General features: G+C 34.9%; 4 protein-coding genes across 4 annotated transcripts; all 4 read left to right on the top strand.

Moving 5' to 3' along the window:
• The first annotated feature begins 24,779 nt into the window (after positions 1-24,779).
• LOC146738975 (plexin-A2-like) lies at positions 24,780-25,649 on the top strand. Its single transcript, XM_085503996.1, has one exon. The coding sequence runs from the start codon at positions 24,780-24,782 to the stop codon at positions 25,647-25,649; it is 870 nt and encodes a 289-aa protein (XP_085360122.1).
• A 51-nt stretch (positions 25,650-25,700) lies between these two features.
• Positions 25,701-35,731, top strand: LOC144345205 (plexin-B-like). Its single transcript, XM_085503997.1, has 22 exons — positions 25,701-25,820; positions 26,273-26,440; positions 26,619-27,148; positions 27,547-27,610; positions 28,495-28,620; positions 28,887-28,987; positions 29,120-29,252; positions 29,454-29,616; positions 29,736-29,832; positions 30,046-30,166; positions 30,303-30,437; positions 30,876-30,977; positions 31,469-31,562; positions 31,809-31,993; positions 32,115-32,263; positions 32,409-32,532; positions 32,633-32,769; positions 32,904-33,077; positions 33,292-33,385; positions 33,911-34,201; positions 34,677-34,853; positions 34,978-35,731. Exons 1-22 carry the CDS (start codon positions 25,701-25,703, stop codon positions 35,524-35,526), a joined length of 3,834 nt encoding a protein of 1,277 aa, XP_085360123.1. The 3' UTR covers positions 35,527-35,731.
• Positions 35,732-49,252: 13,521 nt separating this feature from the next.
• Positions 49,253-55,168, top strand: LOC144342949 (plexin-A4-like). The gene is made up of 12 exons (XM_085503998.1): positions 49,253-49,782; positions 49,921-50,158; positions 50,661-50,828; positions 51,161-51,286; positions 52,131-52,293; positions 52,402-52,454; positions 52,947-53,081; positions 53,520-53,621; positions 54,070-54,155; positions 54,432-54,597; positions 54,722-54,870; positions 55,024-55,168. The coding sequence occupies exons 1-12, from the start codon at positions 49,253-49,255 to the stop codon at positions 55,166-55,168; spliced, it is 2,061 nt and encodes a 686-aa protein (XP_085360124.1).
• Positions 55,169-60,468: 5,300 nt separating this feature from the next.
• Positions 60,469-62,893, top strand: LOC146738976 (plexin-A1-like). The gene is made up of 5 exons (XM_085503999.1): positions 60,469-60,504; positions 60,696-60,901; positions 61,116-61,209; positions 61,735-62,677; positions 62,801-62,893. Exons 1-4 carry the CDS (start codon positions 60,469-60,471, stop codon positions 61,849-61,851), a joined length of 453 nt encoding a protein of 150 aa, XP_085360125.1. The 3' UTR covers positions 61,852-62,677; positions 62,801-62,893.
• Positions 62,894-72,089: the final 9,196 nt, after the last annotated feature.

Consider the following 72,089-nt stretch of genomic DNA (forward strand, 5'->3'; position numbering starts at 1 on the left):
AAATGGATTCATGTGCAAGAAAAATACAGTGGTCACAATCGATTCATGTACACGGGCAATACAGTGGTCACAATGAATTCATGTACAGGGTAAATACAGTGGTCACAATGGATTCATGTGCAAGGAAAATACAGTGGTCACAATCGATTCATGTACGGGGTAAATACAGTGGTCACACTTGACTTATGTACAGGGTAAATATACTGGTCACAATGAATTTAAGTGCACGGGCAATACAGTGGTCACAATGAATTCATGTACAGGGAAAATACAGTGGTCACAATGGATTCATGTGCAAGGAAAATACAGTGGTCACAATCGATTCATGTACAGGGTAAATACAGTGGTCACACTTGACTTATGTACAGGGTAAATATACTGGTCACAATGAATTTAAGTGCACGGGCAATACAGTGGTCACAATGAATTCATGTACAGGGTAAATACAGTGGTCACAATGAATTTATGTACAGGGAAAATACAGTAGTCACAATAGATTCATGTCCAAGAAAAATACAGTGGTAACAATGAATTCATGTACAGGGAAAATACAGTGGTCACAATGGATTCATGTACAGGGTAAATATAGTGGTCACACTTGACTTAGGTACACGGTAAATACAGTGGTCACAATGGATTCATGTACAGGGTAAATACAGTGGTAACAATGGATTCATGTACAGGGTAAATACAGTGGTCACACTTGACTTATGTACAGGGTAAATATACTGGTCACAATGAATTTAAGTGCACGGGCAATACAGTGGTCACAATGAATTCATGTACAGGGAAAATACAGTGGTCACAATGATGGATTCATGTACAGGAGAATTACATAGTTAATGTGGTCTTATCAGATTAAACCGCTAAAATTTATGAAAATGTTAATTCTTGATTAGACACTGTAATATTTTTTTTTACTTCGTCCTAATGGGGACTGCTAATTGTAATGTTAATATTTCAGAAAAACATAGTGTCATTTCTGTGTCTGCTTATAGTGAGACTGTTCACATCATGTGATGGAATGATTTTTATTTTCCGATCATTGTGTCAGAATTTCATGAAGGTTTCTTATATGCTTTTAACTGCAACTTTAAACGATAACTCCAAGCTTGTTTTTCTCAAACTAGGAGCTACTTGGATACATTTATTTTTCAGTAATTTGATAGCAAGTATGTATTGTGCGTGTCAAATCAATCTTACCTCCAAGCCATTTGGTCAATACTTGAATGAAGAATGAGTTATTGCGTGTCCAATAATCAGGTAACCATTACATTTCAAATAGTTTTATAAAAGTATAAATTAAGTTTGATTCAATATAGTGCAAATTCATTCTTAAGTTCACCAAAACTGATGATTGTATGTCGATGAAAAACAATAAGAATTTCAAGATTCCCCTTCCACCAAACTAGATAAATTTTCAATAAAATGAATGCAAATAATAAAATGAATTACCAAGCTAGGATGTACCAGGCCTGTACAGAAACATATATGTACACAATTATCAGCTTTTATCGACGAAAACAAAGTATTAGACCTGATAGGTTTCGAGTTAGTAATGAAAATTTATTGTGGATATCATTGATGTGATTAATCCTTGAATAGGGTTATAGTAACAAGTAGTTTGGATAATGTCGTTATGTAATAAATATTCAAAAGTAAATCCTTTTTCAAGTGTTATGGAGATTCAGTAAGATTACCACTAATTAGTTTAATCCCAGAAATGAAATATGATTCGAAAAGAACAAGTAGTTGAGATATCATGCAATACATATAATTACAAAAAAATAGATTTCTCTTTGACGTTCCGTGTTATGGCGATCTAATGCGATTATTACTAATGAGTTCAATCCCCGATTATCAAAGCGAAGTACTTTGTTTGCCATCTGCCTCGATTTTCAGTTTTGATTATAGGGTGGTAAGGCCTTATATCAATGCGTACAATTATTCTGTCGAATTATTTAATTGACAATTTGCGTTTAAGGTATACCAATTTTCAACAAGAATGGTCACGCTCACATCCGCAATACGTTGAATACACCATTTTCATATGTCATCTAGTGTTAAAGAGCTTCTACGACGTCAAATGTACGTATATCATTGAAGGAAATATCGTTCAAATCTACAACTGTGTTTAAGAAGTACTTGCTAGTCATTTAGAACACAGTAAAGCATAATCTTAACTGATGGTCGACTGAATTCAAAACTATAAAGACGCTATTGAAACGTCTACCAGTAACGCCATTGAAGCGGTTCCCCGCTAGTACAAGCAGTACACGGATAGTGGCGCAAAAAAGATGATGACAATGTTTAAAAATAAGAAAAACAAACATGAGAATGTGTTTTGTTATATCTGTGATTCAGTTTTGTTGAAAGCAAAAACTTGTAATAACATGTCAAATATAAAAATGTATTTTCAGTGATTTCAGTTTATTCGTTCTACAAATTCTTACATGCAAATTTCAGATGTGGAGGCGAAAGTTACCCCTTTTGTGTCAAAGTCATTGATGCCCATTGCCAATTATCCATGATATATTATATAATAATTTGACGTTTGTAGGGCATTATCCATCAATAAGTCAAGTCTGTTATTATTCTCTGTTATAACGAAGATTAACATTTGCATATACACAAACTACTATATATAGTCAACATATTTAATCGTCATCATTACAGTTATATATCAAGAATCAAACATACAACATTGTCGTTGACTTCGTCTTCATTAGCGCTGACTTCTACTCCATTAGGTTTTACCTACAACACATTGAATCTAATAGACGATATCATCGATCGGACCGCACGAAATACGTCTGGAACTTCTCTCGTTCTCTTTCAAATCACCTGGTATGGCAGCGAATTCAACTCAACAGTTTCTCAGCACGTTTGTAACAAAATCATCACCTGGCACAGCTCTCGACAGTATCGCAACAGGTTTGCTTGAAACATTTATCGATATCACTGCAGCGAATTTGACAGATGCGTTTGTCAATATTACTGTACAAAATTCAACTGAAACATATTTTGATATCAATGCAACGAATATAACTGAAGAAGTACTCGACAGTATTGGTGCGAAACCATATGAACAAGTTTTCGATATTATATCAACGTGCTTGATCGTCATTGTTGCGGTGGTTGGAATTACCGGTAATTCTCTAGTGATTAATATTCTCTATAATAACAAGAAGTTAAGAACGCTTCAGAACATCCAGCTACTGTCGTTAGCTGTAACAGACATGATAGTTTGTATCTTAACAACATCGATGCGGTTTGTTTTTACGGTGAAAAGTCTTCGACACGGGGAAATCAACATAAAAGGCCCACTTTGTACAAGTCAAATATTTGTTTTTTACTCGTCAACCTTAATAACTGTAATTTCTTTGGGAGCTATCAGTGTTTCGAGGGCGATAGGTATAGCAGATAAGTGTTCACCAAGCACCAAAAAAAGGGTGATCTTCAGTTTGATTTTTGTAAGCTGGATTGCAGGGACAGGATATGGAACATGGAAGGCATGGGTCGGGGAAGACCTCTCGTGCAATGTAGATCCCGTAAGCCAGCAAGTGAAAAACGCAACAAGAAGTGGCATACTCATAGTATTTCTAACACTGTGTACAATGGCTGGGTCATATTCCTACATCTACCGTGTGATCAAAAGACATGAGAAATCATTTCAACGAGCTATGGAGGCAGGAGGCAATAGTGGGCCAAGACATCGCAAACCAATGGACCTTGCAACCCTGAATGTATTCGCAACACTGATTTCTACGTTTATGATATCATATTTACCACTTGCATGTTATGGTATGATTGTAGTCAATATTGAGAGTTTCAGAAACGAACATGTTGCTAGTTTTTTTTATTCGGTTATGTGTTTGGGCAGCATGGCTAATCCTATATTGTACACTTTAACCTCCGATCAGTTTAAAAATTACCTACCTTTTAAGAAAAACACATCTAACAACGAAATACAGTTAAAGCAACGAGCTAGAACTGGACAGAAAACCCGTGAAATAACAACCATATATAATACCCATAGTTGCAGAGCACTTCGTTTCCGGAAAACAATGACAACATGTAACAGTATGACTTTATATCATAAACATGAGAGACACTTTCCATGTCAGAAAATATTGCATATATTATCATATATATTGCAAACCGCCAGAGTTTATCACCCAAACTACCTCCAATCATTTCGAGTTTAGTAATTTCAAACTAAAAACTTTTTAAATACACATGTTTTCGTTAAAAATACATGTTATTTTTAAGCAAATTCCGCATTGGAAAATACAAATTAATAGTCAGTATACGAACTATTAACAAACATTATTATGTATGTTTAGATAAACAGGCGTTAGTATACTTAACGCGAAGGGTCATCTTCTAGCATTTGGTGTGAAAGGTAATGGCAATTTAGGAACTCGTAAACGTATGATATTTTAAAAGATGGTGGTAATTTATGATATTTTTAAAAATTATTTATAAGTATTTTCTCATTCGAATAAAGTCCGATTGAGGAGCAACATTGATCTAATGTAAACCGTTTATATTAATGTAGTTATGAGTCGTAATATATATTAATTCAAAGTATATACGTCTATGAAATTTCCTAGGGGAATAATAACTACGCTGGGATTTTTTTTATTTTGAATAACAGATAAAAGTGGGGAAACATTTTTGGAATCCATGGTGGATTTGCAGCGTTTCGTTGACATTTTCCAATAATATTGACAAAACGAACGTCTTTCTTAAGATTGGATCCAATACCAGTTAGGAAAAAATAGCACATTAATGATTAACAAATTCAATCTGTAAGCTCATACAAATAACTAGGAGTATTGTATATGATTACCTGGTTTAAGATGGTGAACAGAAAAACAAAACAATGTTTTCTGTATGGATATTTGCACGTAATGATTGTGGTATACATTTTCACACATTCATGTTACATTGATCAGAAAGATTGCGATTTATGCAGTATGTATATTTAAACTAGGAGTTTACATGACTGGTGCCGTTTGATTGAATTACTACTAGGATACAGAATTTTTAACCATATGTGCTCCAGTGACAGATTGAAAACGTATGGCATTTTGAAAGGGCAATTACAACCAGGAAAGCATTCACTAAGTGCAACTAAAAGTTGCGGGAAAAATATCCTTCATTGAAAATGGAATAGCGATTCTGTGCAAACTAATCAACTGCTAGTGTGAAAATGAATTTTACATGACCATTATAGGATAGTTATCTATATATAGTTATTGTTTATTCCCAACAGTAGACAAGTTTAAACCACTGTGGTAATCTTGTATTAGTAGTAAAAAATGTATTCAAGAACCGTTGAAAGCAGAGTACTTTCAATACAAGAGTTTTATATATATTTACTTAAAAGGTTACCGATACACACTATGTTACGTTCTCTTGTGTGTGTTTTATATTACTGTATACTGTAAGTCAAGTGGGATTTTGGCATTGAAGTTCGATTAGTTTTTTCTAGTGCAAAATACTATATAACTTTGGCATTCAACTAATACATTTTATCATATTACTAATACACTTGATTTCGATTTCAACTTGATCTTCGCCAGGTTTTTTTTAATAAACTATCATTCATTTTTATACTGAACGTTTCAGGTTCAGATTAGAAACCTCTATCAAAAGTTGTTTTGGTGTCTTCATGTATGACGACAAAGTCAATGTTTTATATCATGTCGAAAGTTTGTATGGAGTTCTATTAGTTGAGTTCAGCTAAACTAGATTATAAATGTTTTCTTAACTTTAATTGTATATGCATTAACAGCTACGCGGTTCATTGCTCATATATTGACTCAGAAACGTGTAATTGGCTGTTTACTACGAAATCACAGATTTATGAAATGTAACATCATATTCCTGATTTCCTAGTTTTAGAAATTTTAAATAACTTAAAAAAACGCAACCGAGCATACTTTCATAATTCATTAAACAATACTTGTGGGTGTTTTTTATGATATTTGTTCCTTTCATGATAGAATAAAAAAAATATTGTGAGTATTTCCTTTAGTTTAAAGCATTTTAAATATCTCTAGAATTTTTTGTCTGTGTTATTTACATTTTATCAATTGTTTATATATTGTATAATTTGTATCGCAAAAAACAAAGCGGCATGCTGCTTATTTCTCTTTTGGCTTATTTTACGACCACGGCCGTATTTTTGATGACAGTCAATGTCAAATATATTGAAAGCTATTACTAACATGTATAATTTCGAACTATGTCCTTCGGCACCAATCAGCTGGATCTTGCCTTGTTCCATTCATTCTAATCTATAATCAGGTCTTGTGGTCATATTATGATTCAGTAATACATAACGAAAAGTCGCCTACACTGTGGCCTACTTAAATTGTTTTACAGCAACACCTCATACACTAATTGCCGAAAAAATAAGCAGCTTGTTTTTGGTGTTCATGCGAATTTCTTGATACTTGTATTTCACCGAGGTTTCTTTGTAAGTTTCAAATTGTTTGTACCGTACTGTGAGTATGCATGAAATAAATAAAAAAATCCATTCTTTGGAATCCCGTGTGCTTATTATTTTTCTGTGTACCATTTATTTTAAATTATATCGCTTTACATTTCATTGTAGTACTGAATAAACCACCCATATAAATATGATTATGACCGTGTCAGTCTTGCTAGATGGAATGTATACCGACCACGGTCGTATGATTATGATCTTGGTCAATCTGGTTAGATGCCGTGGAATGTATACCGACCACGGTCATATGATTATGACTGTGGTCAATCTGGCTAGATGCAGAAGAATGTATACCGACTACGGTCGTATGGTTATGACCGTGGTCAATCTGCCTAGATGCTGGAACATGTATACCGACCACGGTCGTATGATTATGATCTTGGTCAATCTGGCTAGATGCCGTGGAATGTATACCGACCACGGTCATATGATTATGACTGTGGTCAATCTGGCTAGATGCAGAGGAATGTATACCGACTACGGTCGTATGGTTATGACCGTGGTCAATCTGCCTAGATGCTGGAACATGTATACCGACCACAATCGTATGATTATCACCGTGGTAATTCTGGCTAGATGCCGTGAAATGTATAGCGACTACGGTCATATGATTATCACCGTGGTCAATCTGGCTAGATACTGTGGAATGTATAGCGACTACGGTCATATGATTATCACCGTGGTCAATCTGGCTAGATACTGTGGAATGTATACCGACTACAGTCATATGATTATCACCGTGGTCAATCTGGCTAGATGTTGTTGAATGTATACCGTATATTATGATTATGACCATGGTCGAAACCTGGATGCCACCAGAGTTTGACCAAACTCCACACAAAGAAGTCCGCTGATTCTCTTCTCAGACAGTACGCCGTCGCACCGACCTCTGCTGCGACTCGGTTGATACATCCGCTGTACTGTCTCCGTGCATACTTTGACATGAAGTCAGAACATGCTATTTATTATACTTATCAGCAATACTTATAAGACCTTGTCTCAGTGCCAATACCGTTATTAAAAATGCAGGCGCACAATTCAGACATACATACCAGTTTAAGGTATTTTTTTAAACAATTGATATTCAGTGTGGATTCGATAATTGCAATTTTAATACAAGAGACTGGACTAAGGAGTCTTCCAAAGTTCTAGCTGTGTAGAAGGATACTCTAATATATCCCCAAAATTTATCGACGTAATTCAAAGTGGAAGATGGGGAGTGGAGATGGGTTGTCAGTATGCCAAGGTTGTGTTATTAGTCATGACTTTCATAATGCGTCCTCTATGCTAAAAAACAATTGGAAATAAAGAATCTGATCTCAACTATAGAGGGCCTCAGTCAAATCAGAGAGACATATTTTTAAGAATATGGTTTGATAATATGATAATACAAATGAAATAGTGCAACACGTACAATTAAAAATAGACATTATTTATTGTAATTAAACGACACTTGATGGAAGTACTCAAGGTACAAATTTGCCCAAAATAATTAATAATTCCAATAATTAAACAATGACAGCTATTATAATTTCGAATTAAATACATTAAATTAAACAATATTTTTAAAAAAAAAAAACACACACTACACCCAAACACACACATATCTGCTCACCCACCCATAATACAGCAATTCTGCATAATCAGGAACATCCCAACAATAATGTGAGCATAATATGCTAATATAAAAGAATAGTGCCCCGCATATAATTAAACTAGAAATTGTTTATTGTAATTAAACGATACAAATTTACTGTTTTGCTGAGTTTATGGAACTACTTCAGGTACAAGTTTGTCGGAAAAACATTATTAATAATTCCAATACTTAAACAATGGCAGATCCTATCATTTCAAATTAAATAAATTAAGTAATTAAAATCTCTGAAACACACACTATCCCCTCCCTCACACACACAGACACATATCATAGTAATACTACCAACGCATAGTTTACGGATCCTAAAGTTTGAAATTAAATAAATTAAATTAAATCGCCAAAAAGCACATTACACCACTCCCCCCCACACACACACTAATAACCTCTCACCAGCCCATAATACAGCAATTATGCATAATCAGGAACATCCCATGTATAACGGGAGCATAACAACTCTCCAGTCAATACTGTATATTGCAAAATGCCTACCAGATTTCAAAACATTCTCTCCATTGAGACTAAAATCCAAGTCCTTCTAATTAATCAGCAGTCAGTATGACAGTTGCTCTTTGATGCAATATATACATAATAACAGACTAAAATCAATTTCAATTTCTCCAGCCTGACAAAATGTACGTATTGCGAAGCCGCTAAGTTTACCCCCACTAATTTGCTGATTTCAACGTTGGAGGAAAATGCAAAAGTATGATTTTAATTTTTCCCTGGTGAAACCACAAATTGCCATTAGTCAAATTTTAACATCGAATATTTTCATTGGTGATGAACATGATAAGAGTTTTTCAATGGTGAACAAAGACCCGAATAAAATTGATTAATGTATCACTCTGTCAAAACAGTGGCTTAAATATATTTGGTGACACTTTTATGTTTAATGTTTACCGAAATGATTTATTTTACAGCTCTGCATGGCGATGAGAGGGAGAATAATCCACTATTATTTCCCTAATTATTACTGTGATATTCGTTTGTATTATTGATTCAATTAATATTATTCAATTGTGTTTCAGTGCTTTCTTATATTGTTCTTGTGTTTAAGGTAGAGATGCAGTTTATTTGTGAATTTCAATCAAAAATATTTTTTTTCGTTTTTTATATAGATTTTTATCTAAAGAACATTCTGTGAAAATTTGACCAATGAATTCTTATTAGAACACCGTTAAAATTGCTGGTTATTTTCTGATTAAAAATAAAAAACACTCACACGTGGCAATGTTTATGTCCAATTGCCTAATTTGCATGAGTAATCAAATAACAGGACCTTTGATTGACAATATGCAAATCGAGATTGTACGGGTCATAGTTCATTCAATTCACGCGCATGTGCAATTATTCTCAAATCAGTTATCGCTCGCTAGCAAACCAAACATTATATTTCCTCAGCGTTTTTTCCTAATTTTTATCATTACATTATGCGTGGTGTGAAAAGAAAGAGAGGTAGAAAGAAGATTCAGATGATTTCTATGTCGGAAGAGGCAAAAGCTACACTGAAGGCATCAGCCCGCCGAACGAAAAACAAAATCGATGTGAGCGTCCAAACGTGACTTTCCCTGAAGGCGTGAATCCGAGTTTCTGATTGACTGAGAGATTTTATTTTTAAATAATTGTTCTCAAAAAATAAACTGAGCATGTGAAGAATAATTTAACATTGTTTACAGTGATAACAGCTCATTGTCGAAACGAAGCTTACCCATTCACGCTAGTCACAATAAACATCATACTCTTGAATAGGCGTCAATGACTACGGTAAAACTTAGACTCTATTTTAGGCATCAGGAATGATTGAAATGTCCGAAAATGACGCCAAAATACACCTTAAAAGTCCTATTTTATGTTTTTCTAAATCCCATCCCGAATTTACGGCAGAATCTGGTCCCTAAAATAAGGGACACGTGAGCTTTGATTCTAACCGGATATATTACACTGGGTCGGGAAGATACAAACTTTCCGATCATTCGCAAGTTTTGCTAGGTGGTGCGAGACAGCTTTGTTTGCAACCGGACGAACTCCGTTTAATTCAATGAAGCAAACAACTGACAATGCTAAATTAAATTGCAGAGGTACACTAAAATTAATTGAAAACAAGCAAATAATTTCAATGAAAAATAAATCACAGAGAGAGGTAACTTGATACATTAACAACTCTTTTGACGCGCTGACCGCTTCTCCGCGTCTGATGTTTTGTTTTCCTTGTCATAATACTTACTGATTGATGATTTTGTTTTGATTTTTGAGTTTTTTATTGTTTTTTATTTAAACAATAATTTTATTTTGTTTCAATAATGGACATACAACACAAAATATGACAGCACATAATGGAAAAATTAAAGAAAAAAAAACTAAGAAAAAAAAAAAAAAGAAGATCTGGTATAACATCTAAATTTACCCATTATCTAACCAATTAGTTAATGGTTCCCATTTCTGATAATGGATAAGCTCTTTGTTTTTGTTTATTGCGATTTGTAGTTCAATATTTCTATTTTCCCTGATCCAACTTTTATATGCGTATTTTGTTGGATGAACCTTTTGAACCCTACATGTATATACATAATTTTTAAATAATAAAATAAAATGATTTAACAGTATATTTTCCGGTTCACATAGACCTATAATAATATTTTTGACATTACAAACCAAATTGGCAATAAGTTTGCAATCACTTTGCAACAGTCTCCACAGTCTCTTTACAACAATACAGTTAACAAATAGGTGTTCTAATGTTCTTCTTCTTTTTCACAAAAAGAACAGTGGGGGGAATTGATTATTTTCCATTTATACAGTTTTACGTTAGTTGTTAAAACTCTGTGTAGAATTTTGTATTGGAATGCTCTAAGATCTGTGGAGATTGTTGTCTTGAAAGGTAGTTTGAAAATTACATTTTGTTTCATCCCATACAAATGTTGGAAGTCTATGGCAATATTTGGCTCTTCAATAATGTTTTCACACAAAGACTTGTACACCTTTTTGCTCGTCAGTGTATTAATTGCAACATACTTAGAATTCCATTTGACTTTGTTTTGAAAATCACACCACTCATGGGTATTAGCATGAATGTTCTCTCTCCATTCATCTGGTATTGCAGAGATTAGGCCTTGTATAGTATGGTATTCTGTCAAAGTGATACCTTTTACCTTCCAATATTGCCAGTCATGAAAGTTTCCATAGAAATCGATTAGGTCTATTATTCTTAATACTTTTTTCCTTGCCAAACTTTTCAGATAGACTGTACGAAAGCCAATTTTTAAAAATCTATTGTTCCATAATATTTGTTTATCAATTTCAGATGTTGTTTTTGGAGTGTATGATGTCAGAGATGACCATTCCTGGATGATATCATAATAAAAGGGTGGGATTTGATTTTCAAATTCTGATTCATCATAGTTGCAAAAAAACACAAGGTCCCCAAACTTTTTCAATAGTCCCTTCAATATATCCTTCCATCCGGCTTGGCTATCAGAAACAAACCGTTTCACCCACATAATCTGTTGTGCTTTAAAAAAGGAGTCCACCTCAATCATATTCAATCCACCTCTTTCAATATCTGAAATAAGGATGTTTCTTTTAATTTTATCCTTTCCATTCCAAATAAAATTGTAAATAATACTATTGATTTTTTTTATAATAGATTTTGGCACAGAAATCATTGATGCTAAATATATGAATTGGGAAAGGCCAAAGGTTTTAAGGATCTGTATTTTACCAATTATTGAGAGTTTTCTTCTAGACCATAATGAGCATACTGACTTCAGACTGTTAATTTTCTTTGAAAAATTTTCTTCAATAGACATGTCAGATGCATATGTGAAAAAAACTCCCAAAATTGTTATTCCATTTGACCATTTAATATTTATTTTCTCTTTTGGTCTGTGACCATACCTCAACAAAAGAGCCTCAGTTTTATCCTTATTTAGATTTAATCCTGAACATTTTCCAAATTTGTAAACTGTATTGAAGAGCGGTATCATTGAGGTGGGCTTAATTGTACAGGTTATGTCGTCTGCATACATTACTAACTTGATAAATTTTTTAAAGGCACCAATACCATTTATAGTTGAATTATTTCGAATACTGATTGCAAGTAATTCCACTACTGTTATAAACAGATAAGGGGATAAGGGGTCTCCCTGCCGCACACCTTTTGCAATGGGAAAGTAACCAGTTGACTTTCCATGATTCATCACGCAGGAAGAGATGCTACTGTAAAATGTTTTTACCCAATTTATAAAGGAATTACCAAAATTAAATACCTCCAATGTTTTTATCAGAAAATTGTGATCAACAGAATCAAAAGCTTTTTTGAAATCCAATGATATTAACACGCCATGTGTATTTTGATGTCTAGTTAGCCACATTACATCAAAAACTGTGCGAATTGCATCACCTATAAATCTGTCCTTCACAAACGCACATTGGTCTGGGTGAATGATAGTTGGCAGGATGGCATAAATGCGTTTTGCAATTGCTTTAGAGGCTATCTTGACATCTGTATTAATGAGGGAGATTGGTCTATAGTTTTCAAGGAATGTTTTATCTTTGCCTTTTTTAGCAATCAGGATTATGACCCCTTGTCTTTGCGACTCTGTTAACTGTCCCTTTCTATGAGAGTAATTTAAGCTATTGAGTAAATGTGAACTAATAATGTTCCAAAATGTTAGATAAAATTCAGCTGACAAGCCATCATTACCAGGTGTTTTATCTTTTGGTAATAAAGTTAAGGCTCTAAAACATTCATTCAAAGTTAGTGCTCCCTCACAAGACTGCTTTGCTTCCTCACCTAGGCAAGGGATGTTAGTACTGTATAAAAATTGTTGAGCGCCCAGTTCTGATTCTGTTAAATGATCTTTCGCATACAAATTTGAGTAGAACTCTTTAATATAGGACATGATGTGATCAGTATTTGTTTCCTCAGTATTGTTAATTTGTAAGCGTTTCACAGTTGTTTTAGTTTTGTTTGATCTCTCCAGATGCAGAAAAAAATTATTACTTTTTTTCTCCCAGCTCGTAATGATTACATCTAGATCGTATAATGGAACCCTGTACTTTATCATTCCAGATTTTTTCTATTTTCAATTTTGTCTCATGATATTGTTCTGTTTTAATTTCATTATCAAGATTATTTTCCAAGTCCTCAATCAATGATTCCAGTTCATGAAGTTTTTTGTTTTTTTCTTGAGCTTTTGATTTTGAATAGGTCATTGTAAAACGTCTTATTTTATACTTTAGATATTCCCAGGAAATCATTGGGTTTTTGCCTGAAAGCTCAGACTCCCACTGCTTGATTTGATTTGATAGCTTTAGGAAATAATTTCTATCTTTACACAAAGAATTATTACATTTCCAGTAGGACCGACCATGTCTGCCCCATGATTCACTTTGAATACAGAGAGTAATAGCTGAGTGATCTGAGCAGATGGATGGTTTGATTTCTACTGACTTCACAAGATCTTGTAGGGTATCAGAAATGAACCAATAATCAAGACGACATTGTATGACAGGAGATTTTTGTCTCTATGTGAAGCGTTTGCTGTTTGGATTTTTTATCCGCCAAATGTCCACCAGATCAAAATTAGACAGTTTATCATTCACTTTATCTATTAATCGTTTTTTGTATTTTAGATTCCCTCCTTGTTTATCCAGTGTAGGGTTAAGGCATACATTAAAATCTCCTCCCAAAATTAATTGCTTACCCTCACCTAACATGTTATTAAAACTAGAGCCCCACAAATCATAAAACAGAAGTTGTTCACTGGAGATACTGGGTGCGTAGATGCTTCCCAATACCATTCGTAAATTTTGGATGGTAACATCCAGATACACAAATCTCCCTTCATCATCATTGATGTTATCATGAATTGTAATATTGGCTAATTGTCTAAATAAAATACATACATCCCTACTGTGATTAGTACCATGTGAGAAAAATATTTTGCCATTCCATTGTTTTGTCCACTGCTCTTCAACCTCTTGAGAACTGTAAGTCTCTTGCAGCAAAAAAATGTCGCATTTTTTGCGTTTCAACCATGCAAATAATTTGGTTCTCTTTATATTGTTTCTAATACCCCTCACATTAAGTGAGAGTAATTTAATTGGGAGATCATTCATGACAAACTATATTCAATGCCTTAATTGGTTTACAGTATACCAGATCATAAATAAAAAAACAAAAAAAAAAACGAGAGAGCGGAAAAGCAGGCGACAAAAGCAACGAGGAAGGAAAAACAAAAAAGGGGGACCAGACCAAACAACAGAAAGTTTTTGAGTTTTTTTAGCTTGCAACTCGGCCACGACCTTTGCTTTTTCCGTGAAAAATGGAGAAGTTTACGTCAATTTGACGGACATTCCATTTTTTTTTAAACTAACGAACACACTGTTTAGCACTCCTATTTTTTTCATTTGCTGATTTCTATTCAGAAAAATTCGACCGCTCGAAAATGCACCTTAATTTTGCACTCTTAAAACATGTCAAATTTCCAACACAAATTATTTAAAACTGGTCGAAATTTTAAAACTTTTACGTTAGGAGCTGGAGCTCTCTTCTTGCAGGCGACCGTCGCCGGTAGTACAAAAGCATGTTTTGTACGTACATCCGTGCGCTGATTGTATGCGACTGTCTTAGAAAATCCCTGAATAAGGCGTTACCAAAATGGAAAAAATAAAAAAATTGCCTTCTTAAAAAACGAACAGAATTCAAATATTTCTTTTAACAAATATGTTGCAGTGGGAAAAATGGGATTGGAAACGCTGAACAAAACTTCTGTGCCTCGCGTTTCGATTCTAGGATTACGCGATTATTCATTATTGTGCGTTCGCTTCCTGGAGTTGGTTCTCAATACTACATAAAAATCATCGAGGATAAATAATTTAATATCCCACTTTGTACTCATCACGGTAAACCACAGGCTCTGAAATACTCGTAGATTTTTTATTGAAAATACATCGAAGAGAAGCCATGATGTTTTGATCGTGATAAAAGGTCACCTTCCTAGGACCGCCCCCTGTTTAATAATTCATGAGATGACGTAATGTTTACTGGGCATTGACACGTGTTTTTACCGACCCCACCAAAACACTGGTATGAATGACGTGTTTCTGATTTATATATTCAAGAGCAGTTGTTCTGGTCCAACGATTTTACATAAAATGTCTATGTCTATACATTAACTTTCAATTTCAATAGTCTAGAAAATATGACAAAGTATGACAAAGCAGTAATTCCCGGTTTAACGCGCAAATATGCAAATTAGCCTTTTTCTCGTCTTCTATTTTTGGTGAATTCTTGGGTTTTAATTTAAAATAGCTGATAGACGCTTTGGCAAATTGCCTCGAAAATTTCACACATTATTGACAAGGTGTTCCCCCTTCAAAATGCGTCCGGACAGTTTATTACGGCGAGTGGAACAAAAATAACAAGTCCGCAATTAACATGGATATATAAATTATGCAAAAATAGAAAAGAGTGAACTTTGAGGTCATGCTGTGCGACTTTGAAAGCCGTTAGAGAGATGAGTGGACGCATTTGAATTAGTAGTATACCAAGGTATCCAGTGATGTAATTTTACCCACAAACGGACTTGAAGTTTTTAAGCTAATTTTTTTTAAACCACTTTTGTCCAAAAAAGCATATTTTTGACCCAAAATCAAAAACGCATTCTGGATATTTAAAATAAAGACAAGTTTTACAAAGTTTGTATAATAAGCTTTCAGAAAATATATAACATGTTGGATATATAATACCATCTTCATTGTCTAATTACTCAATTGAAAAGCAAGCCAAATAAACTGCATCTCTACCTTAAATCGTCTTTATTACATGTTTAACTAGCACAAATAACGATAGCAGACGCCATTTCCAATTCTATTCTCTTATTAGCCAATCATAGCTCATAGAACTATGAACCAATCAGCACCAAGCCCGCTAAAATTTGTTACGGTGGCTGATCCTACCGAGGCTATAAAAGGCCTGAATACTTGTTCTAGCGCGCGAGTACATGTAACCTTTTCCAGTGACGAGTAATAAATGCAGTTTCTTCATATCGTTTATTTGTTTCCTGTTCCTTTGATTGACAGTCCCTTGTTTTACGCGCCTTGAACTTTACGCTCGTTAGGGTTGAGATAAGTGTGAAACCCTATTCTCAATTCCCCACACACTGCATTCCTTTTTACCCATCTGAACCGGTAGCATTTTGGCCACTAAATAGCGAGTATGGTTTAGCTGGTGTATCGGCAAATGGTAACATAAAGGTAAACATATACGTGCCTAAAGGGAGGAAACAATGATTGAAAAAATATATACGTACAATTTACCACGTGTCTTGATTTTTTTTATTTCGCAATTAACGTCGTACATCTGAACTTTTTTTCCGGTATACTTTTTTTTGCGATGTCGCTTTTTTCTCATGGTGAAAAATACTGTATGCATATATACTTACATTAGGTGAATTAGGTTTAACTCTCAACATTGGCTTAGTATGGTAAGAACGTACGGTATATATTACATGATATATTGCCCAGCAAATGGATATTACATGGGTATATCACATGAATGACGTCACTAAATCTACTGCGCAACGATACTGCGCATAACAAATTGTCGTTTGCTGCACTGGTGCTGCCCCGGCCGCTGTTTTTTTTTTCGGGGTTGCTTTCAAGGTTTTGGAGGAACTTTAGCCATCCGAAATAGACAGCGAACGTGCCAGAATGGATATTAAGGTAGAGATGCAATTTACGTGACAGGTATTTTAATTAGTTAATTAGGAAACCAAGATGACCTCCCTTGTCCACAAAACTATATATTTTCGGAAAGCTCATTGTATGAATTTAAAAATGTTGTTAGTATTTTTTTTATGGACACTGTAGTTTGAAATGTGCACAAACATGTGCTTTTTTGGTCAAAAGTGATTTAAAAAAATTAGCTTCTAAACCATACTTATGTTTCCTGTCAAAATTGGTTTATGGGTACTACTAGTATGAAGAAAGTGCCGTCTTGAAAACTGCCTACCAGTTGTCAATTTTGCAGGGCAGCAGCTCAAATTTCACCACTTCAAGTTTATGCATAAATTAACACCCAGGCTAGTTGTCTGTACGATTGTTAGAACACTGTTCAACTAAAAACAATGCCCCGACGGCGTTTTGAAGATAAACACATTGTCAATCATTTGTGACAATTTCAAAACAAAAGGTCAAAGCGTCTAGGAGCTATTTTTTTAAAGTTCTGGGATGTGCACTAAAAAAAGCTGAGATAATTGCTAATTTGCATAACAATTCACTCAGTAGGAAGTTTGCTAATGCTCATAATTAAAATGGTTGTAACAGTTCTAAATTTAAATGTGTTATCGTTTTGTTAAAAGTTAAATATATGGAGATCCCGTCATTTCTTTTTTTCACCATGTTTCTTTTTTATTATTTATGTACAGCCTTGCTAAATCTTGCTAAGCATTCAAAAGAGAGAATGTTTGCACCTGTTATCTATATTTTAAAATCGTCTTTTGAGTATGTTCCACTATTCACAATTCTACAAATTTTTAACAGTCTATAGCCAAGACTGTTTGGATAATAAAAAGCAAAAAAAAAATTTCACTCCCAAGTGCCCACGAACCTGCATCTCTACCTTAAGTAAGATACTATGTTTTGATGTTTAGAGTATTTGTTAGAGTATTTTTTATATGAAGCATAAATGTACGGCAAAGCCGCTGCGGCGCGTTCTACGCGCGCGTTCCACGTCGATGCTAACCAAAAAGCTCTAAAGCTGTGTGCATAGGTGTAGTACTTTAGTGAGAAAGTTATTTCAGTCACCTCCAAGGCACTCTGACACTTTTATCTGGAGAGTGATCAAATAACTTGCACTTGAGAATTTCTCAATTCATTTCAAAATGTTAGTCTCGATAAATTGAGTGATTCACACTGCTGAAACACGGTTACTAAAAAGAGTGTCCGTGGCATTTACTGAGTGTATTTTGCAAATTTTTTCTTAGCAAAAATTGTATGCATGTTATTAAGTAATGTGAAACTTGTTATAACAGATAAAATAAAAAAATGTATACTTCAAATATAAGTGTTGTTATTTTGTGGGAGAACGGGTGTTAGTGATGTATGGTAGATGTTATTGTGCATGGTTGATGTATGTTCGATGTGACAAAATATATAACACATGGTTATTCGGTCTGTTGGTCATGACCTCTTCGGATGGTTCAAGTATAACATCTTTAACACGCAGTGTATTAACAGTACTCACAATATCTTCGACAATTTCCAAATTATCATCACAATGCATAATGTTCTCGAAGTAGTCGTGTTTTTCGGGAAAAATGCCGTCTTGTCTTTCTTTTGTTTGTTTTTTGCACGTAATTGTATTTGCTATCTTGGTAGCATTTCTCCATGGACATTTGTAAAAGCTATATTTCATAAAAGCCCCCTTTAGCCAGGAGGTTTCTGGAATTAGTTGGTGAACTAGGAATCGTGTTGGTTTCAATTTTGTATGGGAATGGCAGGTACAGTTTTACCCGAACGTTTTGTATAATCTAAGTGTGCGCACAATACTTCTAACCACATGCAGTAAGCATTTCAGATATCGACATTCAAGGCAATGTCAGAATTGAAAGTGATCACAGATATTACGAATTTGTGGAACGATATTTCATACTGGACACAATTGGGCAAAATGTACAGAGATTTGAGTTTTATTCCATATCGATTTTGATGTTCATTCACGGCGACTGTAAACCAACTGTTAGCTGCGATGTATGCGCTATAGTGGATGTAGGGTGTGTGTTTCGATTTCTCGTGCTCAAGGACATTTTGGCGATTGTTCTGATCATTCGATGATGGCCACTTTTCTAACGTACTTACAACTCGTTTGAAAGAGGATTGTCCTTTTAATCCGTGAACTGAAATTCATCATCTATAAAGTCAATACGACCAAAAAAAATCGCACGAGAGAGTAGGGTTAAAGTTTTGTCAGAGACGTTATATATTCAATAAGAAACGTTCCGAGTAAAAATCGGCTGTTCATCATCACTATTGAGCCGTATTTTTTTCCTAATATTTTTCTAGTTTGTTATGGCTTTTAAAGCATACTTTTATACCGGTGTGTGTGATCAGTTGTACGCAATGTGAAGAGGTTATGAACAGCGTGACATCCAACGTAAATAATTTTTGAAACTATTAATCCGACGAGTCCTGACATCAGTCTCCCCATAAATTCTACAAGTAACCTGTGTAATACTGTGTGGGTAATATTTTTTATATTGATTTTTGTTGCATTTGCAGCAAATAGTTACCAAACAATAAGAAATCTATAGGATTGAATATACCCCACAGCTGGCTTCACATGCATTGTTCATAGTTCATATGGTGCTTACACCAGGATTTAATTACAGCACCTAGGCGGTATGTGGTTACAGCTTAATGTTCGAGTAATCGCAAGAAATTGACATGACAATAGAAATTCATTAAAGACTGCCACTCCCATGCAATTAACAGCGAGTGAAATTCCTGGGATTGAAACATATATTTTGAAGTCACTGATGTAGGCAACGAATAACTGCAAGTTGACATAAAGACGAGGTAGTTTATTTAATCAGTGGTCAACTAGAGGCTGAAATTATAATTAATTTGTTTATTTCAATTTCTCCTGACGTCAAATAGAATACACTGGTGAAACACTGTAGTAACTGTGGGTGAAAGGATGTTTTGGGGTGTAGTTTACATTGTATATGGAGTGGTAGGGTCGGGTGTAATGTGTTCATTTCCAACTATTATGAAGTCACGTAGAATTTCACTTAATTTATTTTTGCTGACATGTTTTCAAGCATTACATGTGAATCTAATTTTCACTGCGCTGTGTCTCAATATAGTATGAAAGAAATGGCATATTCACTGGAACTTATTTCAGGGGAAAAATGTTTTCAGTGATAATGAAGTATTATGACAGATACCCTCCCCGTGGCTTTCATTGCGTATGGAAGTTATTTTCACGAGTGATGCCGTGTATCCTGCTGCCGTACTTTCACGAGCGAAGCCACGGGGAGGGTGTGGGGGTTCTGTTATTATACACATGTCCCATATTTGATTATTTCATATTAAAAAAAGAACGTGCAACAAACCGGGATAGAAATTTAGATCGGGGAACCCAATTGCCCATTAATATGCTCCAAGACAGTGCTGCGACCTAGCAACGCTTGTCAGTGTAGAACGCGTGTCGCTGTACGTGTGAAAATAAAATAATCAGACGTCTAATTTAAGTCATTGTCCGAATAAATAACTCGTGGATGTTTAAGCGCGGTGGTCGTAGCACAGCGCGTGTTCGAATTTCATGTAAATAAACAATGTATTTTACACGCGTTGTATACGTCGCTGTGAGTCCCATATCGAACAGGACGCGACACGACGACTGTCGCCCTTTAGTTGGGACCACGACAGAACCAGAACTTAAACTGGGCGACTACGCGTTGGTAATCTTTATTTGGAACTGAGTAACGCCGCAACGTCGCCAGCAGAAACCTCATGGTATATCGATGTTGATGGTTGCGGCTCCATATTAATCGGAGATTTTACTGCTGGTCCAGGCAGCGGGTGGATCTTCCGAGAGCCCTTCAAGATTTATAAAACTCAGATTCCAGGTGGTCAACAAACATTAAGTTCTCCCAATCCTAGTATTCTATGTGATGTACATCTAACATGCCAAAAATGCTGGTGAACGATTTGAACCTGACAAAAATACTTGAAATAGATACCAGGAAGGGGAGGGGGGTAAAAGAAAAGTTATATAACATTTTTATTAAAATACACAAGTTTGTCCAACTCCCTGCGATACAACACCTCAGACATAGCTCATTGTACTCGGCTGGAGTGTGGGCAAAAAGTTACTATTTGAATTTTTGATATCTTTTTTCATTAATGAGAAAGTTGACCCCGAAGTTAGAGTAACTGTTCAGCAGGAATGGCTTTTTAACTCTTCTGTGATTTTTTTTTGGCTTGGCTGATTTTGTCACGGTTCATACTTGACAGGCATGTCGTACCATCACTAATTGGAAAAACAATCCTGACCCACCGCTACCATGGCAACAGCCAAAGTCTTGTAATAGCAGTGCCCAAATGATCATGCCTTTTATTTTGGCTACGTTGCGCACTGGTAAGAGATCACCGGCGCCGACATTGTTACCACTGTCAACGGAATCCCAACGCAGCTTTGAACTTTGAATAAAATGTAAATGCTGCTTCCAATCTAGAAAATACTATCGCAAAACGATTGGAAATTATACATTTAACGGCTGAATACGTCCTAACAATAAAATAAAGTGACTTATAATGACTGCCATGTTATTTTGCAAACCTCGTATAAGGTGCCCGGTTTTAGTTATAAACAGACGTTAGCTTCACGTTCATGTCCCTTCCATGATAACAGCCGAAAACATTTTTGCTTGTTTTTTACCGGTTTTCATTGGCAACCGAAGTATTTTTATTTTGTAAACAAATTTTCGTCTGCTATTTTTATTCAGTTCAAATCGTTCAGCAACATTTTTGGCATGTTAGGTGTACATCACATGGAATACTACGATTGAGAGAACTTGATGTATGTTGACTGATTGTTATCATAGTACGAAGTACCAGGAAGTTACTCAGTTCCAAATAAAGATTACCAACGTCAAATGAGCAACATTTGACTGGCAATCAAGATTCATGTAATCCATGGCTAACAAGCAACATCACAAGCGAAGTTGTAGCATGCAGTAAGTCATCCCGTCAGTGGAGTACCGCAGTAACACGGCATGTTTGCCATCAGCATTGTATTCAAACAAATCACGTGGTGTGCCGTTCTCGTTCAAACCCGGGATTCGATCAATAGGAGAGTCCCATTAAAAAAACACATTGCAAATCATGCAAGTTCAACATTTTCAAACCAATATACTAAAACAGAAATGCTCAGAGATGTAAATGAAGGACAGATATTACTTTTCACTATACACATCTCTGTTGATACTATCCCTCAAGTATTCTACTCCCAATTACTCCTGCGTAAAATGGACTAGCCTCTTCTTGTTGACATTCAGACTAAAATCACGTGACAGGCTGTTAAAATTGGCTGTTGCATACTCTTTCGCCGGTCTGGAAAATGTGTTTAATTAACTCACATTCAAGCAACAATGCAGATTTCCCAGTGGGAGTGAGACTATTCAAACTCTGCCACTAAAAAATAGGGGTGTTTTCAGCAAAAAACGAATAACCCTGGAATACACACAATATACTGAATTTCGGAACAAATCGTGCATTACTTACAGCAGCAGAATACCACAGAAATATCAGACGAAACATGAAAACACTATATATTGTATTTCAGCCTGAACCCTCTATATTGCAATTCAAGGAATTAATCCCATATGTGCATCCATTTCCCACCTTGGTATCATCCACCCCTGAAAACAAACTCTTAATACCACGCTGAAGCGTTTGGTAATAAAGTATGTAAGGTCCCAACCACTGCGGAATTTCGAAAACGCAATAAGTGACTCTCGAACTAGCGTGATCTTCAAAGGAGTTCGGTATTACGTCGCTACGACCATTCAACAGTCTGGTTCTGGTTCTGGTCAGAACACTTGTCAAAATGAAAAAGTAGACGCTTCGCGAATATCGTGTACTTTCCTATTGAAATTTACTGGCGAAGTAAACAGTAATGAGTGTACAATCGTCACATTGTCGTTATTGCTGGTGCTCCCATGACGTCACGTAACGTTTTTACACTGGTCGCAACCACCGGAACCCATTGCAGACAACACTAATGCGTGTTATGTAAATTAGACATACGTTCACGGTTATCAAAAAATTAATTGAAAAGTCCCAAGTTGCTCGATGTTATCACAAACAGATTCACTCGATAAAAATAGCAGACAGCTTTGTCACGCATAATGTATATGAGTGTATACATAAATATGTGACGTAAAGCACTTGGCCCTTAGCACGACCCGGATCTAGAGTGGTTGACTACTGAACTATGGCAACTGCACGTACGCGTTGTTTGGACTAAATCCAACGCAGTGTGTATGCATACGTAACACTGACTTGAATTTACGGCGACCGACCAGACAGAAAATAAAGTTCTAATAAACATAACGACGACGACGTCAATTCTTCGAGTTGTGTATGATTATTAATGCAATTATGTCTCTGTCGAATTCGGCAATCTCATATCTACGTTTACTCAAGCGTCGCTTTTTATCCATATCGACTGGATATAATACGACATATACCTCTCGTGCTGATGAACACACGCCACTATTTAATGCACGAATGACACAGTTTCATTGACACGTCCACAATTTAGATAATTCAATTATCATTCTAGACTGTTATTAAATATCCCATTTTTCAAGTTTTTTTTTTTTAAAATGCTACGCCTTCTTTAAAACATGGTATAAAACCGTACACTACAGCGGCACATTTCCATTGGTCGACCGGACAGGAATGTTCACTAAAATAATCGTCTGGACTGCGTCTCGCCTATTCTTGCCAAGTAGGCCATACTGTATACCTACTTACATGTAATATATGAGCGTATTTGCATACGAATGCCGCCTCATATAAGGAATCGGTTCAGCGTTCATGACTTTTGACACCAGGGAATTTTTCACATATAATACAGTCAAAATACTTGGCTTACTTCCATGTGATTTTATTAACGTTGATAGTTTGAGGTACGTAGCAGACTGGTGTTCTATTCAGAGTGAATATCAACACATTTTGAAGGTTATTAAGAATTGCATGACACTATATGAAGGCGTAGTCACAGCACATTTGTTCAACAGAAAACTGTCTACCACAGCGAATAACAACAAAACATAATTTTAGGACAAAGAAACGCCAGTTTCAGGTACGTTTTATGAGTTTTTAATACATGTGTGTGCATAGTCAATAGGAAAATATGTTGTTACAACAATGGATGCAAGTAATGTGCTGTTGGTTATTTGTAATTTTGAAGTTGGATAATAGCTTTACCTGGCACCACAGAAGCTGCTGTGTTAATTATTAACTACGGAAGAACATGGCGTGATTCTTCTAGCTGGTCAATTGTGTAACTGTAGTATACATATAAAACGAATGATGTCATAAAATTAGTAGTGCTTACTGGAGTGATTGATTATGATTGTAAACAAATCAGCGGACAGTCAAGGCAGATGAGATTGTTTGCATTATATTATAGATTTCATTAGAAGCAAACATATCAATTATACACAATTCTTGCACATTATCTAAATGCCTTGGAATATGATTTTATCATACACTTCAAATAAGAGTGATTTTCTTTATCAAGATCGTATTATAGTAATTTTCATTAAATATTTTTTTTAATATTGTAATGCCATGACGTTTGTCCATCATCAAATCATGGTGGGAATTAAATTAGCTCAACTACTTACCCACAATAATAGATGGTCTGAGAAAGAACGCACCGAACGTAGACTTATAACCAGAAATCTTAAAAATATATATGAGTTGGAAGGGTGAACAGTATCCCTAGTGGCATGATGACATCATAGAATGTGTAGTGACATAATAAATTGTGTTATTGTTTCCAGCATCCAGTTATTCGTCATGGCAAGATATGCTACTATTTTACAGTTGATGGACATTATGGGCATATGTGTGATATTTGTAAATTCGACCATTGTCAATGTGTTTACCAATAATTATTTTGAATTCAATCACATGACTGTGGATAACATGACTGGTGACGTATACATTGGTGGTGTGGATTACATCTATAGACTGGATAAAGATTTACATCTCATCTATAAAATAACGACTAAACCTGATGATAGAACTGATAACTATAATAAAATATTATCAATTAACTACGATAACAATAATCTGGTCACGTGTGGAAGTAATCGTGGATATTGTCATATTAGAAACTTGACTGACTTATCTGTGCTGGGTACTAGTCACATATATGTTGCTGCCCCAACTGCGGAAGACTCTACTGTGGGATTCGTAGCACCCGGTTATGATGATAAACCTATGTTGTATGTTGGTACATCAAAAAGAGGATTCGTCTATGGAGATGAAGCCGTAAGTGGGCGGCAACTTGAGGGAAGCACTTTCAACACAATACATTGGCATGCATCCGCCACAACTTCAATAGACTTAGATTCTGCGTTTGTTGATGGTGTCATCTACATAACAGGTTTCAGCTATGGTGGATTCAGTTACTTTTTGACCGTACAACGTTTGGGTAGATCTGATAATTCATACATATCTAGGATTGTACGTGTATGTCAAGGGAGGAATGACTACTACTACGACTCTTACACCGAAGTAACGTTACAGTGTAATGGCCCAGATGGTACGGCATACAATTTATTACAAGCAGCCCATGTCATGAAACCAGCATCAGATCTAGCTAAATCACTATCATTGGAAGACGGGGAACACGTTCTATTTGCTGTGTTTGCCAAAGGATAAACGCCACAGGATTTAACACCATTGCAGCAATCTGCAGTGTGTATGTATAAAATGACAGCCATTGAACAAACGTTCAGTGATGCTATATCCGGTTGTATTATTCAGGGTGGTGAAGATTATGAATTAGAGTATATAATTGGATCGACATGTCTCGGCACTGGGGGCAGCATAGTAAGTATATAGTGAAAATGTATGGTAGAGAGATACGAATTACCGTTAAATGGAAATATTCACAGGTATGGTTAAATCGCTGTGTATTCACAGAAAATCACAATGAAAAGTGTGTTTAATAGTAACATAATATTAATACTGAAATATTAAATACTAAAAAAGCAATTAAAAGTGAATGTAAATAATTAATTAATGTGAATGAACATGATGAACCGGATGTAAATGTACATTTTCGTTCAAAAGAAAATGTTAATGAGATTATCATATACATTCTGATCATCGATTATGAATATTTGACTTGCATAACTGTATTATAATGGGCTAAACTCACCTATAGTACGCATTACGTTTAATTTAATTAATTATTATTAATCATGTAAATATATGTTTGATAAGAAAACAAATATTCCACGTACAAATCAACCATATGTTAGCTTCGCATTGCTATTTAGGAGGAATGTTCAACTGGTGGTCTGTATAGATATGTCAATGGAAAAGATCCCTTGTCTATAGATGCCATTCTGGTATATTCCAATAAACTACTTACATCCATTGGTGTAACCACTGTACAAAGACACACTGTTGGGTTTATAGGAACACAAGATGGACACTTACTGAAGGTAAGGATTACTATACAAATAAACCAGAATGCTACACTACACTACACTACACTACACTACACTACACTACACTACACTACACTACACTACACTACACTACACTACACTATACTACACTATACTACACTATACTACACTACCCCACACTACTCTACACTGTTTAAGTTTAAATGTTAAGCTAAGTATAAATGCTGTACATGATGCTATTCCTGGTAATTTGAAAGCAACCATAAACACAAAATTTAAAGACAACTTTGTACTTGATCAACCTGTAGCTAGTCACCTCAGTTTCCAGCTACATTTCTCAGACGAGCTGAATGTTCCACTATACAAACTTGAAAAAGGCGCTACATACAAATACCTTATAGCGGTTATGAACAGAATTCGTCACCCGGACAAACTTGACACTGTGTGGCGTGATCTTCTGGCCTTGCCTCCAGATATCAAACCCAATTTCAAAGGGTGTTATACTGCCCCCGTCACAAAACGTGAGGGAGATTTGCAATGGCATGTAATACATGGTGCATATACTACTGCTGGTTTTCTTGCTGGGGCAAATTTTGCCGATTCTGGAAACTGTCCACTTTGTGGTGATCTGGATTCGCTCATTCACATTTTTATTCAATGTCCGGCGATTGGTGCCCTCTGTCGCTTCATTTCGCGCATTTCTGAATTTTTACAACCTGGTTTGACGGTTCCTTCTTGGTGGTTTGTTATTTTGCCACCTCACCACTCACGTTGTTTTCTCTCTCGTCAGTGTGAGAGTATTTTCCTTTTTATCCTTATCACTGCAAAAGTAGCTATCCATATCTCCCGGCGGAAAAAACGGGAGGGAAGTGCTTTTGTGGACCCGTTGGAAATTCTCAAAACTTTTATCACCAGCAGAATTAAATCTGAGTACTAGTACTTCACAATTGTGAAACAGGACAGGTTCGAATACATTTGGACTACAAATGACGCTCTTTGGTCTTGGAAAATCGAAAATTACAAATACATTTGTGAAAACTGTCATGGTTCAGAAGTCGTTTTCACACTTTTGTTTGGCAACTAGTCAAAGTCCTGGGCATGGTGTTAACTGTATCTTTTTGTGGATTTTTTGTACTTAGGAGAATGAGGTTACCCTTTGCCACAACTACCTCCAGGTCAACATTTGGCAAGGCTGTAGTACCTGTAAGCCTTGGGTGCCAACTTCCCGCATAACAAGTTTGGTTGTTTGGTTTCCTGCAGATCCGCATACGTGGAAAAAATTTCATATAAATATGTATATATACGTTTCAGTTTTCCTTAGCATTTGGCAGTGGGATCGTAACCTCTTGTAGTGAGAACCAGTGTGACTGGCCTGCCAACGGGATGCTAAGGTTTTCATAGTAAAAGTTATCAGTCACATTCGTTAATGTAATTTCGTTTTATTTATCCGTAAATCAAAAATCACTACACTACACTACTCTACACTGCATGACGCGATGCGATGCGATGCTTAACTACACGACACTACACTGCATGACGCGAAGCGACGCTACACTACACTACACTACACTATACTACACTACACTGTACTATACTACACTACACTATATATTACACTACACTATACTATACTACACTATACTACACTACACTATATATTATACTACAGTATACTACAGTATACTACAGTATAATACACTACAATGCTCTACACTGCATGCGACGCGAAGCGATGCTTCACTACACTACATGACGCGAAGCAACGCTACACTACACTACACTGCACTACTCTACACTACACTACACTACACTACACTACACTACACTACACTACACTACACTACACTACACTACACTACACTACACTACACTACACTACACTACACTACACTACACTACACTACACTTCTAATTTGTGTGTATTCAGTTTGCAGCCTATCCGTCGATACTGCTCTTTGTGGTTTAATCTTACGCCTATTATGCCTTGGTCCTCAAATGTCGGTAATGGTTAGTTTGTTTGGAAAGCTAAATGAAAAAATGAAGTTTTGACTGTGAATATTAATTTTCTTGTGTATTATTATTTCTAGGTTCATCTCAGACAAAGACTTTCTGCCGTAGAATACGATATGTACTACCTGTACTCTTCAACTGTTCTGTCTGATATAACGTTTGACACTAGTTTTAAACATGTCTATGTGCTCACCCAACACACAGTAAGTATAGAAAATGCAAGAATTAAAGGAATATTGGTAGAAGAAATGATTATATAAATACAACTTTTGAAAACACTGGTATAATTCCTTTTCATACTTTTGTTCGAAATTAATTCAGTATTTTTTATGGAGAATGACCATCGCAACTGCCCTGGGGAAATCTCGGGAACCATTTGCTCTCCTGCACAATATAATCAGTATACACCATAATGATAGTGTACATACACTCTGACTAGTATCCTATTTGTCTCTATATGTAACTCTAGATTTACAAACTAAAAGTGCAAGATTGTAATCAGTATACATCATGCAGTGAATGTTTTAGTGCTATGGATCCTTATTGTGGTTGGTGTACACTGGCTAAACGGTTAGTATGTATTACATGTGTTACATAATACAGGAGAATACTTGAATGAATAACAAAATACATCGACAATCTTGATTTAACGAAGGTACGACTAAAAAATGTTATAAACGTGTATGTTTTTTGGTTTGGCAGATGTTCTCTTTATAGTGATTGTTCATTGTCAGACCAAACATCAAGATGGTTAGATGTGTTTTCTGATGATATGTGTGTTAATATAACATCAATAGAACCAACGAATAGTATCGCAATTACTGTCCGGAATCAGGTATATGACTAGTACAGTCATTCTTAACTCATTAAACTATAATGTTTCTAATATCATGATTGTACACATATCTGATCAATAATGCTTTTCATAATGACGAAATGGGTAAATGTAAAAATCGTAATGCATTTTACATTATGATATTACAGACATATCACAATTTATCTCAGTTTATGTAACTATCATTATATTGTTATTCAGATCACTCTCAGTGTTATTGAATTACCCGATGAACGTAATATAATCTCAGCTTATCATTGTAAGTTTGGAGTCAAATTTATAACACTTGCTGTTCAATCTGGAAATGCCTTAACCTGTGATACACCGCCTATCGACGATAGACCCGATATACCAAGTGAACAAGGTTAAGTAAATCATGCTATATACATCAGCATTTATAATACAGTCAGCAGTGTTGTCAACATATTGTCGATATTAGAGTACTTGCAATTAAGTGCAATATGACATTTCTTTTGTTGTTAGATTCCGTGGCAGTACAACTTTCCGTAAAAAGTGTGGAAACAGCTATAGAGTTTGTACATACTGCATTCCATTTCTTCAATTGCTCTGCCCTCGATTCGTAAGTGTAATACATTTTTTTATCTGTAAATGGTTAATGTTTATACGAATATTTGATCATACTATGATAGTAGACATAGTTAACAATTAGATATTACACTCAGTGTACACGTGGCATGATAAACAATATATTCACAGTATTTCAACAATATTTCACATTGTAGGCGTATTAAAGAAGTAATAAGCGTTATTGTTTACAATTTACCATCTCCAGATGTACAGAGTGTGTAAGCAGTAACTGGGCATGTGATTGGTGTATATATGAGAACAAATGTACACATGAAAGTAGTACATGTGCGGAGGATGACAGTTCCACAATTGTTGTAGGTGAAAATGTAAGTCCACAACATAACATGAATGCACTAATTATCGATAATGTTAACTATAAAGAACATGATAATAGCACATACAATTGAGTAAATATAAACAGTGTACTTTCATGCGTACATGGCTATTACAATTTCGTTTCAGAATATATTTGGTAATATTGGGAGAAGAGGGCGTCATTACTGTCCTTATGTAGAACAGCAAGTTGATGAAGTTTTAATTCATGTTGGTTTGACAATATCGTATGTAGTGAACGCAGTCAATATCCCGGATTTGAAGGTAAACTGAATTATATTGCAGCAATAAATTTATTTCCTACACCTTGAGACTATGCATTTTGTTTAGGGTACAACTTTACAAGCTATAGCAGGAACATCTTGTTACAGTAAGAAATGTACACTCACACAAGGTTATTACCAATGAAATTTAACATTTGTATTTGGTCCTAATGAGACACGTTTAAAAAAATTAAGGTGCAACTGCAATCATATGTATGGCAAATATAGCTAGTCTAGTACGGGCATATTACTTTCCTGGACAGACGATTATTGAAGAAACATATAAATACGAAGTTTTATCCCTTGATCTTATTTTAGTGCTCTAGTGGTTGTTATATCCAAGGGATAAACATGGTTTCCCAGCGAAGGCAGTGTATATATATTAGCTACTGAATATAATGAATGGACATTGATTTGTGATATGTTTGTATCTTTATAGGGTAATTCTGGTTATGAATGTATTCTCAGAGGAGTTGGATTTGAAGATTCTACACCAGCTACAATATCTAACGAATCTACATTGATTTGTGATGCTAAAGAAGTGAGTATACGAATGGTAACTTACCATTGCGAGATTGATCTATGTTTTGATATGAAACACTTTCAATCTTTTATGATTTGTGCACCCGTAGTAATTTCAATCTATCAAAACAAGTTTGGGACAACGACGATACACAATGTAATACATGTGAATTGGCTTTTGGGCTGTTACGATATGGGTGGTCGTTGCAATTTTGATGTAAAAGTATCCTTATTTCAACCAGATATTATATGCATGTTATTTATTTATGTCAAATGTGGTCAAAATGACAGGATCTCTCTCCATATTGTTATATTTGGCATGCAACTTCCAGTTATGCTCAAAGGTAATGTAGGGACAGTGTAGTATTTTGTACTACATATTCACCAATCACGTGTGAACATTTGTATGCAATTGAACCCAATTTCTACTTCTATTTATATAATACTAGTATAATCATGTCATAGCAGTCAATGCTTAATAGTATTTGTAAGCCTTTGTTTCTGTCTTAGTACCACTATAATGCTGATACCAAGGAATTTAACGCGAGTTTAATTGTACAATGGAATGATAACTATATCATTGATGATATATATGGATACATAGGTGAGTCTGTTAGAGAGCATCAATTGAAAACAATACAGCAAAATCAACTTCCGGTTCCCGTTTAGATTAATTTATGGTCAACGATTAGAGGGTCACCAGTGTTTGTGATATAATATACATGTATTCTGCTTTGGTAAATTTGGAAAGCAGAACTGTGGTCAATTCATCGAGCTAATGTATAAATCCATAACATGACTATCATGGTTTTGAGTTTCTGACATTTAAAATCTGATATTTTATTTACAGTAACATTGTATGATTGTAGTGTCAGTCTTGACTGTAGTGAATGCTTATCTACTGTAACAAGTAGAGAGGAACTACAATGTGGATGGTGTGTTAGTGATAATTCCTGTCAGATTGAACAACATTGTGATTATGATTGGTTGCCACAAGATACAACTCACAACTGTGGTAACCCTGTTATCTACGAGGTAATATGAAATATTGTCAATTTGACAATGAAAATGAAAATTGAATATATTTCAAGTATATATTTCAAGTAAGCATTAAACTATGGTAATAATATTGTACATTCTAACGTTATTCTTTCAGGTCTGGCCGTCTTCTGGTTCATTTGAAGGTGGAACAGACATTGTCATTAGTGGTAGCAATTTGGGAAAGACGTACTCTCACATTGACAGTGTCTACATCGGAGATCGTAACTGCATACTGGTTGAAGAAAGATACACTGTATCTAGAAGGTAATATGTCCCCCTAAGCTATTATCATAACGTACTATCTAAAACAACGAAAACCGAAATGAACTAAATAAATATATAGATTAATAGGTATAACACATTTGATAACAATGACAAATATTGTCATTTAATTTCTTTCCAACCACAGTATTGAATGCACAACAGACTCTGCAGATGTTGATATGTCTGGCCAGGTCAGTGTCACAGTTATTGGTACTGATGGAACACCCCAAACAGGAATATCTGGAAGCTCAATACAGTTTACATGGAGGGTAATATTTAAGCCTTGTTGAATCTATTTTGAACTAAGATGTATTGTGTCTTTGTAATTACTAATTTTGTGCACGTGAATCTTTTTTCCCATTTCTTCAGAAACAAGTTCCAAATGACTTTATTCCCAAGATTGGTCCCAAAGCAGGAGGTACTAGAATAGTGATATCAGGAAAATATATGAATGCTAGAAGGAATATAACAGCATTTATTGATGGATCACTGTGTACAGTTAAAAGGTAACAGGGGAGTAATGTCAGTATGTATTCACATCTTTCGACATATATAAATCAACAAATAAATAGTGCATCTATATGACACAAATATATTTATTAAAATCAGTTTTTTTTTCTATTTTTCTATTCGTTCATAGTGATTTAGTGAATAGTACAAGTATTGCATGTATATCCCCAACACATCAACAAACAGATAGTGCAACGATTACAGTGTATTTCGATGGCGCTGCACGGCCAATTAATGGAATAACATATGAGTACACAGAAAATCCTACAGTACTCAGTATTTCAAAAGAGGAAAGTATGTTCAGGTTAGGGTAACTTCCACATATACAGACACAATTTACAAGCATTAGTTTGATTATTCGGTTGCTGACCGCGTTGCCTGATTTCATGAGATAAAAAACAATGATGCGTAAAGAGGTTTTAGTTGGATGTTTTCAGCTTTTGTTAACCAATGGCCGCTGTGTGTATGATTGATTGATTATTTATTTATTGATTTATTTTATTGAATTTAACTTTCAGTGGAGGTCGACATGTTAGTATTTATGGAACAAATTTTGGTTCAATTCAGGAGCCTAAACTAATAATTTACATGTACCAAGAAGCCTATACCTCAGTGAGTTATTTTTTGATTCTCTAGACGCTAGAACACCATCGAAAAAATACTAGCGTATAATATATTTTTTGTGTATTTCATTTTATTGTTCTGTTAGTGAAATTGCTGCTGAGTTGTAAAAAATTCTCTATGAATCCTTCAAATGAATACGCAGTAGACGGTGCGAAATTCTCGACATAACATGAAAGCAGAAAAGAATAAATTTGTGAAACCATATTATTTTCAAAGTTTTTCAAATATATATTTATTACTAATATACTATGCTATATTTTATTTCGTTATCCATTTGATGAAATAAAGTACTAATAAAATACATAAATTACATCAGATTTAATCAAATTGCTCTCACGTTGTACTTGTTTAAAAAAAAATCCGATTTACATTAGCAGCAAATCTGACCTACGAGTCTGGTACCATATCACACAGATATATGAAATGCATATTACGACACTGTGACATTAAGGTGATAGCGAATATACACATATGATAGCAGACAATATTAAGTGTGATTAATTTATATTACAGGATCCATGTGAAGTATTGTCCGATACCAGTATGATATGCATAACTCCATATGTACCATATCCACCACTAACACAACCCAATCAGAAGAAATCAGATGAGTCGTCACAATCTAAAAGATCGACATGCGGTGACACTTGTGTAGATGTGACAATAGGATTTATAATGGACAGTGTACATGAGCTACGCAGTCTTCCCCAGTTATATTTCAAGATCTACATGGACCCAGTTTATTTTAGATTTGATAATGAAGCACATATCAACCACCTTGAAGGAGAGCAACTCTATATCAAGGTAAATTGTTTCTACATTTAGAAGCAATAAAAATATGAATGGCATGTATAGAGTATGTTTAAATAACAAACCGTGCAATCTCCCAAAATGACGCAATTTGTCCCTCGAAACTATCTAGTATTGGTTCGTATATGGTTGTATACCAGAACATTGTATATCACGTTATATTTACTACCAACGCTGACACAGTCTAACGTATTTTGTGAGTTAGCACAATTCCAAATTGACGCATGTGTAGAGTTTGATTTATAATGGTTTGTGTTTAAGTGGTATGACGGCTACCAAAGTAAACATTTAAGAGAGAGGAAAATCTAATAGTGCTATAACATATGTTATAGGCAACAGTGAATATTTACAACATTTACCCACATTACAATGTCGAATTACTGGCCGTATATTAACACTTTCTATGGTATATATTATGTCCGCCTGATTGCATGTCTGATTGCATGGTTGCTTCGATATTTGTATTCAGGGAGAGAACCTCAATCTTGCCAGTACGAGGGATGAAGTGACCGTATACATTGGAACTGAGATATGTAATGTAACAGGTATTGATAATTCTATATTGCACTGTATACCTCCTGAATCACAACCCAGAGGCGTGGATATTAATGGCACCGCAACTATTAACAATTTACCTAAAGTGATGGTAAGATATATTCTATATTCCCATTCACCAAATCAACTATCGTGATAATGTTAATGTGGTACTGTATAGTAAACTCAAATTTGTCATCAATACGTTCAATTGCATTACATTTTTTTTTCTCCAGGTTGTTGTTGGAAACCTTGACTTCTTCATTGGATATTTTTCTTACATGGACCAGACGTCGGGTCCTAATATCATTCTTATTGTAGTCAGTCTATCTGTTGTGGCATTTTTATTATTGATTGTAATCGTAGTAGTTATTGTCATATATCAGCGTAAACATATTGATAGTGTGAGAAAGATCAATGACTTACGAAGAAATGTTCTGAACATGGACATTAAACTCAGTGATATTAAGGACGAAAACACGACAGATCCACGTGGTTCAACTGCTGAGGAAGAACTACAAACACCTGTTTCTGAAATAGCAAATGAAGGAGTTGTTATTATGTGTACAACGAGTGACTATCAAACATTACAACCCCAAGTTACCAGTGATTATCAAGCATTGGAAACAATGCTTATTTCACGTGAATATGAATCATTGCAGCCATGTGATGTTAGTCAGTATCAATCACTAAACAAACCTGCAGTTACCAAGCAACAGGAGACAAGTAATTATGAAGAGATTGATCGTTCTACTCCAGACACCAAACCAATCGAATCGAAGTAATAGTATTGTATGTTAATAAATAATAAGTAAATGTACATGTGTGTTTTCACTGTGGCAATACATAAAGTACACATAAACTGAGACAACATATTATTTACCGAATGACTATATATTTTGATTAAAATTTGTTAAAATGAAAATGATGTTATCGTCATCATTGTGAATTGACAAAAAATGTTAATTCCTCATTATGTAAATTCATCATTATGTATCTGAATCATTTGCATTCAAACCAGTGTTTATATATTTCATATTTCTATAATTAAAAAAAACAAAACAGTTTTATCATTGTTAACCACTGTCAGAAGTAATAAATCATATATGTATTTTGAAATATAAAACTAACCACGCTTCAACAACTCGCCGACGAAGATATGCTTTTTCCAGGTATGATGAAATTAACGTTTTTTAATGTATTATACATTTATCATTTGTAGATTATGTGATATTGTAATATCTTTACATTACGCCACATTACATACTACTCTGCAGTGTCTGATGTACAAATAGTCTCTGTAAACATTTCTCTGTACGAATAAATATAAATGAAGTTCATGCATCAATTCGATTTTCTGTTTCTCAATTGACTACTCAATTGACAGAATGTCATAGATTAAGAATTTTCAATTTTAGATTCTATATCAATTTCAGTTTGTGAATCTAAAATTAAAAAAACAGATCATTATCATCGAGAATGTTTACACATACTCGTGGAATACTGAAATACAAGCATTACGCACGGACCAACATATACGACTTTACCGGAGTTTTGACGATCTGCATGACAGCTACGTACAGCATTATTCACAATTCCATGATGGGAATACCCCTTGTTTTAATAGTAGTCTTAGCAGGTTAAAATGTCTTACATGTTAGTACGTCTGGTAATATCATAACGATAAATATGAACAATAAACGTGGTCTTCTACGTTAAGGCCATGTGCTTAAAATACCGATTATCGTGTGATACAATTGCAATTGACGGACATAGATGTGCGCCAACACTGGTAATCACACTAAAAACTCCATAAAAGACTCCAACTCACAATCTGTGTCCCAACTTTCCTCGTTTTGTTATTTAATGTATCAAACACTGTAAAATTGCTTCTACTAAAGTTCCAACGTTATAAAGCGAATCTGCTGCAAGGTCTACCAACAAGAGCACATACTGCCATACATAGAAGGGGAATTAAGCTACAATCTCAAACAATGCTAGATTTGACTAATTGTTTTCTTTTTGACAAGCCTCCGATGTACCTTGAAGTAGCATAATTCAAAGATGTGCATAGCAGTCAACTTGTTGTACCCGTACCTGATTTATAACAACCGTCGTAATCTAGGAATGTAGTTACTTGGTACAAAATATTCATGTCGTACATACATGGCTTGAAAAGAGTAACCGTTAGGTACGAAGCAACCGTCTGCCATGACGTGACCTTGGATATGTGGTACGAAGTGACCGAGTGATAGCAATAAATGAAACGCAATTTGTCAGACCATTTTTCATAATTGTTAGTATGAACATTTTCATTTCTTCTTTGAAACACCTTCCTACAAACATTAAAACTGTTAAGTATTCATAATTATGATCCGCCAATCAAATACCAAGACAGATATATCATGTCAATAATACAGCAGAGCTATAGCCGAACTATCGATCGATTGCTAAAATTGTACTTGATGTAACTGTATAATAAATTATATGACATAACCCCGTGGCGTCGCTGGGATGATTGAGATATGCAAGCGATTTTTTAGGACGTAGTGTGTCCGGGTATTCATTATTGTGTTGTTTTTGTTTACAACTACAAGGAATGCCGAGAATACTTCTACAATGCCATTTTTGCGAACATATATTCACATTTCTGTTGTTGGGAGGTGCCGCAGATAGGTTGACATATACAGTTCAGGTGGTTGCTGGCGATGTGTTTACTAGTAATGATAGTAAGTATATAGAATATAGCAAGTATAAAGTGTAGCATGTATATATGCCAATTGTTATACTGTCTAACTATGTATGTTGTTAAAACCCATGATTACATGAGGTGGAGTAATATGAATTGTTATTGAATGATGTAGACAAAAAATGAACGTGTAAAAATTATACCGACCGCCACCGTTCACTTACTTGAATGCAGATCTTTTTTTCAATACATGCGAAGTGGTGAAGGAGTTTCGGCTACAGCATCTACAAATCCTAATAATGAACATCTGTGCATATAGTAATCGCACTTTTTTTAAATCAACACATTTGAATTCAAGATTCTACTGGCTTAGATTAAAACTTGGTAATGTGCATCTTCCTTTACGATTAAAACTTGTAAAACATCGGCAAATGTAATATCACACAGTAGAAATGAGAACCAAATAAACAATTATCTTATTATTATTTGAGCATGGTTTGGCATGCTTACTGACAATCACACAGGTGATTATTTTGGTGCAATGGTTAGTTGAATAACATTTTTTTGTAAGAACGTGATAGTTCTGGAGTGTGGGTGCGTGGTCCGTTTATGTACATATTGTGGATTTACTGTATTGTCTAAATGCCGGCACACTGTACAGTGAAAACCATCACCTTCACATACAACTTGCCCAAGAAAAAAGAAAGAGCGTATTGAACAGTTTGGAGTAAGGCATCAACATGTTGACAACATTCCCGTTGCGATTCACAAGCAATTGACATTCTACGTAGTCGTTTTGTATAACTAATAATAACTATTAATGCACTAGTATGTACCAGATGTATGGAAGTACGTGGAGGATACGGGACAATATAATACATAAAAGAACTTTCACACATATGGCTTAGGAATATGTTAATAACAAAGGTCAAATACGAGTATATGCATATAATATTACTTGCTTACATCATACTCGCAACATGTACGAACAAAAAATAAAATAATAAGCATTTGTTTATAAATTAACAAATTAATATCTAACAACACCGCGTCATCCAAACATATTGATATCTAGTGGTGTTGATATATATGGGTAAAAATAATTCAGAACTGAACATATGACAGGGAAATGGAACTAAGTGTTCATGAACACTGCCTATCTTTTATCCATACGTAAAGTATTCTTACCTTGTACATTATACTAGCACTTGTTCTTTTCTGCTCATAGTGAATATGCAATGAACCATTTTTATGAATAACTTTATTTCGTTCAGAACAACCCCACATACCTACCCAAAGGAGAAGATACTTGTTCCACTGTCCACATATTTTTAACTTACATTCACAAACATTTGAAATAACATATCTCCAGATTGTGAAAATGTTGTTCAATGTCTGCCCCAAATTCATCACACATGTGACTGGTGCATCACAAATACCGCCTACAAAAAACTAAACTGGATTAAAAACATATTCGATAATGAAGACAATCTGGTGTTGGTTTACCTAACTTCATTTGCCAATGCAATTTTTAACAAATAACCACGTGTATCAATTTTGAAGTCTCTACAAACAAACACTTTTGCTTCACTAATCTTCAACATTAGAGGTTCTGACACCATTACGACACATATGTAATATCACATGGAGCCCAGGAACTATAATCAACCGTATGCAGTCCATATGGGCGGGGAGTATCGGCTGGTACCTAGTGCAAGAAATAGGCAATGAATGAAAGCTCCAGCGAGCTCATATTTTTTTAAACTGGAAAAAACGGACGAACAGAAAGAAAAATAAAATCTATAAAAAAAATACCAGGTTGAAGAATATTAGTTGCTCATCCAAATTTTGCCAAAGCCTTACCTATATTTTACTCATATCTGCAGAATAAATCAAGAAAACTACACAAATTGACTCCATTTATGAATAATTAATGTATTGGTGCAGTCAGTTTATTGTTTCCATTATTAGCTTTTAAATCTAAAATGTGTTGATAACTTTCTAGTTGTGGTGGCTGATTTGGTGTAGCTCACCAGTGTATAGTTACTTGAGCGAGTTGAATGGAGACTTGTGCTAGAGGCAATGATCCCGGGACCCGCCGTAAGCGGCTGTATTTTTATTGCGAGGTCAATTTCGGATCACCAGGTCATTCTTAAACTCGTTAGGTGCCAGAAATCAACCAAAGACGCTTATTTAGGTGTAATGTGCAATTTCAAGACAAAGTTCAGGTTAATAAATAAGACTGACGAAGTTTTCCCGGGAGAAAATGTGAATTATTTGTTGAAAAAAGCGGAGATTTATTGATATCGTGACGTCGATTCACGCATGCAATGCAGCGTCAAGGAAATTATCTACAGTATACGTACACGCACCTTTCGATGACGTAGATTAGCTTAGATTTCGATGACTCCGTACAGACATTGTACTATAGGTAGGGGCTCGTGCCTTTTTCCACAAATTTAAATATATATAACAATTGCTTTACCTCGAAAACTCTGCACACCATGCTACAATTATTCAGCGCTTTGAATAAAGCCGATTTTCAGGATATTTCGCACATGATGTTATGGATCAGGGAATCTAATGGTCAAAAATAAACGTGGCGTCTCATTGCGGCAGCGACAGCATGTCGTCGCAAAGCATTGTATAAATGATGACAGCGATTTACTAGGCCTATGGCCTGTGAACTCATATGATTTGTGTGATGTGCACATGCACGGTGCGACTAGTAACAATTACCTAACCTGCCGGTCCTACACGGCCACCATTGTCACGATTCATCTCAATTTTGCATCTAAAACCAAATGGTTTTGGGGCCCAAATGTGTCAATACTTGTACATTAATAGTCTGGTCTATGCAGCCAGCAATAATGAAATTGCAAGAATGGCATTGGCGAAATGGTGACCTCAGATGTAGCCATGTCTAGGGGCATGGATATAATCTATAGTCTTTGCCCATTAATTTGATGTTATAGTGTCTATGAAGTATGTGATAATGATTAATCTTCATGATCATTTGTGACCACGCCATTGATTATTCGGCATAGGCTACCACACACTGTATAATATTGAGCATAAAGTCATGCAATAATTGAATTTCATTCACCACATGCATTAGCATGGATGGCTGTACCCATTCTTACTTTTTTGGCCGTTGTTTGGCTCACTACAATCTTCTTGTGATTTTTTGTCACATGCAAGAAACAGCAAAGGCTGAACTATGTACATCAGAAATGCTCTTATCGTGGTTGTGATGTTGCTATCGTAGATAAATGACCACATCAGGAATGTACATAATTGTCATTTATTATAGGCAGAAACTGATAGGGGCAAATTCCTTGCCTTTGTGCTGATGTCTACATACACATGTACATCAGTGAAAATTTAGCTGTCGCCAGCTGCCATTCTTGAAACGGTGCCACCGATCAACAGTTCCCATCAACCTGAAACAATGACAAGTGTTGTTAAGGCCAAATTGTATTTCTATGGAAATGGATTATTTTTTTCTAAAGTGAACAAAAGTTGATATTAATATCATCATGTCAAAACACAATTGTTTAAAATGATTTGATGTAGACTGAACATGTTGGGAAAACGTCTAAAATAATAATGAATTCCCAGCCTAACTACCCAATATTTTACTCTAATACTGGAAACACCAAATTTGCTTTCATTGGCTTCATAATGGTTTGAGATCTTTTTAACATGTTTCACCTAAATAGTGATGGATGAACTCGTATACTGTACAAACAGGCCCATGCATTTACATTCTATATTTCTGGTTTGATGTTGAATCATTTAAAGCCCTGTCTTTGGTGATATCAGGATTTTACTTCCTGCACATATACTTATTGAAAACAACAGGATATAGTATTTTCGCCAATATGACTGCTACCAAATTGGTTGTCGGAGAAGATACCTATCATTTGGGTCTTCCGTCAACACTTTTGCGCATCATACCAGATTTAATCATAACACTAATTTACCTCATTATAATGTAAATGAGCGTATGTGCATTACCTGTGTTTCCTTTAATTTAGAAGATGATTGAATGCTCTGTATGATTAAGACCATGCTCAATCTGGCCAGATGCTGTGGAACGTATACCGACCACTGTCATATTATTATGACCGTAGTCAATCTGGCTAGATGCCGTGAAATGTATAACAACTACGGTCATATGATTATGATCGTGTTAAATCTGGCTAGATGCCGTGAAATGTATACAGACTCGGTCATATGATTATGACTGTGGTCAATCTGGCTTGATGCTGTGGAATGAATACCATATCGAATGATTATGACCGTGGTCAATCTTGCTAGCTGTGAAACATATCAACCAATGATTGTTACCATAGTAATATTGCATATCAGTGTGTGTTGGTCGTACTGCGAATGCATGTAAGGGTATTATAGGATGGAAGGTATGAACTGAATGCGTAATTCCTCTATTTAACACAAAATCAACATTACACTTACCGAGAGCAGGCTAGTCATCATTTATGCCGCTTACTGAATGACATCTCGTCGGTGAATCGTTCAACAATCAGAAAGGCAATAGCAGAACGGTTGTTTACGTTCAGTACATGATATTTTGGTTTTCTTACAAAAAAATAATAAATTTATTTAAAGACTAAAGAGCGCGACTAGTTATAAACTGTTAAACCCCTGCCCTACCTGATGCAACTTGCCCCAACATTCAGTTTGCATTTGCAACTACACTTAAATCACTATTACTTCAATTGCTGTAAGTTCCATGCCAACATTTATTGTATTATACATTGCAAACAAAGACAACCTCTCCTGAAATTGTGATGAAACTTCATTCATAATTGTTAGTTATCCCAAAATTGCTGGCCAAAATCTAATCGTTGCTTAGTATTATGAGCAACTTTTGTTGAAGACTTTAGTCGTTATAAATTTATGTTACATGAAGTCAAATCATGCTTTTTATCATACTCATCAGTGATACTTAAAAGACCTTGTCGCAGTGCCAATGCTGTTATTAAAAACGCAGGCTGTATTTTTTTTAAACAATTGATATTCTGTCAGAATCCAATAATTGCAATATTAATACAATAGACTGGTCTAGGGAGTCATCCAAAGTTCCAGTTGTGTCTGACGATACTCTAACTACTCGTCAATACCCCCCAGATTTATCTGCATAATTCAAGTCGGAAGATGGGGATGAGATGGGTTGTTAGCTGTGACTTTCATAACAGCATCCTCTACATTAGAAAAATCGATAATAAAGAATCTGACCCCAACTATAGAGGGTCTTAATTATAACATAGAGTCATATTTTTAAGAATATGGTTTAATAAGTGCCCAACATGCAATTACAACTAGGAATTATTTATTGTTACAGTAATTAAACGACACTGTTTTGTGAAATTTGTATTCTAGGTACAATCTTTCCCTAAATAATTAATAATTACAATACATAAACAATGACAGATACTATAGTTTTAAAATAAATAAATTAAATTAAATAAATAAATCTCCAAAAACACACAATTATAAATTCCCACTCACAGACACAGACACATATTAACCATAATAATACTACCAACACGTAGTTTACGGAACTACTCCGTGTCCAAGTTTGTCCGATAAAAAATCATCAATAATCCCAATCCTTAAACAATTACAGATCCTAAAGTTTAAATTAAATAAATTGAACTGAATCGCCAAAAAGCAAATTACACCTCTACCCCATACTAATAACCACCAGCCCATAAAACAGCAATTATGCATAACCGGGAAAATCTCAGGTATAATCAGGCATATCAACTCTCTAGTCAACACTGTATATTGCAAAATGCCTACCAAATTTCAAAACATTCTCTTCATTGAGACTGGAATCCAAGTCATTCTAATTAACCAGCAGTCAGTATCACAGTTGCTCTTTGATGCATAATGTATACATAATAAACAGACAAATATGCATAAAATCAATTTCAATTTTTCGAGGCTGACAAAATGTACGTATTGCGAAGCAGCTAAGTTACCCCTACTAAATTGCTGATTTGTGTCAACGTTGGAGGACAATGCAAAAGTATGATTTTAATGTTTCCCTGCTGAAAGTCCCAAATTGCCATGAGTCAAATTTTAGTATTTTCAATGGTGATGAACATGATAAACGTTTTTCAAGGGTTAAACAAACACCCGAACAAAAATGAGTAATGTAATGTAACTCTGTCAAAACAGTGGCTCAAATATATTTGGTGACACTATTATGTTTAATGTTTACCGACATACTTTATTTGACAGCTCTGCATTGCTTTAGCTCCCGAACTGGTACCAATTGGCCACTGAATAGTGAGTATGGTTTAGATGGTACATCGGCAAATATCAACGACGGTATATACAGCTATATATATACGAAAATATATATGTAAATATGTATCATACCTAGAGGTTTCATCACGGGTGTGCAATGTTTATGCGCATTGTAACTGAAAATAGTTCGTAATCCAATAGTTAGTATCACATTTCGCTGATGTTACGCATGCTGTGATTGGTTGAGACTCAGTCACATGGCATTGAATAAAATGTATATTACATAGTATACTGCCCGGAAAGTGGATATCACATAGGTATATCACATGGATGGCGTCTTTAAAACTACTGCGCAACGATACTGCGCATAACAAATTGTCGTTTGCTGCACTGATGCTGACTTGGCCGCTGTTGTTTTCGAGGTCGCTTTCCCGGTTTTGATGGAACTTTGGCCATCCGAAATATACAGCGAACGTGCAAGAAAGGATATTGAGTAAGATACACTGTTTTGATGTTTAGAGTATTTATATACGAAGCAAAAATGTACGGCAAAGCAACCATTGAAAAGTCGCAGCTGGGATCGCAGCGGCGCGTTCTACGCTGTGAGCATTTTTACGCGTTCAACGCCGATGCTAACCGAAAACGCTCTAAAGCTATGTGACTTGTGCATAGGTGTGGTACTTTGGTGAGAATGTTATTTCAGTCACTTCCACGGCACTCTGACATTTTTATCTGGACAGTGATCAAATAACTTACGTTTGAGAATTTCTAAATTCATTTCAAAAATGTTACTCTCGATAAATTGAGTAATTCACATTGCTAAAACACGGTTACTAAAAATAGTATCTGTGTAACATTTACTGAGTGTATTTCGCAGATTTTTCAGCAAACAATATATGTGTGTTATTGAGTAATGTGAAACTTGTTATAATAGATAAAATTAAATTTTGCATAGTTCAAATATAAGTGTTGTTATTTTTATTGTAGTGAGGGTGTGAGTGATGTATGGTAGATGTGATTGTGCATGTTGGAGGTCTGTTCGATGTGATAAAATAAATAAGATATGGTTATTCGGGCGACAGCACGATTTCTGGTCTGTCCTCGGGCTGTTGGTCATGATCATCATGACCCTCGCCTTCAGCACTGGCATCATCAATATTATGGTCATGACCACCATCCCTTGGGCGGGCAACAAATCGTGATATTACCCTCACCAACTTTTTGTGTTATTATTTAATTATAGCACTCAGCATAACCTCTGCGAATGATTCAAGTATAACATCTTTAAGAACACGCTGTGTCTTAACAGTACTCACAGTATCTCCGACAATTTCCAAATTATCATCACAATGCATAATTTTCTCAAAGTAGTCGTGTTTTCGGGAAAAATGCCTTTTTTTGCACGTAATTATATTAGCTATCTTGGTAGCATTTCTCCATGGAAACTTGTAAAAGCTAATCTCTCGAATTCGTTCTGGATCACAGCGTTCGGTTCTGCACGAATTGGTCCATACCCATAAGAACCCCTTTTAGCCCGGACGTTTAGTTAATGACTTAGTTAGTTAGGAATCGTGTTGGTTTCAATCTTTATGGAACTGACAGGTACAGTTTTTTCCCGAACGTTTTGTATATTCTAGTTGCGCGAACAATATTTCTAACCACATGCAATATTCATTTCAGATACCGATATTCAAGTCAATGTCAGAATTAAAAGTGATCACAGATGCCAAGATATTACGAAATGGGGGACGATATTTTATACTGGACACAATTGGGCAAAACGTACAGAGTGTGTAGAGATTTGAGTTTTATTCCATAACGATGTTAGTGTTCATTCAATTTTGGCGATTGTTCTGATCAGTCGATGATGACGCTTTTCTAACGTACTTAAAACTCGTTTGAAAGAGAATAGCCCTTCTTAGTCCGTGAACTGAAATTCATCATCTATAAAGTCAACACGAAACAAAAAATCGCACAAGAGAGTAGGGTTACAGTTTTGCCACTAAGGAACGTTCCGATTAAAAATCGGATCTTCTTCATCACTATTGAGACGTTTTTTTTGTATTTTTCTAGTTTGTTATGGCTTTCAAAGCATACTTTTATGCATGTGATCGGTTGTACGCAATGTGAAGAAGTTGTGAATAGCGTGACATCCAACGAAAATAAGTTTTCAAACTATTAATCCGACGAATCCTGACATCAGTCTCCCATAAATGCTATAAAGTATGTAAGGCCCCAATCACTGCGGAATTTCGAAAACGCAATAAGTGACTCCCGAACTAGCGACGAGACGATGAAATTTACTGGCGAAGTAAACAGTAAAAGGCGTACACTCGTCACATTGTCGTTCATGCTGGTGGTCCTGCTATATGACATTACGTAGCGCTTTTACATTGCTCCCAACCACCGGAACAACATTAATGGGTGTTATAAAAATTAGACACACGTTCACGGTTATCAAGAAATTAATTGAAGAGTCCCACGTTGCTCGATGTTATAACAAACACACCGCAAATAGGCTCACTCGATAAAAATGCTATATTCTGGATAGCAGAAAGCTTTGTCACGCATAATGTACAAGAGTGCATGCATGCATGTGTGACGTAAAGCACTTGGCTCTTAGCAAGACCCGGATCTAGAGTGGTTGACTACTGAACTAAGGAAACTGCACGTACGCGTTGTTTGGACATGTCTAAATCCAACGCAGTGTGTGTGTGCATACGTAACACAGACTTGAATTTACGGCGACCGATCAGACAGAAAATAACTTTCTAATAAACATAACGACGAAGATACCAATTATTCGAGTTGTGTATCATTATTAATGCCGTTATGAACAAATACACTCGGTTCATCTCTGTTGAATTCGGAAATCTCATTACTACATTTACTCATGTGTCGCTTTATATTCATATCGACTGGGTATAATACGCCATATACCAATATTTAATGCCATTGACACGTTCAAAATTTAGATTATGCAAATATCATTCTAGACTGTTATTAAATATCACATATTTTTTTGTTCAAAATGTTACACCTTCGACACATTTCCATTGGTTGACCGAACAGGAAAGTTCGCTAAAATAATCGTCTGAACTGCGTCTCGCCTATTCTTACACACATATCACACAATATTTGAGTAACGCATCCTCCCTTATACATTAAATTGTCAACTATTCAATTTATCTGCCAAAAATACACTGACCAGGTAGTACAAGTAGACCGTACTGTATACCTACATACATGTAATGTCGCCCCGTATCAGGAATCGGTTCGGTGTTTGTGACCTTTGACACCGGGGGGGGGGGTCACATATAATATAGTCATATACTTGGCTTACCTCCATGTGATTTTATTAACGTTGATAGTTTGATGTACGTAGCAGACTGGTGTTCTATTCAGGGTGAATATCAACACATTTGGGAGGTTATCAGCCATTGCATGACACTATTTGAAGGCGTAGTCACAGCACATTTGTTCAACAGGAAACTGTCTACCACAGCAAATAACAACAAAACATAATTTTAGGACAAAGAAACGCCAGTTTCAGGTACGTTTTATAAGTTTTTAATACATTTGTGTGCATAGTCAATAGGACAATCTGTTGTTACAGCAATGGATGCAAGTAATCTGTTGTTGGTTATTTGTAATTTTGAAGTTAGATTATAACTTTACATGACAACACATAAGCTGCTGTGTTAATTATTAACTACTGAAGGACATTGTGCAATTCTTTTAGCTGGTCAACTGTGTAACTGTAGTATTTGGTTTACATGTACAACGAATGATGTCATAAAATTAGTAGTGTTTATAGATGTCATACAATTAACAATGTTTACTGGTGTGATTGATTAGGTTTGTAAACAATTCGGCTGACAGTTAAGGCGGAGGAGATTGTTTGCATTTTTTTATAGATTTTATTAAAAGCAATTATATCAATTATGTTTTTTGATTGTGGAAGAGTATACATAATGCCGTGAATTTGAATAGTTGTTAGTTTCCGACTCAAAGGATTAAAATGTAATCATTTTAACTACTGCCGGTGTTGACATTCGAACCAACGAAATATCTGCCAAGGTGTTGCGCTGCGTTTTACCACAGCACCAGGAAATTCGACCACCATTCCAAGCGAAGTCTAGCTTTCAAATTGGCACCGCTAAATTTATCAACGACGTATTGCCACTGGAATCGTTATGTAGTCAGTTATAGGTGGTTCAATGTTGCCTGGTTACTAAATTAAGTCACTATAGTATACACACAATAACTCGTCGTTGGAAATAGACGCTCGTAAAGACATACACAGTAAAGGCGTAGATCAATAATAAAATAGTATTAGCTTTTATGACCGTTCCTCGTTCGTCCTTTGCAAAATGACTACTATGGGGTTACTTGCGGTCTGGCGACCTAAAGACCAGAGGAAAACAACATCACACCAATCGTCTTTGTCATGGTTTCCGCCCATGTGAGTATTTAATATTATCGATTGGTGAATCGTCGCGTCATATATATAGAGAGTAAGTTATGTTATGGTTTTAGTGCAAGCATGCTATAAGTATACAGTTTCAAGGTTCTAGTATATACAATTGCAATATCATTTTATTGAAACACATTTTCTTCAATATGTATGTCAATGGCCTCCAAAAAGCCTGTTATGGCATACGCTGATTATGCGACACTGCTGCTTAGTCAGATTGCATGTCTGACTGTATTCTCTACTCGACGATGTAAATGTTGTGTCTTTATGGTATCAGGCATGTTATCTCGATCACCAACAAAAATCAACTATAAATCTCAATTAAATAATTTTCAATATCCTAGAATGAATAATGAAGAGTAAGAATTTGGGAGTACTTCATAGTGTCATAATGTTTGTAAAGTACTGTGTACGTTTCTATATATCAGATTTCATTGAATGGAACATTCACGATTTTATAATGGAAAAATTTCATATTGATCCGTGAACTGAAGTTTGGTAAATCTGATATACTTATTAATGCACGAACTATAGATGATGCTATGATTCCTTCAACCTGATAACCTTATCAAATCGTCGCAAATACTTGGACATGAGATTTGTTATACAATTCTGGTAGTGGTAAACACCTTTATCTCGTATTTCAATGCGTCAGTCAACTTGGGACTTGCACATCTGCCTTAATAATTTCATGATGCTTTTATTCAAATAGATGTATGTCCACAATTGTCGATTTAATCATCGTGCACGTGGTGTACAAATTTGCTTTGACTTTGATGTAAAATATACTCTTCCTTGTATATGTTGTGTAGTTTTCTTTTGTTTATACAGCGGCGTGATTTGTATTCCGACGAACCTGTTAATGAAAAGTGATCAAAATTAATGAATAAATTCCAAAATAAATAAATAAAATAATTAATTAATCAAGCGGCGGAATATAAGCAATGAGCAATAATGACATGACAACTGTAGTAAATGTAAATACTAAGTTCAAACAATGTGTAGTGACGTAATAAATATGGTTTATTATGTTGTTATTGTTTTCAGTCTCCAGTCATCCATCATGGCACGATATTGTACTATTAAGTTCGTTAACGTTTTGGTCATATGTGTGATATTTGTGGATTCCACTATTGTCAATATGTTTACCCAAGATTCAATTGAATGTAATCACATGACTGTAGATGAATCAACTGGTGACGTATACATTGGTGGTGTTGATTACATTTATAGACTGGATGCAGATTTGCTACTCATCAATAACATAACAACTAAACCTGATGATGGAACTGATAACTATAATAAGATATTATCAATTAACTACGATGACAATAATCTTGTTACATGTGGCAGTGACCATGGATATTGTCAGATTAGAAATTTGACTGACTTGTCTGTGCTGGGTTATAGTGATAAATATGTCGCTGCAGACACTGTAGAAGACTCTACTGTGGGATTTTTAGCACCTGGGTATGATGATAAACCTATTTTGTATGTTGGTACATCAAAATGGGGTTACTATTACGGAGAGCAAGGCGTGAGTGGAAGACAACTTGAAGGAAACTTATTTGGTGTAATAAGCAATGGCTTTAGGTTAACAACTATAGATATATTTAGCATCTACCATGGACCAAACAATGTGATCTATAAAACAGGTTTCAGCTATGGTGGATTCAGTTACTTTCGTACCGTATAACGTTTAGGTAGATCCGACGATTCGTACATATCTAGGATTGTACGTGTATGTCAAGAGAGAAATGACTACTACTACGACTCTTACACAGAAGTAACGTTACAGTGTAAGAGCCCTGATGGTACGGCATACAATTTACTACAAGCGGCCCATGCCATGAAACCAGCATCAGATCTAGCTACGTCACTATCATTGGAAGACGGGGAACACGTTCTATTTGCTGTATTTGCCAAAGGAGAAACACCACAGGATTTAACACCATTACAACAATCTGCAGTGTGCATGTATAATGACAGACATTGAACAAACCTTCAGTGATGCTATATATGGATGTATTAATCAAGGTGGTGATGATTATGAATTACATTATATATATGGATCAACATGTCTTGGCACTGGGGGCACTGTAGTAAGTATACCATGCAGTGTTACCTAAAATATATAAGCATGACTTAATACTGTGAAATTTTTAATATCAAAACAAAAAGTGTTATCGGTGGCAAAATATTATTAAAATTAACGAAAAAGGTTGCAGCCACACTATTACATGACCCGGTTAATATGACGCTGACTATAATATGAAAATAATGTATTTTGTTCTACTGTAATCGGCAATCAGAAATAATAATTATATAAAAATATGGTACTTGTATAACTTTTCTTATGAGGTAAAGCCGCATATAGTGTTCAATACGTTTTATTTCAAATTAAATTAAATTAATTGTATAAAAATAAGTTACAGATTAACAATATGTGGGCTGTGTGTATTGTTATTTAGGAGGAATGTTCAACTGGTGGTCTGTATAGATATGTAAATGGGAATAATCTCTTATCTAAAGACGCCATTCTGGAATATCCCAATGCATTACTTACATCCATTGCTGTAATTATTGTACAAGAACACACTGTTGGGTTTATAGGAACACAATATGGACACTTACTGAAGGTAAGGATTACTATACAAATAAACACAATTGTTGGTATACTGGAATACCCCAGTACGCTACACAAATAAGTTGTGCGTATTCCGTAGCATGTCAGTAAGTAAATTCTAAAGTAAATTCTAAAAGTGATTTTCTTTAGTGCCATAATCTTACTTGCACAGAATATTGTTATCATTATTAAAATGTTATTTATCGAGGCTATTATAGTAAGCTCACACCCATGTACCATGTTAATTATATGTCGATAATGCCATATGGTTAGTTTTTTTGAATGCTAAATGAAAACAAAGATTTGACCGTGAATATTATTTTTCCTCTGTATTATTATGTTTAGGTTCTTTTCAGACAAAGTCTATCTGCTGCACAGTATTACGTCCACTATCTGCATTCTTCAACTGTTCTGCCTGATATAACGTTTGACAATAATTTTCAGCATGTCTATGTTCTTGCCCAACACAAAGTAAGTATAACAAATTCACGAATTAGAGGAATATTGCTGGTAAAACCAAAACAATTGCATTAATGTCAATAGAACTACATGAACTGCTAGACTAATGTTTTTTTAAACTAGAACTAGAAACAAATTTAACTGTGTTTTTACATGGGTCGAAATTAACTTGGCATTTCTATTGAGAATGGCTATCGTCAATGCACAGAGCAAAATAATCAATTTACAGCATGTGAAATGTACCATAATGCCTGACTAACATCTTTCTGTGTACCTCTAGGTATACAAACTAAAGGTACAAGACTGTAATCAGTATACAACATGCAGTGAATGTTTTAGCTCTATGGATCCTTACTGTGGTTGGTGTACACTCGAAAAAAGGTTGCTATAAGTTGTATTTAGTCTCTATTACACATGTTACACAATGTACTTTTCACGTGAAAATAAAAAAAATAAACAGAATTGATATGTAATCATACACAATTCGAAATATGACAACGACATTTATAAACGTGTATGTTTTTGGTTTGACAGATGTTCCCTTCATAGTGATTGTCCATTTTCACAGCAAACATCAAGATGATTAGATGTGTTTTCTGATGATATGTGTGTTAATATAATATCAATAGAACCAACGAATAGTATCGCCATTAGTGTCCGGAGTCAGGTATATGATTAGTACAGTGATTCTTAACTAAATGTTAAATCATTAACCGCTGATATAGTATTTTGAATATCGTAGTTGTATAAGTAAAAAAAATAATCGTTGTGATATATCGCATTTTACAATGGGATGTGATGTTACAACCAATTCGTTATTCTCAGTTAGTGTAACTATTTGTACATTGTTATTCAGATCACTCTCAGTGTTACTGAATTGCCTGATGAACGTGATATAACCCCAGCTTATCATTGTATGTTTGGAATCATCTTTATAACACCTGCTGATCAAGCTGGAAATGTCTTGACCTGTGATACACCGCCTCCCGACATGAGACCCAATATACAAAATGGACAAGGTTAAGTAAAACACTTATAATACAGTCAGCATTGTTGTCAGCATATTGTCGATATTTTAGATAAAGTAATTGCAATTAAGTGCAATATGACATTTCTTTTGTCAGCAGATTCCGTGGCAGTACAACTTTCTGTAAAAAGTATGGAAACAACTATAGAGTTTGTACATACTGAATTCTATTTTTTCGATTGCTCTGCCCACAACTCGTAAGTGTAATATTAGTTTTATCTATACGTATATAATGTATATACAAATGTTTTATTATACTATGATAGTAGACATAGTTAACAATTAAATATTGAAATCACAGCGTATAGTGGCATGATAAATAACATTTCACATATTAAAGAAGTAGTCAGCATTATTGTTTACAATTTACTATCTACAGATGTACAGAGTGTGTTAGTGGGCATGTGATTGGTGTATATATGAAAACAAATGTACACATAAAAGTGGTACATGTGCTGAAGATGACAGTTCCACAATTGTTGTAGGTGAAAATGTAAGTACACTTAAATGCGCTAATTATAGATAATGATAACTATAATTTGTATTAGTGAAAGTGGATTTGTATCATGCTAATTAGTAGATATAATTCAGTTATTGTAAACTGTGTACTTTCTTGCGTACACGGCTATTACAATTTCGTTTCAGAATATATTTGGTAGTAATGGGAGAAGAGGGCGTCATTACTGTCCTTATATTGAGCAACAAAGTGACGAAGTTCTAGTTCATGTTGGTTTGACAGTATCGCTTGTAGTGAACGCAGTCAATATCCCGGATTTGAAGGTAAACTGAATTACATTGCAATGAATATATTTTCATATCTTGAGACTATGCATCTTGTTCCAGTCACAACTTTACAAGCTATACCAGGAATCATCTTGTTACAGTAGGAAATGTACACACACACCTGGTAAATCATGCATAATTCCAATGAAATTAAACATTTATATTTGGTTCTATTAAGACACATTTAAAATGAACAATTAAAATGCAACTGCAATCATACGCAAATATTATCTTGTCTAGTATAGGCATATAATTTCCTGGACATGTAAATACGATGTTTGGCCCCTTATTTTAGTACTCAAGTGGTTGTTATATTCAAGAAATCAACATGGTTATGATTGTTTTCCAAGAAAAGGGCAGTGATTATAAGATTATATATCAGCTACTAAATATAATGAATGTGCATTGATTTGTGATATATTTGTAAATCTGTAGGGTAATCCTGGTTATGAATGTATTCTAAGCGGAGATGGATTTGAAGATTCTACATCAGCTACTAGATATAATGAATCAACATTGATTTGTGATGCTAAAAACGTGAGTTTACGAATAGTAACTTACCTTTGAGTGGATGATCTATGTTTAGATATTAATCTTTTTAGGTTCGTGCTTCCGTGGTAATTCTATTAAAACATTGCCGTCAAGCATGGTACAACGATGATACACATGTAATACATGTTTACGTGAATTAGCCTTTGGGGCTGTTACGATATACCCGTGACCATATTGATATTATATGCATGTTATTTATTTATGATCAATGTGGTAAAAATTATTTTATCGCCATATGATCAAAGGTAATATAGGAACAGTACCGTGCGTTTTAATACATATTTACCAATTTAAAAAATCACCTCATATGTAGGATGTATGAATATTTGTATGATATTAAACACAATTTACTTTTGTTCATGTAATACTAGTATAATCATGTCATAGCAGTCACTGTTTAATAGTATTGTGTAAACTTCTGCCTCCATTATAGTACCACTATAATGCTGATACCCAGGAGTTGAACGTGAGTTTAACTGTACAGTGGAATGATAACTATATCATTGATGATATAAATAGGTGAGTCTGTTAGAGAGCATCAATTGAATACAATACAACACAAATCAACTTCCGGTTCCCGTTTAAACTGATTTATGGTCACCCAATTCGAGGGTCGCCAGTGTTTGTGATATAATATGCATATGCATATGTATTTTGCCTTGGTAAATTTGGAAAGCAGAACTGTGGTCAATTCATCAAGCTAGTGCATGTATCAATAACATGACTATTATGGTTTTGAGAGTTCTGACATTTAAAATCTGGTATTTTATTTACAGTAACATTGTATGATTGTAGTGTCAGTCTTGACTGCAGTGAATGCTTATCTACTGTAACAAGTAGAGAGGAACTACAATGTGGATGGTGTGTTAGTGCTAATACCTGTCAGATTGAACAACACTGTGATCATGATTGGTTGCCACAAGATACAACTCACAACTGTGGTGACCCTGTTATCTATGAGGTAATATAATATATTTTTAATTTAACAATGATATTTGATACATTGGTTGATTGTTCAGGTAGATATTTCAATTTAGCTTTAAACTATTCTAATTGTAATGTGCATTCTAATATTGTTCTTTCAGATATGGCCGTCTTCTGGTTCATTCGAAGGTGGGACTGACATTGTCATTAGTGGTATCAATTTTGGAAAGACGTACTCCCACATTGACAATGTCCACATCGGGGGTCGTAACTGCATACTGGTTGAAGAAGGGTACACTGTATCTAGAAGGTAATATGTCCCCCTAAGCTATTATCATAACGTACTATCTAAAACAACGAAAACCGAAATGAACTAAATAAATAAATAAATATATACATTAGTAGGTATAACACATTTGATAACAATGACAAATATTGTCATTTAATTTAATTTCAACCACAGTATTGAATGCACAACAGACTCTGCAGATGTTGATATGTCTGGCCAGGTCAGTGTCAAAGTTATTGGTAATGATGGAACACCCCAAACAGGAATATCTGGAAGCTCAATACAGTTTACATGGAGGGTAATATTTAAGCCTTGTTGAATCTATTTTGAACTAAGATGTATTGTGTCTTTGTAATTACTAATTTTGTACACGTGAATCTTTTTTCCCATTTCTTCAGAAACAAGTTCAAAATGACTTTTTTTTTTTTTTTTTTTATTCTTATACAATTAACAATACATGAAAAGGAAACAGAACAAAAAGTACAACACAATCACAAATACAACAAATTATCAGAGTAAGGTAAAGTACATAAAATTTGACCTATTCGACTGGAAAATCACTCCATTTATTAACATGATGCTCCATAATATTTTTACGAGTTGCAATATATTTTTCAATTTTATAAATATTCAATACTAAATGTTTTAATACTATGAAACTGGGTAAGGTATCTTGACACCTAGCAGTGTATATAGCCCGTTTAGCAAGTAATATAACCTGATTTGTAATAGTACTAAAATTTCCATCCCCAAGTAGTAATTGATGTTTATCTGGCAGACTGTTTAGATTTAAAAATTTGCCCCAGTTATGAAATACTTTACCCCAAAGCTCCTTTGAATATTGGCAGTCTACAAATAAATGTAGTAAAGTTTCATCTGTTTTTTTACAAACAGTACACAGGGGAGATGATGCATAAGCTGGGGACATTTTAAATAAAATAAAATTAATATATAGAATATTTCTCAAAATTTTACAATAAAATGCACGTGACTTAGATTCTATTGTAACCTTGTACGGAAGTGCATACAATTTTTTCCAGTCTAAAGTTATAGTAGGAAACAAATTTTGGTAGTATATTTCGCTTTTCGGGGGGGAAAATTTCCTTTTAACTAGTATTTGGGAAAATATTCTCGTAGACATTTTGCTAATAACTATAATTTTACCATCACTAGGAACACTTACCGGGAGAGTGGGTCTAACAACATAAGAACGTTTAATATGCCAAGTTTTCGGAATTGCATCCACAAGACCAAACCATTTTAAAAAAATTGTCGTGCCTTCCAAACGATTAACCAATAGATCCCAAGACAGAATTTTACCATTCTTATCATATAAATCCGTAATATAAACTATACCTATGTTATACAATTCCCTATAAAAGATAGATTTTCCTTGAATAATAATATTTTGATTGTTCCAAATAATCTCACTTGCGATTTCTTGAAGATTTTCCGGGGGTTTATGTAAATTTACTGACGACCATGCATGAAGAACAGACTCATAAAAGGGTGGCAAGTTTATCGGTAACATTTCCCTATTAAAATTACACTGGAACAACAAATTTGCTCCACCTACCGAATTAAGATACCAATCAAAAACTTGTTTCCATGGATGGTAATTTTTATCAAAAAACTTTTTAACCCAATTTGCTTTTGCTCCAACACACATGCTCAATAAATCCGGCATAGCCAAACCCCCCTTTAACATATTACCAATCACAGTGTTTCTGGCGATCTTATCAGGACCGTTCCAGAGGAAATTATAAAACATCGAGTTGAGTTTAACTAATACTGATTTAGGAACGGAAATAAGGTTAAACGTATACAGTAATTTGGAAATAGCTAAGGATCTAATAACTTGTATTTTACCGAGTAAAGATAAATTACGACAAGCCCAAAATTTTAAAAGCTTTCCAACTGACACAAGATATTTTTCACAATTCATTGAAGTCGCAAGATCATCGTTATATGAAAAATATATACCGACAATTTTAACACAATCTGAACACCATTTTAATTTTAAAGGTTCGTCTTTTCGGTGTCTCCAGCTACCTATCCACATTGCTTCCGTTTTATCCGCATTTACCCTCAGCCCAGATACAGTACTAAAACAGTCCAATTTGCTAAATAGTTCCGTAGCAGAAGCCAAGTCTCTAACAAAAGTGGTGAGATCATCTGCATAAGCAGTGTATTTCACTTGATTTGGACCAATCTGAATACCATTTATTTTATTATTTTCAGATATAGCATTTAGTAAAGGTTCCAAACTTAAAATAAACAAAGCAGGAGATAAAGGGTCACCTTGTCTTACACCTCGATTCATGTTAAAATACCCAGTTGAAAAGCCTTTGTTCATTACACAACTTGAGATATCAGAGTAGAAACAATGAATCCAGTTAATAAATGACTCCCCAAAATTATATTTCTTTAGAACAGCAAAAATGTATTGCCATTCCAAATAGTCAAATGCCTTTTCAAAATCAATGCAAAATAAAATTCCAGGTATATTCCTGTCTTTTGTGTAGTTCATAAGGTCATCTATCAGACGTGCACAGTCACCTATATATCTACCTTTAACAAAAGCAGACTGGAGTTCAGAAATAAGGGAGGGTAATACTTTCTCCACTCTCAAGGCAACACATTTAGCCGCAATCTTATAATCCAAATTTAACAGCGATATGGGGCGCAAATTTTTAATGTATCTGAGGTCCTTTCCTTCTTTAGGGAGTAATGATATCACTGCCTGTCTTTGTGTAATTGATAATTTACCCACCTCATACCCATAATTCAATGCTTTCACCACACAGGGTCCCACCAAAGCCCAAAATGTTTTATAAAATTCGGCACTAAGACCATCATTCCCCGGTGTTTTATTATTTGGAATTTTTTGCAGAGCCTCGTAAGCTTCCTTCAATGTAATTGGACCCTCACACAAATTTTTGTCAGATTCTTTTAAATGGGGAAGTCTCAATGGGTTCAAAAATGTCTCAATGTTTGTATTATCAGTCACAACTTTTGATCGGAACAATTCTGAATAAAATTTCCCGATTTCTGATAAAATATTCTTTTCCCCATGTATTATATTTCCTGATATATCAATTAAATTATTTATCTGAATTTTAGTCTGGTTAGTCTTTTCTAGGCCTAAAAAATATTTTGAATTTTTTTCCCCAAATTCGTAGCAATCTGCTCTCGACCTAATTATACACCCTTCCGTTATATAGTCATATTCTTCTTCTAGTGATTTTCTTTTGCCTTCAAGCCTATCCAACAACTGTTCCGATGGATCCGAATTATATTCCAATTCCAAGGCTAGTATTTCAACATTTAGTTTCTGAATCTTCTTTCTTTTTTCTGCAGCTCTTTTCTTTGAATAGGTAATTGTAAGACCCCTTATACGAAATTTCATTAAATCCCAAATTAGAAGGGGATTTCTCAGATTGTTATATTTTTGTAACCATAATGGAAAATTGTATGTGATTTGTTCGATATACACGCTATCATTCACTAAACTAGAGTTAAATTTCCAATATGAGGGCCCTCGTTTTGATGTTTTTATTGAAATGGAGAGAGTTATTGCCAAATGATCTGACTTCAATCCTGGTTTCATTGAAGAAGATAATACAGAAGATTGCAATGATTCACTAATCAAAAAATAATCGATTCTACTCTGTATGAGTTCAGGTCTGTAACGACTCCATGTAAAGCAACGAGAGTTTGGGTTTTGTATACACCAGATATCAATGAGGCTAAATTTTTCCATTAGTTTATTATACCAATCTAATGATCGCCGCCATACTCTTGGATTCCCCCCTTTACGATCCAAAACAATATCCAATGCATAATTATGGTCACCTCCCCAAATTATTTGAGTATCAGGGTTAATATTCATTTTGTGTAGATTTTTGTTAACGATGTTTAAAAAATTACAATGATCAAGTTCGTAATTCGGGCCATATGTATTTATAATAAGAAAATTATTATCTTCAATGGTTATCCGAATAATTAGCAAACGACCCTCTGAATCCCTAATAACACTATTCACCTCGCATTCTATATTTCTAATAATTATTATGACACCCCTTGATCCCCCCGTCCCATGAGAAAATATCACATTACCTTTAATCTGTGAGCACCACAAATGATCATTTTTTTCTAGACTATGCGTTTCTTGAAGCAGAATAATATTAGCTTTCGAGTTCCTAATCCAGCTGAAAATTTTCATTCGCTTTTTATATCCCTGTAATCCCCGTACATTGAATGAGATAAAATTCAATTCTGGCATAAGTCACAATGATTACATATTTCATAAAAAAATACTCTGATAATAAAACACAGACACCCACGAAACAAAAACAAATAAAACAAAAAGAGAAAAACCCAAAGCATTAAAGAATAGAATGGGTTTAACTATCCATCCGCTAGGCAAAATTTAAACATAATACTGTAAAACAAACCAGCAGTGATAATAATTACACCCGTCCGGTAATTAATATAATAAAATCCATACAAAGCGAGGACTGTATTTTGTCCCCAAAATCAAATCAGCAGTGGTAACAATGCACAGATAACGATTCTTAATTTAATTATTTGTCACATACAGCTTACCGTTAATAAATAAGCGACCATTACTGAAGTATGGTTTCTGTCCCGTTTTATACGCATTTTCCATTACTGATCTCAACCCACGCTTTAATTTATAATCGGCTTGGCAGTAATCTTCCGTCACGAATATGTTACCACGGAGACACGTTTTCGCCTTTTTGAACACCTCCAAACGCTGAGGCCTACGCAAAAACTTGACAATAATATGGCGAGCAGGTCTATTCGGATCCGCATTGGTAGTTGCCCGTTTAACTGTGGGGACTCTATGAGCGTTTTCCAGCATATCTTTAGCATTTTCAAAACCACACTGATCACATAATATGTTGGCAATAGTTTGTAAACAGTTTTCGTTTTCAGCTTCTTTCACCCCTCCGAAACGTAAATTATAACTCCTTGAATATCTTTGTTGCCGGATACCATCTTCTCTAATCTCTTTATTTTCGGTTTTAAGGTGACAAATTTCTTCTTCCATCCTTCTAACTTTCTCCTCCAATGCTATTTTATCCTTGTTTAACTGCACAACACTGTCGTGCAGAAATTCCACAGACTTTTCAACTTCGGACTGCTGTTTTTCAATCGTATCCACCCTGCTTGTAACACTAATCTGCTTATGTACGCCTTCTTCGATTTTTTTTTCTAAACGTTCAAACGCATTTCTCACAAATGTTTGAAAATCTTCATTATTTCCGACCTCAGTATCGTTGCTAGAAGCAGTAGTACTCACGCTGGCTTTGTCTTCACCGGCAGCAAGTGGGGATGACCCACGTGGCACATTTACAGGACTGGTAATGAATGGCGTCAACGAACGTGCACCACTCAAATTTCGCAAATTTTTCCTTCTGCCTGGCATAATTCTTGCTAAAAGACAGCTTCGGGTATCTTCTGGTGTTATTCAGTGTCTATTGAAATACGCATTCGCTTACTGATATCACTGTTGGTACAGGTAAATGGTTAGCCAAACACGGAGGAGCACACAAGAGCTGCTCAAGCCTTCATGGTCATGCGCAGATCAAAATGACTTTATTCCCAAGATTGGTCCCAAAGCAGGAGGTACTAGAATAGTGATATCAGGAAAATATATGAATGCTGGAAGGAATATAACAGCATTTATTGATGGATCACTGTGTACAGTTAAAAGGTAACAGGGGAGTAATGTCAGTATGTATTCACATGTTTCGACATATATAAATCAACAAATAAATAGTGCATCTATATGACACAAATGTATTTATTAAAATCAGTTTTTTTTTTCTATTTTTCTATTCGTCCATAGTGATTTAGTGAATAGTACAATTATTGCATGTATATCCCCAACACATCAACAAACAGATAGTGCAACGATTACAGTGTATTTCGATGGCGCTGCACGGCCAATTAATGGAATAACATATGAGTACACAGAAAATCCTACAGTACTCAGTATTTCAAAAGAGGAAAGTATGTTCAGGTAAGGGTAACTTCCACATATACAGACACAATCTACAAGCATTAGTTTGATTATTCGGTTGCTGACCGCGTTGCCTGATTTCATGAGATAAAAAACAATGATGCGTAAAGAGGTTTTAGTTGGATGTTTTCAGCTTTTGTTAACCAATGGCCGCTGTGTGTATGATTGATTGATTATTTATTTATTGATTTATTTTATTGAATTTAACTTTCAGTGGAGGTCGACATGTTAGTATTTATGGAACAAATTTTGGTTCAATTCAGGAGCCTAAACTAATAATTTACATATACCAAGAAGCCTATACCTCAGTGAGTTATTTTTTGATTCTCTAGACGCTAGAACACCATCGAAAAAATACTAGCGTATAATATATTTTTTGTGTATTTCATTTTATTGTTCTGTTAGTGAAATTGCTGCTGAGTTGTAAAAAATTCTCTATGAATCCTTCAAATGAATACACAGTAGACGGTGCGAAATTCTCGACATAACATGAAAGCAGAAAAGAATAAATTTGTGAAACCATATTATTTTCAAAGTTTTTCAAATATATATTTATTACTAATATACTATGCTATATTTTATTTCGTTATTCATTTGATGAAATAAAGTACTAATAAAATACATACAATACATCAGATTTAATCAAATTGCTGTCACTTTTTACTTGTCTCAAAAAGATTCCGATTTACATTAGCAGCAAATCTGACCTAAGACTGTGGTACCATATCACACAGATATATGAAATGCATATTACAACACTGTGACATTAAGGTGATAGCGAATATACACATATGATAGCAGACAATATTAAGTGTGATTAATTTATATTACAGGATCCATGTGAAGTATTGTCCGATACCAGTATGATATGCATAACTCCATATGTACCATATCCACCACCAACACAACCCAATCAGATGAGATCAGATGAGTCATCACAATCTAAATGATCGACATGCGGTGACACTTGTGTAGATGTGACAATAGGATTTATAATGGACGATGTACACGAGCTACGCAGTCTTCCCCAGTTATATTTCAAAATCTACATTGACCCAGTTTATTTTAGATTTGATAATGAAGCACATATCAGCCACTTTGAAGGAGAGCAACTCTATATCAAGGTAAATTGTTTCTACATTTAGAAGCAATAAGAATATGAATGGCATGTATAGAAAATGTTTAAATAACAAACCGTGCAATCTCCCAAAATGACGCAATTTGTCCCTCGAAACTATCTAGTATTGGTTCGTATATGGTTGTATACCAGAACATTGTATATCACGTTATATTTACTACCAACGCTGACACAGTCTAACGTATTTTGTGAGTTAGCACAATTCCAAATTGGCGCATGTGTAGAGTTTGATTTATAATGGTTTGTGTTTAAGTGGTATGACGGCTACCAAAGTAAACATTTAAGAGAGAGGAAAATCTAATAGTGCTATAACATATGTTATAGGCAACAGTGAATATTTACAACATTTACCCACATTACAATGTCGAATTACTGGCCGTATATTAACACTTTCTATGGTATATATTATGTCCGTCTGATTGCATGTCTGATTGCATGGTGGCTTCGATATTTGTATTCAGGGAGAGAACCTCAATCTGGCCAGTACGAGGGATGAAATGACCGTATACATTGGAACTGAGATATGTAATGTAACAGGTATTGATAATACTATATTATACTGTATACCTCCTGAATCACAACCCAGAGGCGTGGATATTAATGGCACCGCAACTATTAACAATTTACCTAAAGTGATGGTAAGATATATTCTATATTCCCATTCACCAAATCAACTATCGTGATAATGTTAATGTGGTATTGTATAGTAAACTCGAATTTGTCATCAATACGTTCAATTGAATTACATTTTTTTTCTCCAGGTTGTTGTTGGAAACCTTGACTTCTTCATTGGATATTTTTCTTATATGGACCAGACGTCGGGTCCTAATATCATTCTTATTGTAGTCAGTCTATTGTGGCATTTTTATTATTGATTGTAATCGTAGTAGTTATTGTCATATATCAGCGTGAACATATTAATAGTGTGAGAAAGATCAATGACTTACGAAGAAATGTTCTGAACATGGACATTAAACTCAATGATATTAAGGATGAAAACACGACAGATCCACGTGGTTCAACTGCTGAGGAAGAACTACAAACACCTGTTTCTGAAATACCAAATGAAGGAGTTGATATCATGTGTACATCGAGTGACTATCAAACATTACAACCCGAAGTTACCAGTGATTATCAAGCATTGGCAACAACGCTTATTTCACGTGAATATGAATCATTGCAGCCCTGTGATGCTAGTCAGTATCAATCACTAAACAAACCTGCAGTTACCAAGCAACAGGAGACAAGTAATTATGAAGAGATTGATCGTTCTACTTCAGACACACAACAAATCGAAACGAAATAATAATTGTCATGTATGCATGTGTGTTTTTACTGTGGCAACTGTGGCAATACATAAAGTACATATATATATATATATATATATATATATATATATATATATATATATATATATATATATATATATATATATATATATATATATATATATATATATATATATATATATATACTATTATACTGAGACAACATATTATTTACCGAATGACTATATATTTTGATTAAAATCTGTTGAAATGAAAATGATGTTATCATCATCATTGTGAATTGACAAAAAATATAAATTCATCATTATGTATCTGAATCATTTGCATTCTAACCAGTGTTTATATATTTCATATTTCTATAATTGAAAAAACAAAACAGTTTTATCATTGTTAACCACTGTCAGAAGTAATAAATCATATATGTATTTTGGAATATAAAACAAACCACGCCCCAACAACTCGCCGACGGAGATATGCTTTTTTCTGGTATGATGAAATTAACGTTTTTTAATGTATTATACATTTATCATTTGTAGATTATGTTATATTGTAATATCTTTACATTACGCTACATTACATACTACTTTGCAGTGTCTGGTGCACAAATAATCTTTGTAAACATTTCTCTGTACGAATAAATATAAATGAAGTTCATGCATCAATTCGATTTTATATTTCTCAATTGACTACTCAAAAAATATGACAGAATATCATAGATTAAGCATTTTCAATTTTAGATTCTATATCACATTTCAGTTTGTGAATCTAAAATTAAAAAAAAACAGGTCATTATCATCGATAATGTTTACACATACTCGTGGAATACTGAAATACAAGCATTACGCACGGACCAACATATACGACTTTACCGGCGTTTTGATGATCTGCATGACAGCTACGCACAGCATTATTAACAATTCCATGATAGAAATACTCCTTTCTTAATAGTAGTCTTAGCAGGTTAAAATGTCATACATGTTAATACATCTGGCAATATCATAACGATAAATATGAATAATAAACGTGGTCTTCCACGTAAAGGCTGTGTGCTTAAAATACCGATCAACGTGCGATATAATTGCAATTTACAGATATGAATATGCGCCACCACTGGCAACCACACTGAAAGTCCAAAAAATGCCTAACTCCGACAATCACAATCTGTGTTCCAACTTTCTTCGATGTTTTGTTCTGTGATATAATGTAACACACACTGTAGAATTACCACAATTTCAACGTTATGCAGCGAGTACATACTGCCATACATAAAAAGGAATTAAGCTACAATGAAGAAAATTACACACAATGCTAGAATTGACTAATTGTTTTCTTTTTGACAAGCCTCCGATGTACGTTGAAGTAGCATAATTCAAAGATGTGCATAACAGTCAACTTGTTGTATCCGTACCTCATTTATAACAAACGTCGTAACCTAGGAACGTAATTACTTGGGACAAAATATTTATGTCGTACGTGCAAAGACGTAAAAAGAGCACCACACGAAGTGGCTTAGAACGAAGTGTTGTACGAAGTGACCGTTAGGTAGAAGCGGCCGTCTGCTATGAAGAGACTCTGTGTGGTACGAAGTGAACGAATGTTAGTATTCAAAGAAACGCAATTTGTCAGACCATTTCCAGTGTTGTTAGTATGAAAATGTCTTTCGTGGAACATCTTTCTACATACATTAGAACTGGTAATTATTCATAATCACTATCCGCCAATTAAATACCGAGACCGATATATCATGTCAATAATACAGAGCTATAGCCAAACTATCGAGCGATTGTTAAAACTATACTATGATGTAACTGTATACAAAATATATATGACAGAACCCCGCGGCTTCGCTCAGGCGATTGAGATATGTAAGTGATTTTTTAGGAGAGACGTAGTGTGTCCGGGTATTCATTATTGTGTTGTTTTTATTTGCACCTACAAAAAATGGCAAGAATACATTTGCAATGTCATTTTTGTGAACATATATTCATACCCCTGTTTTGGGGATGTGCCTCAGATAGGTTTACATATACAGTTCAGGTGGTCCCTGTCGATGGAGTGTTTATTATGTGAATTATTGTAATTATATAGTATATAAGAAGTATAAAGTGTAGCATATATAAAAAAAATATATATAGCAATATGGACTGATAATGTGTCAACTGTTATACTGTCTAACTATGTATGTTGTTAAAACACATGAATACATGAGGTGGACAAATATTTATAATTGTACGGGTTCTCGTAGGTTTACAATTCTAAAATTCACCTTCGGCCTCGTAAGGTTTACACAATTCTACCCACAATATTAAAGTTTAGAAATGTATACCTACGAGAACCCGTTCAATTACCGACTTAAAAAATAACGAAATAAGAGCAAATGGGAATACAAATAAAAAATATCCGAGGTTTTGCGATGATATTCGGTGGTCGACCAATACGTATCTGCATATGAATTAGCCATCGCCCTACATCTGGGTATGCATTTATTTCTTCTGATTGGTACTTAATGTAATGCGTGATGTAATGCGATGATCTAATTGGTCGACAGACTGACTACACATACCCAGGTGGATCAGTCTGTAATTTGTGCGGCAAAACACGAGCATGTCATTCATTCGCACTCTGGCAATACTTCAGCATGGGCACCTATTCGGACGTCTTCGACTCTCAGTATACTCCCGAAATTAAAAGTTTATGTTCGCAGTTTGATATCAAAACGCCACTGGACGATTAAGAAGATGCACGCTAACTAAGAAACAAGAGCTTGATAGATTTGCACTTTGGTTGGTAACGAACAATTGACTGTAATACAAGAATTGCGCATTCTTGCAAACACACGCAAGTCAACTAACTGGGGCGTCTCTATTTGGGATGCATGGGGACGTGGCAGAAATGAGCCTGTTGAAAAGCGTGTTGTACAGTGTTTCCAGTAGCGAATCAGTTATTACCGTACCAAGCTTTGCCACGAGATACATGCGAAAGAACTAACCGTCTGGTTGTGTCGTTTCGTCGTGGAGGTGCCCAGACAAGACGGCATCGAATACCCGTTCGGTTGTCTCCACGTGCTATGTAGTTCTATACAACGATATCTATGCGATGAATTTCTACGTCCTGATCTACGTTTCATGGATACACAATTCTTAGAATTCATCGAATTCCATAAAATGCTCGATGGTGTTTTGAAGAATATTGACAAATACGGGATATCTTTGCAGAAGCGACAGGCAGCACCATACACTGACGATGATGAAGAAAAGTTGTGGCAGAAGTTATTTTCCCTGGATACAGCAACAAGTTTGAGCTATGCTGCCTATTCCTATGTGTGTAAAATATTTGCACTAGAAGCAGTCGATGAACATTCGAATCTCACAGTTGCAGTTTGTTAAAGGGACGGACAAAGATGGAGAATATATCGAGTTTCGTGGCCGGCCATGCAAGAACAATCAAGGTGGGCTATACATTGCAAGAAAAGTGATACACAAAAAACGTTCGCCAGTATAGTAATCCAAAAATTCCGCGTTGTGTGATAAGACTACTGACAAAGTACTTGAATTATCTACACCCATCTGGTCCATTTTACTTACGCCCCTGTGTGAGCAAGGGTGGGACATTGAAATATTCTAAGCAACAGATCGGGATTAATACTCCATTACGCCAATATTCGACAAGAATGTGTGATCTGGCGGGCATAACAGGATACCATACACGTCATTCTGGCAAGGTTAGTATGTGTTGCAATTGCAATCACGTTCATTAGTAAGTTAATAATACTCGCTTTTCGTCTTTTTTGTTCTACGAGGCAATATAATAGTACGTGTAATTATGCACGTGGATTGCAAGCTTAAAATGCTGTCTTCTTTGTTATTTGTTAATGTATAACTGATTAAATTTTATGTTATTTCGACGTTACAGCAGCCACTTCTCTATACGAGAAAGGCTTTGATGAGCAAGAAGGCACCCGGCATCTTTGATAAGTTGCGCACATACAAGCAAATCAGCACTTCACTGCTGAAAACAGTGTCTGATGCTGTGCAGCCGCCAAATCCAGTAGTTGAACTTAGCATCAAGAACCAAAAAGAATGCGTGTTATCACCTCATCGTACGCAACCAATAGCGACCACCATTCAAAGCGAATCTAGAGGTTCCTTTCAAGGCATTTTATTCAAATTTGGCATGACGATAAAAAAGTAAATATTGTGTCATTTTGTACTGATGAATTCATCAACAGCAGGTGCTTTAAATCACCTTCCATCTTTCTTGAATATTTGATCGAGTGACGTGGTGTTGCGCACCGTATGTAAATTAGTAAACCTTCACGGTTACATTGATACTCAAATTAGTGAATCCTTCAGTTTTATTTGTATGTTAATTAAGTCTATTCATAAAATTGTAAGGTTTACTAATTTGAATATCAATGTAACCGTGATGGTTTACTAATCTGCATAAAAACAATAGGTGTTACAGTAATAAATGAACGCTTACAACAATGGTACACGTAACCTAGAATGGTATAAGAATTGTTATTGAATGATGTAGGCAAACAAGTGTTGAACATGTGCAAATAATAACTAACGCCACAGTTGACTTACTTGAATGCATACCTTGTTTTCAATACATGCTTCTTTTCAAGTTTTAACTTGAAAGTAACGGTGTTTTCGGCCACATTAACTTCAAATCCGAATATTTGCATATAGTAATCACACTTTTTTTAAATCAACACATTTGAATTTAAGATTATTCTGGTTTAGATTTAAACTTGGTAATGTGCATCTTCCTTCATCAGTGAAAGTTCTAAAACAGCTAAACTGCATATGATTTTTAGTGAAACTTAGACATTTTTAATGACCGGTCAAATGGGGGACATCGGCAATATCACACAGTAGATATAAGGACCAAATAAACGATTATCCTATTATTATTATGAGCATGATTTGGCTTGCTTACTGACCATCACACAGGTGATTATTTTGGTGCAATGGTTGGTTGAATTAAATTGTTAAATACTATTTTGGTAAAGACTCAAGACTTACCCAATGAACGTGATAGTTATGGGATATGGGTGGGTGGTCCGTTTCTGTACAAATTAAGAATTCACTGTATTGTTTAAATTCCGACACACTGTGAAACCACACCCTTCATATATATATATATGCTCAATAAAAAGAAAAAAGCGTATTGAACTGTTTGGAGGTCAGCATCAACATTTTGACAATATTCTCGCTGTGATTCCGTGCAGAAGCAATTGACATTCTACGCAGTCGTTTTGTATAACTCGTGAGAACTAGTTTTGAGGAATCTATAATATGTTCGCAAGCATCGAAATAGTGACTGGCATCAAACAGCTCTCAAGTGTTAAGAAGATACTTAATTGTACGTTTGGCCCTGATTTGTGGTTATATACAGGTGGCGTCCAACATTAATGCACTAGTATGTACCAGATTTATTGAAGTAAGTGGAGTATAGCGGGGCAATATAATACGTAAAAGAACTTTCACCCATATGGCGTAGAATTATTTCAATAACAAAGGTCAAAGGAGTATATGCATATAATATTACTTGCTTACTTCATACTCATAACATGTAGGAACACAAAAATAAAATAATAAACATTTCTTTACAGAACAAATTAATGCCAAACAACACCGCGTCTTTCAAACATATTGATATCTATTGTTGATAACTAGGGGTAAAAATAGGTACTCACTAAAACGAAGGACCGCGACGGACCGAAGGACCTAACCGAAGGACTTAAACGGGTGTAATGACTATAAAACCTGATACAAATAACGTTGTTATACGTTGCATTTGTTCACAAATTATGCAATAGCGATTAAATTTACAAAAATACCTTGATAAATACATTACATGAAAAATATAAAACCGAAGGACCACAATTATATTATAAATATGAGCGAAGGACCTCGTTTTTATTGTAAATATGAGCGAATGACCGTGATTACGTGGCTAATATGAGCGAAGGACCACGATTATATTATAAATATGAGCGAAGGACCGTGATTACGTGACAAATATGAGCGAAGGACTATGTTTATATTATAAATATGAGCGAAGGACCATGATTACGTGATAAATATTAGCGAAGGATCATGAGTAGTGATAAATATGAGCGAAGGACCATGTTTATATTATAAATATGAGCGAAGGACCATGATTACGTGATAAATATTAGCGAAGGACCAAGAGTACGTTATAAATATGAACGAAGGACCATGTTTATATTATAAATAATAGCGAAGGACCATGAGTACGTTATAAATATGAACGAAGGACCATGTTTATATTATAAATAATAGCGAAGGACCATGATTACGTGATAACTATTAGCGAAGGACCATGAGTAGTGATAAATATGAGCGAAGGACCATGTTTATATTATAAATATGAGCAAAGGACCATGATTACGTGATAAATATGATCGAAGTACCATGAGTACGTTATAAATATGAACGAAGGACCACGTTTATATTATACATATGAGCGAAGCACCACGTTTATATTATAAAAATGAGCGAAGGACCGTGATTACGTGACAAATATGAGCGAAGGACCACGTTTATATTATAAATATGAGCGAAGGACCACGTTTATATTATAAATATGAGCGAAGGACCACGTTTATATTATAAATAAAAGCGAAGGACCACGTTTATATAATAAATATGAGCGAAGGACCACGTTTATATTATAAATATGAGCGAAGCACCACGTTGATATTATAAATATGAGCGAAGGATCGTGATTACGTGACAAATATGAGCGAAGGACCACGTTTATATTATACATATGAGCGAAGGACCACGTTTATATTATAAATATGAGCGAAGGACCGTGATTACGTGATAAATATGAGCGAAGGACCACGTTTATATTATAAATATGAGCGAAGGACCACGTTTATATTATAAATATGAGCGAAGGACCGTGATTACGTGACAAATATGAGCGAAGGACCACGTTTATATTATACATATGAGCGAAGTACCACGTTTATATTATAAATATGAGCGAAGGACCACGTTTATATTATAAATATGAGCGACGGACCTTGTTTACGTGACAAATATGAGCGATGGACCACGTTTATATTATACATATGAGCGAAGGACCACGTTTATATTATAAATATGAGCGAAGGACCGTGATTACGTGACAAATATGAGCGAAGGACCACGTTTATATTATAAATATGAGCGAAGGACCACGTTTATATTATAAATATGAGCGAAGGACCGCGATTACGTGACAAATATTGAGCGAAGGACCACGTTTATATTATACATATGAGTGAAGGACCACGTTTATATTATCAAAATGAGCAAAGGACCGCGATTACGTGTCAAATATGAGCGAAGGACCACGTTTATATTATAAATATGAGCGAAGGACCACGTTTATATTATAAATATGAGCGAAGGACCACGATTACCTGATAAATATGAGCGAAGGACCACGTTTATATTATAAATAAGAGCGAAGGCCCACGTTTATATAATAAATATGAGCGAAGGACCACGTTTATATTATGAATATGAGCGAAGGACCACGTTTATATTATAAATATGAGCGACGGGCCACGTTTATATTATAAATATGAGCGAAGGACCGTGATTACGTGACAAATATGAGCGAAGGACCACGTTTATATTATACATATGAGCGATGGACCACGTTTATATTATAAACATGAGCGAAGGACCACGTTTATTTTATAAATATGAGCGAAGGACCGTGATTACGTGACAAATATGAGCGATGGACCACGTTTATATTATACATATGAGCGAAGGACCACGTTTATATTATAAATATGAGCGAAGGACCATGATTACGTGATAAATATGAGCGAAGGACCATGATTACGTGATAAATATTAGCAAAGGACCATGAGTACGTTATAAATATGAACGAAGGAACATGTTTATATTATAAATATGAGCGACGGGCCACGTTTATATTATAAATAAGAGCGAAGGACCATGAGTATGAGCGAAGGACCACGAGTACGTGACAAATATGAGCGAAGGACCACGATTATATTATAAATATGAGCGAAGGACCACGTTTATATTATAAATATGAGCGAAGGACCAAGTTTTTATTATAAATATGAGCGAAGGACCACGTTTATAATATAAATATGAGCGAAGGACCACGTTTATATTATAAATATGAGCGAAGGACCACGTTTATATTATAAATATGAGCGAAGGACCACGTTCATATTATAAATATGAGGGAAGGACCACGTTCATTAAACATCACAAGGGCGGAACCACAGGGCAAAAGGAAAAGGGGCCGTCCAAGAAATACCCGGCGACGGGCCCTAGAGGCTGATGTCCGGAGGTTGGGCTATACCTGGAGGGAAGTGGAGCGTCTGGCACAGGCCGGCCTGGTTGGAGAAATCTTGTTGATCACCCAAGAGGGACGATAGGCATTAATAATAATTAATAATCTATCAATTTGTTTATACTTAGCTTTACAATTCATTAATTAACATTGCTTTGGATACTAGCCGTACGTTTTTCGCTCAGGATTTTAAAATATACATGTCAATTGTTTTTTAATGCATACACAATGTTTTGTTTAAGAAAAATACTATTATTAAATGATGTTGGCAAATGTTTAGCTCCGGGTATGTTGAAAATATATAGTAATATATCATCTTAACAAGTAATGTAACTTTAATATTAATAATATTAATGTTTTTGTTTGAAAATGGGAAAAAATGATTAATAATATG

This window comes from Saccoglossus kowalevskii, chromosome 9 (genome assembly GCF_978046115.1).
Source record: "Saccoglossus kowalevskii chromosome 9, keSacKowa6.1, whole genome shotgun sequence".
NCBI classification, from domain to species: domain Eukaryota; kingdom Metazoa; phylum Hemichordata; class Enteropneusta; family Harrimaniidae; genus Saccoglossus; species Saccoglossus kowalevskii.

Coding starts and splice junctions, on each gene's coding strand:
- LOC146738975 (XM_085503996.1), top strand. CDS start 24,780: ATGGCAAGATATGCTACTATTTTACAGTTGATGGACATTATGGGCATA.
- LOC144345205 (XM_085503997.1), top strand. CDS start 25,701: ATGACAGCCATTGAACAAACGTTCAGTGATGCTATATCCGGTTGTATT. Junction 29,617..29,735: donor CGATATACCAAGTGAACAAG/GTTAAGTAAATC, acceptor TTTTGTTGTTAG/ATTCCGTGGCAGTACAACTT. Junction 33,386..33,910: donor ACCAAGAAGCCTATACCTCA/GTGAGTTATTTT, acceptor TTTATATTACAG/GATCCATGTGAAGTATTGTC.
- LOC144342949 (XM_085503998.1), top strand. CDS start 49,253: ATGGCACGATATTGTACTATTAAGTTCGTTAACGTTTTGGTCATATGT. Junction 52,294..52,401: donor CAATATACAAAATGGACAAG/GTTAAGTAAAAC, acceptor TTTTGTCAGCAG/ATTCCGTGGCAGTACAACTT. Junction 53,082..53,519: donor TCAATATCCCGGATTTGAAG/GTAAACTGAATT, acceptor GTAAATCTGTAG/GGTAATCCTGGTTATGAATG.
- LOC146738976 (XM_085503999.1), top strand. CDS start 60,469: ATGACTTTATTCCCAAGATTGGTCCCAAAGCAGGAG. Junction 60,902..61,115: donor AAAGAGGAAAGTATGTTCAG/GTAAGGGTAACT, acceptor TTTAACTTTCAG/TGGAGGTCGACATGTTAGTA. Junction 61,210..61,734: donor ACCAAGAAGCCTATACCTCA/GTGAGTTATTTT, acceptor TTTATATTACAG/GATCCATGTGAAGTATTGTC.